The 57794-nt window shown below is 33.7% G+C and overlaps 1 long non-coding RNA gene across 2 annotated transcripts; it reads right to left on the minus strand.

Annotated features, from left to right (window-relative positions):
• Positions 1-1520: 1520 nt before the first annotated feature.
• LOC120775083 lies at positions 1521-46750 on the minus strand. Of its 2 annotated transcripts, none has more exons than XR_005705288.1 (3): positions 45995-46750; positions 24990-25091; positions 1521-2134 (listed from the first exon to the last, which is right to left on the minus strand). It is a non-coding gene; the product is annotated as an uncharacterized LOC120775083 (long non-coding RNA). The 2 variants fall into 2 exon arrangements; XR_005705289.1 differs by lacking the exon at positions 45995-46750 and adding an exon at positions 31730-31771.
• Between the last annotated feature and the right edge of the window lie 11044 nt (positions 46751-57794).

Below are 57794 nucleotides of genomic sequence, written 5' to 3' on the forward strand. Positions count from 1 at the left end.
ACAAATATTTGTATATATATGAGTACACATACTTGTAACTCGCTGTTCCTGTTCTATTGTTTACATGTTGTAAATTTTATAGATATCTTTTGGATCACATCTATCTACTAAAGGCAACGTACTGGCATATAACACCAGAAGTTACTCATACGCACTGGCTTTATGGAAGATGCCGTAAGGTTAAGACATGCGAATCAAAGAGTTAAATTAAATGCTGGATGTAAGTCTTTCTTCTCTACTTCTACAGTTCTGAAGTACTCAATGTGCTTGCGGCTTGCTATGATACAGATAACACCTGGGAATATTAACTTCAAATCTTTAAAGGATATTTATTAGCTTCTCCAAACTTTTAACTTGGGATCCTAACTTCCAGTTGAAACACTTTCACATTTATTTTATTTAATAAATTATCCATAAGAAAAGCATGTCAACGAAATTACTAGATAAATTGTGACATCTGTGAGTTGGAGATGATTCAATTTACAAGACAGAGGGAAAAAGGGAGGAAAGAAGGGAAACGAAATGAAATTGAACTGTTTCTGTCAAATACGACGATAATGTGTGAAAAATATCATGGTCCAAGCGTGGTAAAGACAAAACAACTCAACAAATGATCGCAAAGCCAGGAATGACGCCTCGAAAGGTTATGCTGAGTGTTTGCTGGGTTTGAAAAGGGAAAGGAATCATCCACTATTACGATTGGTTCTACATTTTACTGTCAACAACTAATGAGATTGAAGCAAGCAATCGAAAAACCAAAAAAATCGGCCAGAACTGAACAGAAAGGGCTTCGTCTTCCATCAGGACAACGCTTCAGTTCTTGAGTGAGTACAATTTTATAAGGATGCAAGCCCAAATCCTTTCTTAAAATCCGCCGGGTTGTGGTTTGAATAGTCCCAATTGTTGAGAACGTCTTGGAATCGACAAATTGCTGTAACACTTGCCTGAACGGAAGTAATATTTTCATTACTTCGAGTGGTTCTTTGTATTATTGGCCCATGAACATTATGTAAAGAAAATGTACTCTCGAAGTTTTCAACAATGCGACGAATAGCGAGCACAGGTGGACGATTAATACGACCAAAAATGGCAAGAGAGCACGAGAAGTTGCAATTGGAGATTTTAATATTAAAATTAAATAATTTGTAAACATATGAAACGACACTTGGAAATCATATCATCCCTATTGGAAAAGCCGATATTTATTTATTTATAATAATTTTGCTATAATGTAGACCTTAGAAGAAGGTAAATCGAACAAACAATTGGTATAAATGCTACAGGCTGGCATAATCAAATAGAGCAAGCGGTTATATAACTTTAATGTTATATTCATACGGTCTCATATTTATATAAATAAAATTTTATAAATAACTTAGATTGTATATTATCTCAATTTAAATTATTTGACAAGAGTCATAACCTTCGACAGCAGAGAAGTGGCCAAGCGAATACGACTATTATTACCAGTTACATACATCAAGTACTATAAATAACAAAAAATTTGTACTTACTGATGATGTGTATCATAAACGATCCGAAGACGACCATCCAACCCCAGCCGCCATCTGGTGGCACCGGTGTCAGTACATCCTCCACCAAATCACAATTGCCATTTGAGTTTTTATTATTTTTACGTGCCGGTGCATGCACCATATTTATATTTAGTATGAGCTACTTAAGAAAATAATCAGCGACTGGAATGTGTGTGTATTTGTGTGCAGTAAAGCTCTTCTCTTTGGGTTGGTGAAAGCGCAAGGAAGCGCCTTTTAAATCAGTCTGTTGCTTATGCTCCTCACCAGCAGTATGTTTTTCAAATTATGCCGTTAAAACTGCAAATGATGGCTGGTTGTCGTGTGCAGCGTGTTGTTGGCACGCAATTTGCACTCAATTGGCGGCGCTGTTGTTGATGCTGCTGCTGTTGTGGCTGGCAATTGTTCAATTCCTGCTGCGCGCCACACAAAATGCAATTACTACTCTCTGCTCGATGCAATCGCTTGCCAATTTGACATTGCTTTACTAAGTTTTTCTGCGTTTCTTTTTGTGAAAAATAATTTTTGTTGAATTTTTCTATGACTTTTTATTGTTGCTGTTGCACTTATCACGGTATATACTTTCTCTGCGCGTTTTATTTCTGCAATGAAAAAGAATGTGACTGGTTAGCCGTGCTTTGGCATATATGTGTGTGTAAATATAGAAGTGTGAATGGCTGTGTAGACTTTGATTGTTATTTGTATGCAGCACGTGGAAACTGAGCTGCGTTTCTGTAGGTGGCAACGCTTATCCAAGAGCAATTTGCTCCAAAGTTAAAGTGCGAAAGTAATATGTTTTTATGGCAAACGACATTTATGTATATTTGATTGAATTATTAAGTAGCTTCTGTTGTTATACACATATGTATGAGTAATATATATTCAAATTTCCAACTTTTTTTGTTTAAGTAGTGTGCCGAATGGTACTAAATATAAGCGAAATAATCCCTGCTCACCAGACATAAGAGAAAATGAGAAAGTTACAAGTTTCAGATGCCTTAAAGCACTCTCGGAAAGCTTGTCAGTGAAGAGCAAATATTGAAATTTCGAAATGATAAAGATAATGGGCGGTTTGTGGTTGCCGAGGCTAATTTTCTGTCTGAAAATATCTATTTTGTTTACAGATCCATTGATGATGGAATGCCAAACTGTAAAATATCGCTTAAAACTTGCCTACTACATATACAGGGTTTGTCCGGAAAGTAATAGGTCTGAGTTTCTTCCGCCACGACTATACTTCGTAGAGGGCGTTCCTAGCTAACGAACGAGCGGCTGGTCAGTTATCTCCGAGCACTTGAAGAGTAAGAACAAATATTTTCATGAGACGTGTTTTTGTGAGTGCTGCAAACTGAAAATGCAGCGTTTGTTAGAACAGAGGTACGGGATTAAATACTGTGTGAAGTTCGGTAAATCTGCGACAGAGATGTTTGACATGATCAAGCAAGCATACCCTGATGTTACTTTAGCAAGTAGTGGTGTGCTTCGGTGGCACCAGGCATTTTTGGAGAGCCGGGCAGAGGTCGTTGATGAAGACCGTGCTGGGAGACCTGCGACTTCGACAAACACCGACAATGTGACTCGTATGCGCAAGGTTTTGAACTCAGACCGTCGACTAAGTATTCGTTTAATTGTCCAGATGTTGAATTTATCAAAATCTATGGTTCATGACATTGCGACGGAGAATTGAACATGCGCAAGGTGTGCACGAACATGAACTCAAAAGAGCTCACCGACGACCAGAAATTGCGGCGAGTAGAAGAATGCTAAGCGACTTGAATATGTGTGAAAGTGACCCTTAATTTTTGAATGACTTGTAATCACAGGTGACAAGTCATGGATCTTTGAGTATGATTTCGAGACAAAGAGGCAATATTCTGAGTTGCACACGCCGGCGTCGTGCAACTCGGCTCTCAAGACTATTCCGGAGAATGCCTTCTGTGCCGCTTTCAATGTTTTGAAATAATTGTAACGATTGGTTAAATACATTTTTTTAAATCGACTCAGTCCTATTACTTTCCGGACAAACCCGGACAAAGGTTCATTCCAAGCAGGATAGAAAAGTCGATAGTATCGGCCGCTAGGGAGCAGCCAATATACTATTCAGCTTTAAGTTAAAATCGAGTGATTCCTATAGTGGTATGATTAGTCGGCATTTAAAGTCTTCCTGCCCATTTCAAACACTTAATTGGGAAAGTTAGAAATTAACACTAAAAAATTTTTGTTTAACGTTTTGTTGTACATCCCATATTAAATTTGGAATTATTACTATCCCAAGTGTTTTGTAAAATATACGATTTCATTTAAAGCGGTCAATTACAGACCGGAAGTGCGAAATAAGAAACTTTTGAGAAATAACGGTATCTCTCCGAAAATACTACACTTTGGAAGCCTACACTAATAGTAATTCGAATCTTTCTGACGGCGGCCGCACTAAACTAACTTCAGATTCAGAATTATTGTGAAGAACCAGTCAATGCCCATCGTATCCATTAACACAGAATGACTGTTAGATGTTTACCGTAAGCTCTAATAACCCTAGTTAATGAGAAATTTATACGATTGTTCATTGCCTATTAAAAAATTATCAAAAAACCGTCGTATATATTTCGTACAAGTATAACTCCAGATTTGGCTTCAAGGAAAAGTTGTCACAACTCAACAAGTAATATTAATATTCCGGAAAGTGTCAAAAACCGTTTAAATGTGCCAGTGATATTTTTTAAAACTTATCTCCGAGCAAACTAAACGTGTGATCCTATTAGAAATCTTTACTTTAGACCACATACAAGCCAAAGTCTATATAGAAAAAATTACATAGTTTATACATACTTTCATATAACATAAATAATTTAAATTAATACTTGAAATAAAAAAAAAATTGTGTGATGAAATTTGACAGTTTTTTGCCAAGCGAGCCCCTAAAAATTTCCATTCAACACACGGAGGTTAACGGTGGTCGTATATGAATTATCAGCCGTTTTACTTATCAACGGGAGTGCGAAATTGCTTTCGCCTCTTACTTGTTTGGAAGCACATATACATATATTTTCAGTATAATGAGGATGTTTTTAATATTCACGCCATTTACGTGATCGGCTTGTAATTAAAGATGGGCATCAGCTCAAAACTTGATCACGATTATTGTAGATTGTGGTTAATTATAGACTTTATTACAAATATTTATAAAATAATTTATATACTTTTTATATATAACAAAAGTATATAGTACATAGTTTTTATAACTGTAATACAAACATAATAAATATTAACAAGTAACTAATAGTCTCACAGGAATTATTAACACATCAAAGCGTTGCAAATGCAGGCAGTTGAAAAGAGAAAGCATGAGCGGGAAGCTGACTTTCGGAAAAAAGAGATAATTAAAATCATTAAATGAATTTATTTAAGCACGTGATGTTCAACTTGCAATGCTGTGTGTTAGTATTTGTGTACGGTGTTTGTATGTACAAAAATATTTCAAAAGTCGCAGAGATGTTATTTTTGTATTAAAAATATTAATTACGCAAGTGGAGCTGTAGGGTTTCGACATGAAAACAACAAAGTTAAAGCTGCATGGAAGAGATACACCCTTCATTTCTTATACTATCTACATAAATATGTAACTAAATCTGACAACTTTACCGGCGAACGCAAAACAGTTCTGCAATTCTTTACAACTACATTGTTTAATATGCAAAAACTCCATGTCGTGTTAAGATTGCTTAATAAAGAAAAACGTCTTTAATGTCGATCTTTATCTTAATTTTTATGGGTCAAATTATATGGTAGCTATTTTCCATAGGACAATAATTTATCACAAATTCCGCGAAAAATTTCAAAAAAGTTGTTAATCGTAGGAAAGTCGCTATTGAGCTTTGGAATCTTTTTCCTTTTTTTCAAAATTTGACAAACTTTGGTTTGAACAAAAAGTGTCGAAATTTGGCCCTTTTTTCGACAGTTTTTTGTAGAAAAAATTGGAAGCTTTCATAGCACGATAGTGAATAACGTTAAAAATGTTCTCTACGAATTTGAATAGATATCTTTAAAACTTTTCTTTTAAGAAAGGAGGAATCCGTTTCGAAAAACACCATTCTGAGAAAAACGCGTTTAAAGTCTGGAGTTTCTCTGTTCTCCACTCTGTTCCCTTTCTACAAGAAACGCTGTAGCGACCGTAATAATTTTTAATTTCGATTGCAAGTTTTGAGAGAATGTTTATAACAGTGTGTACTGTCCGATAATGCAACAAAAAAATCTATTCTTCGAAAATTTCATATTGAAACGATACCTTAAAGAAGTTTTCCCAACAAGTCCTGGATTTGGATCGATCAGTTTGCGTGACAGCTGTGTAGGTTGCCTTTTGTATTTAGGGATTTGTCAAGCTGCTGTAATCTGGTAACTCACAACATCATCCTAAAGTTTGACATTTTTAGAACATTTCGACTTACAAGTGTTATTTGTGCTGTTTATAGTAACTTAAAATATTCGTTTTCAAACTTACTGTGGCCACAAAATAAAAGACTTTTTAATTTAAATTTCGATAGAAGACCCATTCGTCGAAATGTTTTCTTTCTATGTTGATATGACTGTTAGTGACAGCTCTGCCAAATGTCACATCTAAGTAATCATTAGTTTAGTATACATTAGACTTTTTAAAGTACATAAAGTTCATTCGGCGATAATTAGGATGAGTGAAATTATTCAACAAAAAGTTTCATTAAATTTTGTGTGCGGAATCCAAATTCTGGTGCCGAGATGTTCAGAATGTTGGAAACAGCCTTTGGTGATAATTATTTCTCGCGAGCGAGTGTTTTTTATTGGTAGAAATTATTCAAACGTCAAAATCATTATTCAAAAATCAAGGTTATGTTGACAGTATTCTGTCATTACCAAGATGTGGGACACTGCGAATTTCTTCCGACCAAACTGTCAGCAAGGAATTTATATCGGAGCTAATGGTAAAAAGAGGTGGAATTTATGGGACAACAACTCTTGGTTTTTGCCCAACGATAATGTACCGTCAGATGCTGCATTGATTTTTCGTGAGTTTTTCGTCAAATTTTCAATTACTTTGAGCGAGAATTCATGGTTTATGAATAAATTAAGAATATTAAAATTGAGAACAAAGTCTTACTATTTTTTGCTCATATTATTAGGAGGTACGTTTTGAGTCAAGAGAGTTGCCGTCCAGTGAAATATACTTTTGAAAATAATTGTTATGGATTAGGTCTAACAGATTGATGTCTAAGTTAGACCTATCAGTTAAGATCAGCAACAAAGAAAGATCATACGATCCGCTAAAATATTACTAGGCAGAAATATCAAATGAAATGGCAGTGCTTTACTAAAATATTTTCTATGAAAAATTAAAAACTCAAATACAGTTTTAAAAGTTAGAGAGAATTTACTTTTAAATCTGTATTTGTTATATTAAGTAGTCATGAATGTAAATATTTACAAGTTTAGCCTTAACTTAAACGCCGGTAGATATGCTAATTAAAATTATAGTTTCATTTGAGAACCATGTTACGTTAGAAATTGGTCCAATTGGATAGCAAAACTACAAGTATCATTTTTGAAGTGAAGAATCATGTCCCAACTATTGTTTTTTGATTTGTTCTCGGACAACCATGTCGGAACTAGTTATCTTATCCTTCTTTAGTAGACCTGGAGATTACTGAAATTGGTTAAAAAATATTACATTAAAAAAATTAAAAACTCATCAGTTTGAATATATTAGCTACATACATAGAATAGACCTAAAATAACAATAGAAGTTTGTAACCATAATACACACCTTTTCCTTTAAGAAGATATTTGAAAAAGCTGCTTGTAGACAAAGGCATGCCATCAGATTTTTTATTCTGATGTATGCCATTTATTTATAAGCAGTTAAATTTCTTAAAAATACCTTTCATGAGACATATTTATGATGCAATATGTCAAAAGAAGCCTAAATTGTCGATACATTTTAATTCGATAATAGTCTTAGAAGAGCTAATGGTTAAATGTAGTTCGACTGTTAGAGGTAAATATGTATTCGTAACAAATAAATATCTAACTAATAAGGCATATGTACATATAATCAAAACATCAGCAAATATTAATATGTGAACCAACTGTATGTTGTTGACAGAACCATTTTGAGGGCGTAGTGTACAGAGGCCACAGTGCAGTGATTACTTCGGCAATTATGAAGAAAAATAAACAATGAAAAATATTATTTTAAAAAATTGAACTCTCATTAAAGAATATTTTCTCAATACGTTTGGTATGTATTTCAAAGTTCATAATTTTATACTACATAACTATTATATTTATATAATAAACTTTAGAAAAATATTTTCCTTTGTTAACACAAAAAGTTTTATAAAATAAATTTTATTTCAGAAATTTATACCAAAATATTTTCCGTAATGTTCTTAAATTAAAAACGACCACACATCAAATCATTTTAATTAGATGATAAGTTCATATTTCACTGCAGTTCAAACTCTCACTTCCGCTAATTTTTTATGTCGTCTATTTTTTTATTACTTTTTTATTATTTTTTAAATCACATGTCACACTTTCAAACACAGCTACGAACCTATTCTTTATAGAAAGTTCAATGTAGTAGCACTACCTCCGAATAACTTTCAGCAACCGCTTTCTACCAGTTTAGACCTTGTTAAACTATAACCCGCTTAAGTATCGTTAGGATTATGAGCACGCTTATTGAAGTATTGGCGTCCGTTACCGATCAACCGTGCCGAGAATCTGTCAAAACCTATTGTGAAAACGATTCGAAACCCAGCCACCGAGCTGATAGTCACAGTGCATAGATTAAGTCAACACAAAACCTTCACTGAACCAAATCGCCAAAACAATAGAAAGAGATAGAGAGAAAGCGTGATAAGACGCCAGCAACAACACTTCACTTCACAAATATTTTTGTATATTTCTATAAATAGTTATGTAGGAATATTTGCTGAACTGTGATAAGCTGATCACTTAAATCGCAAATATTTAGTAATTAATTACATACGTAAATATATTGTACGTAGTTCATATAACATTACTGATTGAGTGGCGATGTTTAGATGTGGGATGTCTGCCAAAATGAGCTGCCAGCTTGAGCAAAATCTTTATTTGGGTATTTTCTGAATAATTTTGTATTTATTATTTTTAAAAATATTTTTTCTTTTCTTACAAATTTCATAGTTTTTATTTGAAATAATTTTTTTCATTTATTTTTATTTTTTTTTTTTTGTAGTCAGAAGGGACTTCTTTACCAGAATGTATTATGATATTTACGCAGAAACGTTGAAATTTGGTTATTTTTGTCATCCTACCATAAACTTAACCTCACCTTGTAGTACATTTATAATTTATTTTAAGCAAGATAAAATACTTGTTATCACACTGACATTAGAGTTGACATCATGTTCAAGAGTTTAAAACCGACTCTGGACCGCTAATCCAGGGAAGCCCTGTTCGCAATTATCTATTATCTACTAGGTGGCAAAAAATTGTTGGAAGTTATCAGTTTGTGCGGTCTACACTATACATAGACGATGAAAGATTTATAATATGAAAATTATTAACTTCGTTTGTATCGAAGCTATAACAGCCTTCACAAATGAAAAAGTTTTCATATAAATCTTGATTTCGGTCGGTTAGTTTGTATGGCATTTACATATATACTAAAACAGTCCGATTAGAACAATTTGTTCGGAGTTAAGTATAAAGTAAAGGTATAATTTACTTTGGAAATAAGCCGTGTCACATTTCGTGAAGATATCATGTTGAATAAAATATTTTTCCATACAAGAATATGATTTTGATTGTTCAGTTTGTATGACAGTTATCTGCTATAGTGATCCGATATTGGCGGCACCGACAACTAAAGAGCTTTTTGGAGAGGAAGTGTGCGAAATTTTATATCAATATCTCAAAAACTGAGGTCGATTTTTTTCTAAAAAGTCGATTATGCGGAAAATATTCCACAGATCATTCTGAAAAATTCTGCCTAAGAGACTTTGGACCTTAAACCAGTTTCCAGCCAGAGATTTTTAAGCCTAAGTTTAAAAAATCTGAATAATCGGTTGTATGGGAGATATATGTTATTTTCCGATTTGGCCGATTCCGACAAATAATCAATAGAATATCAAAATACACAAACGTATTAAATTTCATTCGGATATCTCTAAAACTGATGAACATAATTTTATGATCCCTAAGAAGCTTCGCCTTGAAGATCCGATTGCTTGTTCGAAACCCGTTTTAGATCCATAGTATCTTGGGAAAAGTTGTTCAGAATGATTCCTATAACATTTCCCGCATACGCAAATGGCCACCTGTAAATCGTAACGCTTTAATGGACATGGTTAAATCGGCTATTACACATATATTATATGGTCTTGAGAATTTCCTTCTGGATGTTATAAATTTCGTAGCAAACTTAGTAAACACTGTTTAGGGTATAATAAAAATGAAAATTTATTTGACAAATAATACTCCGTGTTTGGAATTTTTAGTAAAATTTAACTAGAGGCATTATCATCGACAGATACAAGCTATATACCAAACAAGTTGAAAATTGAAGCCGGTTTATGACTGGTACACCAAAAATGGCAATTCCAACTTTCCCTTTGCTATTTTAGGCCTCATTCTTGGAGATTTCCTCTTTGCCATTAAAATACTGATTGTCTTTTGACTTCTGAAAACAGAAAAGTTTCTCTGGGGACTAGATACAAAGATTTTTCGTCCATAGAACTTTCTTTTGGAAATATACCAAGCTGTTTTTTGATAAGCAGTTTTTCAAAAAATAATAATAATGATTTTGTTTTGATACTTACACAAACTTTACTATTACAGAGGATATATTATATTTAAGAGTACTTTAAATTTCTCTAATTTTTGGGACAAGCAATATATTTGAGAAATTGTCAGCATAATTATTAGCGATAAACACCAGGGTAATACTACTATTAGCTGAGTTCGTTTCATGTTTTAAGAGTTTTTTCAAGTAACCGAGCTTGTGAACTATAATTTAAGATCTTAGATCACCGACAAAAGAAAGCACATTACAAAACGCTGCATACATTTCGGAGCGAATACAATTTAAAAGATTCTAAAGAGGAGATTTTAATAAAATTTTATGATATATAAGATATACATATATAAACAAATTAAGGATCTTTACGAATGATGCAAAACAAAACTATAAACATTTCTTCCTGGTTTTCACGTGATTTTATACCCACAAATTGTCATTTATTGCTTTTAAATACACAGAAAATATTTATGAATACTGTGAAGTGCAAAAGTTCAACTCCATTATAATTGTCACTCACTTGACTCAAGTAGTGGCCAATGCATAAAGTTATTTTTATGCGTCAGCAGATGTACTGATGCCACAGATAACTACTCATATTTGCTATTATTATGCATACAAAATATTTATTGTTATTTACGGACATTGTCGTCGTTGAAGCAATAAAAAAAGAAATTTAATTTTATATTTAACAATGCGTATATTGTATTTATATATACTGGCTTTATTTATGCGAAAGTTGTCATAAACGCAACTTGCTCGTGATTCATTCAAATTCACAATCAACATTGCGGTAAAAGTCACTGCGCTCTAAGTGATCCTCTACGCTGCCGCCGAATCGAACATTCTGGAGCAACAGCAAGTATTTAATTGAACTTGTAATCAATAAAGCGTTGATTAAATTGCGTATATTTATTTATTTCGCTAGAATGTAACCGTGGCGCATTTCTCTTTCGACGAGTGGTGGTATTTCGCAGAAACAAAAGCAGATGAAAGCTTCGCAGGGGCTTTTACATTATCTGACAATAAGTGTAATTGATCGCTGTTGATTCATAATCTGAATTTGTTATCAAAAATTGTGATTGAAACCACTAATTCGATTATGTAGTCTAAGAAAGGTAACACTTCTAATTTCACCTGCTCACATTTGTAGCTTTCACTTTTTAAGCTCTCCACTTGAAGTTGATACGTTTGAAAACACTTGAACGCGGTATCTTTGAGACACAACCTTGCTGTTTAACAAATTAATTGCAAATGAGGAAAAGTTTTGTTAAATTATACTAAATATGACAAAGAATGTTAGGTTTATGAAAAAACTTTCAGATTAAAATCGCGAACGCATTAATGGCCAATAAATGTTATTAAAATGATACGCCTACTTTCTTGGCTTTATACTCGTCTAGTCATAAAGACAAAAAGAGCTGCAGCTTGCTGCGCGTACGAAAATTTGATTGATTGGTGCAATAAAATAATTGAATTTTGGCAAATAAACGAAACCATATGTGTACATGCAGATAAGCCGAATTAATAATTAATACTAAATTTAAGCGCTACTGCTACTTAGGTGTATAACATTTTTCATTTATTGGCGTTTTTATTATTTTATCTCAGACTTTCATCGCTTTGTTTGACCCGTAGGATGTTTGCTAACTGCGATTTTTGGTTGTTTTTATTATATTTGAACGCAGTTTATGACTCGGGGTTTTTTTGTGATCTGACTCAGCTACAATGATAGTTTCAATTGAAAACAAGTCTAGTAGCACGATTACTTAATGGAAGTAATGTTGTTATCATAATTAGCGCGACCTTGGGACCACTGGATATTTTCGCAAATCACTACAGAAAGAAATTTTGTTTGAAAATTTAGTTATAAAAAGCCATTCTACAAATCCACAGTTGAACTTTTGAATCCACATGCGAATATCAATTTTCCCATGATAGGCAGAGTGGACCAAATTTAAGCGATTTTGTAAAAAGAAATCCTTAATTTTTCCAATTGATGGGTTTGGTGATGTGTGTGTATTGCTACACGGCGTGAGCAAGATAAGATTTCGTACTAAAAAAATGTCCTTAACAGTTTCCTGATTTCTTAACTCTCTACTGTTTGAGCACGCGTTAAAGATGGCCACCAGCAGACAGAAAATTCTTCATATTTTACAGTTTTTCTGCGACAAAGACAAAAGCTCAAGCTCGGCAACTGAAATTGTACAGTTGATATTATAAGACCCCATCACGCGCAATGGGTAAGTAAGAGTAACTTGACAAGCTAGCCGACACGGGTAATGCCGAAGCATACCTCCCGAGGTGATGTAGTGACTGATTCCCAGAGCATACCGAATTTATGGAGGGAACACTTCTCCACCCTGATGAGCGGCAGTGAAAACATAACACCAGGACCCATACCCATCTGAAGAACAACAAAGCGGCGGGGGTCGATGGATTGCCGGCCGAGATATTACCATACGGTGGCGAGGAACTGATAAAAAGCATGTATCAGCTTCTTTGTTTAATATGATCGGACGAAAGCATGCCCACGATTGGAATTTAATGTGCTCTGTCCAATCCGCAAAAAGGGAGACCCAACAATCTGCGCCAACTATCATTGGATAACTCTCTTCAACATCGCATATGAGGTTCTATCGAGCGTATTGTGTGAAAAATTAAAGCCCATCGTCAACTACTAGCATCGTCGCGTTAACGTCTGTGAAACAATGCTTTCCGACTACCAGGATGTCATGAAACGTTTTATTACTGGCGATCGTTACAAAGTTGAGCCGAAAAAACCACGTCAAAGCAGGTCGGAAATCAAGGTCCGCCGAAACCGTCAATCAAAGTCATTTAACGGCCACGGGGGATTACTTTTTAAAGAATAAATTAAGAATTCTAAAACTATGAACAAAGTCTTACTATTTTATGCTCATAATAGCATTAGTTCATGAAAATTTTAATAAGAGAAAGTTCTGTTCGAGAGTTGCGCGAGTTCACAATCAATCAATTCAACGATTTAGAAATCAATAAAAATTATAGTAGAAAAAAATAGTTGTTTCTAAACGTTTTTTCTTTTCAGTCTTTACGATAATGATAGCTGGAGAAAAATTTTTTATAAAATAATAATACGAACTGAGGAATACGAACTTTCTGCCAGACTGATCTTTCACCACATTGAGAAATTTTTTGAAAATTTTCAGAGCAAAAATTTTGTAATTACATTACATAAACTGCAATGCTGATCACATCAATAATTAGATTAATCAATTATTATTAACACGCAGATATTTTTTAGAAATGTCAAAAATAAGTATTACAAAAACAAATATGGTAAAAATAATTATTCAGTAAATAAAATATTATATTTATTTTCTTTACAACACCCGCGATCACGTGGCACATTTTTGTAATCGTATAGTAACGTCACTAAACCGACACATGACACGTGATTTTTTTTTGTCTATAAATCAGTAACAAATAACGTTACACTAAAAACACATATGGGCAAGTACAAATAGTAGGTATATTATAAAGTAATTGCACTTACTGCTTTTTATTATATATACATATATAATAGTTTAATTTTTATTTGTTTTATGCTTTTATGCCAATGCTTCTACAAACTTCTGTAGTCTACAACCACCTAGTCCACACTAGTGTGCTTAAAGGCTGGTACACATCTCGTAAACACATATTATCTTTCGACAAAAATTATAAAACTTCCAATGAAGTAATCGAAGTGTCATAAAAATTTGTAGTCATAAAATTGAATCGACGATAACTTGCCTATTGGACACTGGTAATCTAAACAAAAGCAGTAGTTCCCAAACTACTATTAAATTTTACGCTAAAGGAGGCGCGAGAGAAAGGTTGGAATATGTTAAAGGTAAGTTTATTAATATATTAAAAGGTTACTTCGGAAAATCTGCGCCTATAACTTTTTAAGCAAAGAAATATAATTATTTCCCATGAATTGACACTTGAATAATTTGTTTTTCATTTTGTAATCTACTTTTACCACCAACAAGGTACTGTATGCTCCAACTTTTGTCATTTTCTCTGTTAGAAGTATATTTTAGTTACTACGTTATTCTCATCTAAATTACTTGTCGCTATGGTGGTTCGATAACCAAAAATAAAAATATCGGCACGCTCTCGAAGATATCTGTTAAGATTTAAAAAACCCACGAAGACCGTGGAGAGTCGATTTGGCGCCGATCGCAACAACTCGGACTGACGTATGGCACGACTTGGTGCATTTTACGTCGAAACCTTAAATAGGGTTTTTTGAAAGAAAATTTCGGTGAGCAGATAATTTAACATTTTGGGCCCGTCGATTGTACACGAAGATCGCACCATTAGACTTTTTCCAGTAGGAATATATATAGTAGGGTGTCCGTTATTTACCAAATTGATTATTTTTGACGAGACGCCCCCTAAACTTTTAGTTTTCCATCTTAAAAATAGATATCAGACCATAAAAAGTCCTTAATTTTCATAATAAACCTTGCCCCAAACACGAAACATTTCCCATTTAAATAACATGGGATTTTGCCACTTTTTACGAATATTTCTTTTTCTCTGGAACTTTTTCGTTTGTAGGAATAAAAAAGTCATATTCTTGTACAGAATTGAATGTTCTACAAAAAAGTCTTGACAATTTTTCGATATACTTACTTCTTTTAAAGTTATTCAAGTTGTAAACGAGTATAAAAAAAATATTCAAATGTAACTAAGGAATGATTAATAAAGGAAATCTGATGTACTTAAATGGTTTAAATTTATTTTGATTTGCAAATGTTTCTTATTTTTTATCTTAAAACTATATATATTTTTTAGAATAAACAATTGAATTTTACAAAAAAAAATTCAATTTGCCGTAAAAGTTCGAAAACGGTAAATTACCCAGAAGACTTAACCGTGAATAACTTGTGAGGCATATCGAAAGTACCACAAACTTTTTAAGACCAATTATGTACAAGAACATGACTGTTTTATTCCTATAAACGAGAAAGTTCCAGAGAAAAAGAAATATTCGTAAAAAGTGGCAAAATCCCATGTTATTTAAATGGGAAATGTTTCGTGTTTGGGGCAAGGTTTATTATGAAAATTAAGGGCTTTTTATGGCCTGATATCTTTTTTAGATAGAAAACTAAAAGTTTAGGGGGCGTCTCGTCAAAAATAATCAATTCGGTAAATAACGGACACCCTAATGTATCGTCTAAAATATGTGCAGACAATCCCGCTTCGATTCAGGCCTTGGAGCAAAGTATTACGCGTGTCATTCGATAGCTTCTTCTTCTTAATTGGCGTAGACACCGCTTACGCGATTATAGCCGAGTTAACAACAGCTCGCTAGTCGTTTCTTCTTTTCGCTACGTGGCGCCAATTGGATATTCCAAGAGAATCCAGGTCCTTCTCCACTTGGTCATTCCAACGGAGTGGAGGTCTTCCTCTTCCTCTGCTTCCCCCGGCGGGTATTGCGTCGAATACTTTCAGAGCTGGAGTGTTTTCGGCCATCCGGACAACATGACCTAGCCAGCTTAGCCGCTGTCTTTTAATTCGCTGAACTATGTCCATGTCGTCGTATATCTCGTACAGCTCATGGTTCCATCGAATGCGATATTCGCCGTGGCCAACGCGCAAAGGACCATAAATCTTTCGCAGAACTTTTCTCTCGAAAACTCGCAACGTCGACTCCTCAGTTGTTGTCATCGTCCAAGCCTCTACACCATATAGCAGGACGCGAATTATGAGTGACTTATAGAGTTTGGTTTTTGTTCGTCGAGGGAGGACTTTGCTTCTCAATTGCCTACTCAGTCCAAAGTAGCACCTGTTGGCAAGAGTTATCCTGCGTTGGATTTCTAAGCTGACATTGTTGGTGGTGTTTACGCTGGCTCCAAGAGAGACGAAATTATCTACGACTTCAAAGTTATGACTGTCAACAGTGACGTGAGTGCCGGAAGTCGCGAGAGCGACGCCATGACTGTTTGTTTGATGACAGGAGATATGTTCTGTCTTGCCCTCGCTAGCTGCCAGTAAAAATATACACCAAAAAATGTACTTTCAAATTATAAGAAATATTCCCCATTATATTTAAAGTTTCTGAGTTTTTTCTGTAAAAAAGTAGGGTACCCCGAAATGGATCACCTTTTACATAGGTTTGCCTTCAGACTTCACTATTGAGTTCCTACTAATACAATTACGTTATGTTATTTTAAAAATATTTTGTTTTTTTAATTAATAATGAAATGATAACCTTTCAACAGAGTTATTTAATTAGGTGCGTGACTTGGCTAAGATATGAATATTGAGCCTGAAGGTAGGCAACATCATATATTATAAGAAAATATCTCGGAGTGAAGGGGTTATATCCACTTGTAAATAAAAAAAGTTGATTTCTTCTTTTATGCTTATATATTTGAGAGCATTCTCTGAAAATATGAAGTTGTTTTGGAGAAAGTTTTTTAGATTTGTGTGTATTTGTAAGAATTAAAAAACGCGTTTTTACTTGAAATGCTGTAGGTGATGGACCAATCGACTTGAAATTTTTACACATCTCCCTTAAATAAGTTTTCCAGATAATGAACGAATGAATGATATTTTGGATAACAATTTCGATTTTTAAGCTACTCAGTTGTTTCATAAAAACTACTTTTTTTATTGGGAAGCCGCCACATGGACAAAAATAACTATTTTGGCGTGAACTTTAACCATTTCCTGTAATTATTTATTTCTATGCTAAAAAAAATGTTGGTCTTTGGATTCGAAATGATTTGAAGCAGCAAAATTTTTATCTCCGGCAGATACTCTGTTTGGGATCTACCCCTGGAGACGGGGATAAAGAAAATACTATACTTTCAAAATAAGGCTCCGATTTTTAATAAAAATAGAATAAAATAGAAATAAAATGCCTCTTCAAACAAAAAATTATATTAAAAAAAAATTGTTTTTGACTTATAATTATGTTGATTCAATTCCTTAATAGACTTAACAAAACCAAACAGTTTGTGCTCTGTATGTCTACATGAATATTAACAACTTTGATTTGTCGTCCAGTGTATTAAAACGGCACTTGAACACTTTATTTAATATTTATTATCATTGTAAATTAAAAATGTTGTGTTTGCAGAAATCATTAATTAGATTATTTATGACCAAATAATTTTATAAAAATTCCATACATACAGCTGCACATGAAAACAAATAAGTTGGCGATATGCATGAGTTAGTAAATGAAACTCATTCTTTTAAGAATGAAAAAAGCTGATATTGCGAAGCAATAAACATCATTCACAGTATTGAACTTGAAAATTTTGAAAGCGAAAGTGTAAGCGGTTTTCTCAAAAAATAATGTTATATTTCCGCAATGTATTAATAAAGTATGAAGTGCCAAAATTATTACTTAAAAGTGTAACTTAATATATGTACATACATATATATAATCTACTATACGCATATAAAAGTATACAGTATACGTATGTATGTATGTATTTTTTGGCCCTCACAGCTCTGCTCCAAATCAATTAAGCGGTCAAAGTCAATAACTTGAGCGCTTCGCTGTCAACTTCGACGCCAGCGTCAATAAATTTTGAATAACAAAACGTCATTACATTAGCAGAGAGTTGTATTTGTATTCATATTAAAATATATGTATAGGAAGAGAAAAAAATTACAAATTTGTTGGCGTTTAGCACGCGTAGCCGATTAAATAATAAATGAATAAAAACTATATGTTATAGTAATGAAATCGATCAGTGTAGTATTTTGAAAGTATATTCAAGTTTCTCTCTAAGCCACGCTTTCCCTAATATATTATTGTTCGATTACTAAGCCATTAGTAAAGGGCTCGGCTATAAACGGGTAAGCGCTGGAAGGAAGCCATTAGTAAAGATGACTGAATAAATAACTACACTACCCAAATATGAACATAAATAGATGAATGCCTCCCAAAGCTTCCCAAAATACCCTTATATCGAATGTAATGATTTCTTACAGAGTTTACATCTTATAGTAAAACAAATCTAATAAAATTAAACATTAATTTAAACATGGTATAATAATTAATTTATACAATTTTGTACCACAAATTGATGATCATAAAGAAAATTGGTTCTGTGTGCCCACTAATGCTTTTATTTGGAGGCTTTCAGTCATAAAACTCTATCACTTATACCACTAAGGCATAAGTTGTTCAAAGAAATATATGAATTCTTTACATATGTAGATATATTTATATAGAGTGTGCGTCAAATTTTATAAATTTTTCAATTTATTAGCCGCTTGAATCGCAATTAAGAACAATACCAAAAACACTTCATAACCGGAAATTGCTTTGCATTTAATAATCGGCCAGTTTTACGTGTATAGTATACATTAATCCATGGATTGATATTGTAAGATTAATAAATTATCTCTCACTGACATTGGAACAAAGGCCATCATTGGATGTTATTTTTTTAAACGAAACTAAACAGCCAATAGAAATCCATATAATTATATTTGTATTATGTCTGTACGAAAATGCGTGTAATCGAATTGGACGGTTACTGCTTGCTACAAGACGGGGCGTCATGTCGCACTTCAAATTATTTGATTCAGTTTCTGGAAGAAAACCATTCAGGAAATCTGATATCAAAAACAGGTGACATTCGCTGGTCAACCAGCCTCGCAGATTCCCTTTGTAATCGATTTAAAAAAAGTAAGACTATGCAATTGCTTGATGACCCCTCAGCCAGCATTTGTGCCGAAATTATAGCTATATTGCCCGAGATTTTCAAAAAAATAATGAAATTCGTAGAAAAAAAGATTGCTGGACACCTGTGGAAAAAAATTTTGAAAAGTGGGTGTAATGTACACATATTCCAAACCATTAAAGGTAAAACAGCCAAAATCGCTCAGGACAAATTCCTTAAGCTCCCTTAACTGCATTATAAAAATCTAAAAAACCGGGAAATCAATAACTAAATATGCCAGAAACATTCAATTTTACCCCAAAGATGGCATGAGAGAGCTTTAAAGGAGCCGATGCCAAAATTTGACGATAGGCGTGACGCCGCTCACATTTAGATTAAAAGCTATGTATATCTCGGGACCTGCACGACCGATTTCAACCATATTTCCTTTGACATTCCAGCGCGGAAGTAGGCGGAAACGGACTACATAACACAATTTCAAATTCTATTTGATTCTTTTAATTGATAGGATACAAATGAAATATAAATATCATGGGATTAAACTTTGGGCGAATAGTGCCTTTAAAGTACCAATAGTTGATTTTGGCAGAAAATATTGGTCAATCTGTGAGATATGTAATTGAAATTCGGTAGGGATCCGTTGCTCATAATACTATGCCTGCGTGTAAAAACAGGTTAAATCCGTTCAATACTTTCCTTAGCCCCCATATTACCTAATATTAAGATTTTTTAACTTCCGGGTAACTTTATACGACATAAATCGGCCAATATGTAAATTATTTTAATACAATTGAGAGAATTGCTTAGAATGAATAAAATTGGGTGAAAACTTGCCCTAGTACCCAAATAACTAATAAGCCAGCAAGTTGCTAGAGTATAAAATGTTCGGTTGTGTCCGAATTTACAACTCTCTTCCTTGTTCTTTGATTAATTTAAGCAAAACCAGTGTGATTTTGAGCAATCGTGCTTCGCTTGCCATTGTTGCGTTTTCGCCATTATAGTTATTTGTTTTCCCATGTCAATTCGTTTCAGCACTTATGTTTATTTATCAATTTATTTTAATTTTTCGTTTTAATTTCATTTTTAATATGACAAAGTGATGCCGCACAGCAGTAAATGGTTGATTATGGCAGTGATTAAAGCAAGAGCATTTTCAGCTTCCGCCCAAGCTCACGCATGCAAGTCAATTTCTCGAAGATACATAGGTATACATATCATATATACATTAAACATATGTATTTATCTATAGTTTCGAACACATATACAGTTGTGTGCAGAAGCAGGCTAACATCCAACGGAAAAATTACTTTTTCTGATTATAACTAAATCTCTCGAAAAAACTAGTTTGATTTAATATCCAAAATCGATTTGAAATGAAACTTTTACCTAGTCTTGTGTACACTTTTACAAAAGCTAAATATACTATTTTCAATAAGTTTTTTACTTTGAATTTAAGAGAATACTTTTATTTTGAACACAGATGTACGTACTCGCTTACAAATAACAGTTATAATGCTAAGCAAGCATGAAACCTTTGTCAATCCACTGACAACAAAACAATGCAATCTATTAAATACTCGAACATACATATATACATATGTATGTATCATTCATGTTGTTGTTAATAGATTACTCATACATACATGTGTAAGTAAGTGTGTATGTTCTTAGCTGAAGAAAACAATTTGTAATACAAGTATCATGTTTCGAAATGTTGACTGAATGATGCACTAGTTCCATGTTGAATATCAACAAATTTTATCACACTTTACTGAACTTTGCACTAGTGTGGCAAATGAACATAGTTTGATGATAAAAATTATGTATGTATGTAACTGCAATGAATATCAATAATAAAGTATAATAAAAAAATTAAAAAATTAATAATAATATTAAAAAAAAAAATTATGAGAAACAAGTAAAGAAGTAAATTTTGGGTGTAACCGAACATTTTATACTCTTGCAACTTGCAGGAATCATTCCTTCAGGTTATGGCAAAACTTTGTATTAAAATAAAAACTTGTTGCTTTTAAACATCCATTATTCGAAGAAATGGCGAATAAAATTCAATTAAATACGTTATTTTCTGTACTTATATTGAAGGCCATAAACTTAGACTTAGTTTTGTTGCTATTTTTTAGTTCGCGTCAGCTAAAATTATTTCGAAAACTTTCAACTGAAATATGTATTATTAAGTCGACCCAGAGGGCTAAATTTATTATATTGAGTCAGTGTGGAAAACGTCAATCAGAGCATCGTAATTCATTATATTAGGGATATAAGGTTCAGACCAAGGTGTAGATATCTTATCCATTTAGTTTCATTAAAATATCACACATTTTGATCAACCTGAACGGTATAAATACAAGTGGAAAGACGGAATCCATTATATGAGGAGTATTGGGAGGCAGAAAAAAGGACGGCTGATCGCATTAATTTGAAGCAATTTCATACATAAATAAAACTCACTGATTGACATATTCAGCATGAAACTTGTTAGAATAACGAAAATAATTCTGAGTAGGATATGGTAAATGGGCTAGTATTGACTAGATTTCTATCTATTTTAACCAAGAGTAAATACAATTAAAATACAGAAAAAACTCCCAAGGTTTCATCAAGCTTCCTCACATAAAATCATCAATTAATCGCCTTCAAAGAACATCCATTTGGAGTGATGCACATTTGCCAACGCTTCTTCCAATCGTCAAAACATTTTTTGTAGGCATTTTCCGGGATTGCCTTCAGCTCTCGCGTCGAATTTGTTTTGAAGTCTATGAATTTGCTAAATAGCCAGCAGTTACACGAAGGTAAATTAGGTGAATAAGGTGCTTGCTTAATGATACTTGTTGAGTGTTTGTTCAAAATTTAAGACGAATACGTTAAAAAATTTTGTAAAATTCGACAAACACTACTGTGGTCGACTGACAAAAACAGCTGCTATAAACACACTGGTAGACAGATCGCACTAATTTTTGCCATCATAATTAAGAACAGTTGTACCAATCTAGAAAAAAAAATATACCTGTCTTCCATATAAGCGGAAGATGAGAGGGGGAAATGAAAAATTCACGATACTTTCTTGACAGTGTGTATATAGAGTAAAGTCTACCGGATGTTTGAATATACTCAAATTGGCTACATGGGGGTTCGATTAAGCTTTCGCCCAATTATACCCACATGTATAATACAAGTAGATAACCTGATTTGAGTAAAATATCTTCTGTAACTTTCATTGAGATAACTCACATGTTGGCCGATATATGCGGTATAAAGTCATCCAGAGGTTCGAAAATCTTTATGTTATGTATATGGGGGCTGAAAGAAGTATTGGTCCGAATCAACCCATTTTTTACACATAGACATACTAATAACAGGAACGCTTTTGTCTAAATTTCAATAATATATCTCACACATGGACCGATATTTTCTGTCAAAAGTCTACTATAGGTAATGGCGTTCGCATATTCGGTATATAGGGGCTTGAGCTGTTTTGGTTAGATCTGGACATTTTTTCAAAGGACCTAATAGAGCAAAGTTTTGTCGCGTTATATTAATTTCTTCTTGAATTGTATACCGGAATGTGAAAGAATCAAAAGGAATTTAAAATTGTGTTATATGGGACGTAGGTCTGGCTATAGTCCGAGTTTACCCATTTGCACACTGTGACACAAAAGTATTAAAATAATATTATGTACAGAATTTTTCTGAAATCGGTCCAGCAGGTTCTGAGGTGTGTGATCTAACTTTGATTAGGGCAGTACTACGACCATTGTCCAATTTTGTCTCCGGTTGTTCAAGATTTAGTGTTTTTTTTTTTTGAGTAATGTTGTGTCTGAAAATATTTCCTGAATAAAGTGATTTCACAACAATTAATGAACAAATAGTGAAAGACTGAATGTTAAAAAAATGTTTTTATAATCGATTTGGCGTCTTACAATGAATATTTATCTTATTATTACAACAGTCTACAGCAATCTACAGAGTGCTGAACTAAACCAGTCCATCGATCAATATTTGTTTCGGATTTCAAAATTCAGCTTATTGAAAGTCATCAATAATTATAGTCAAAAATTTAAAAATATGAAGATCATCCACGTTGGCCTCTTATTTCAATATAAGCCTCGTATAAGAATTTTTGGTCCAAACTATATAACAGATGATAAAAGTCAGGCCAGTATTTTTCTAAGCGAAAATCATAATTTTTTTCGATATTGGCGTTGACCTCTTATGCCTTTGAAATAAGAGACAACTTTAGATGATGGATAAAGTATTAAATAAACCAAGTAATGATATCAATTTTTTCGACAATCGAACCTGTTAATCTAATTAATCTAAAATCGGACCAAAATCTTATTTCATAATTCCGATAACCTGTACACTATGTTGAGTTCGTTTTCATTATAATAATTCCAAGAACAAAAATAAATCTTTGTAGTAAAAGAGCTCAACGACTGAAAGAGTTATCTTATTATTTTAGAATCCCAAGCGACTTCATTATAGTTGCTATTAAATTACATAAGTTTTCAGGTAATGATTGATTTATGCAAGTTAATTGTATATAGATCTTTTAATATAAACATCAAAATATTTATATATCTATTGTCAGTTCGACCAGCGATTACGTAGACTACCCATAAGTCCAGAATGGAATATAATCTCCTCTCGAAATTTGACCTCATTAATATGCGTCATATTTCCTATCATTTTAACTAAATTAGGAATAATTATAATTAAACATCAAGAACAGCTGACGTATCAGTAACGTATGCAAATTTTATACGTATGTAGTGTGTATGACTTATGCCTAATACCAGTTATACTCTTGCACCGTGTTGCTACAGAGTATAGTAGTTTTGTTCACCTAATAGTTGTTTGTATCGCCTAAAACTAATCAGGTTTAATATATATTTATATGTATATATAAAAATGACTAGAATGACGAGACGGGTGGAAATCTGAAAAGTAGGGACAATAAATTTTCAAGCCCCCACATATAGAATATGTGGCCTACAGTGCGTATGGCTGACTTTTTGCCGAAAATATCGCGCAATCTATTATATATTTAGTCGAGATTGACAATATAATGCCCATCTGTTAAAAATAGGTTGAATCCGGTCAATATTTCCCTTGGCCTCCGATAAAGAAGTTCCAACTTCCAACTTCCCCTTGACTTTATACTAGAGATGCATAGCATTAACCTAAGTATCACGAAATATTATTATTATTGCAAAATACCCAGTTCCAGCGAGTCTTTAAATATAAATATATCAAAATAAACAAAAGATAATCATTTATATTTTGAATGAGTCATTAGTCAGCATTTATTTAGTCAACCTGCAAATGCTATAATAATGTAGATAGAGGATCTAAAACGCTTTGCTTTTATTGACAATAATAGATTGAAATTTGCAGGTACGATAAAATCGTAAACAAATATTTTTCGAGTTCTTTCACCCTTGGTTTAGGGTAAACAAAATGACATTGCTCTTAGATGCAACTGTTTGTCAACAAGCAAATGACGAACGTACATTGTAGGCAATTTAAATCTTTATGAATTTATGTCCTTCTGTGAATTTTTACTTGTAGCCAGAAGGTTCGGAATTAATTATTCGACCTCTTCAAATGATGAAAATATTAGAAAAGTGATGGATTTGGTGCTTGAAAATCATCGGGCAAGTGGTAGAGAGATGGAAAGAGAGCTCGACCTTTCTCGCGTGTCCGTTCGAATGATTTGGGTAAATAAATGGGTTTGAAACGTTTTCTTCATACTAGGTACCTTCAATAATAGTAAGCAGTTAGACCAATAATAGTAAGCAGTTAGAGCTAATCTTTCAATGTTCAAAGTTATAACACTGTTTTCAGGAAGAGTATAAATTTATCTTAAACCTTTGCTGCTGTGGTCAAATTTTTCATATCTCATATTAATTTTAATTGTATGTGCTAAATTTTACTTACATACTTGTATATCAGCCGGAAGTTTTTGGAGGACACTTGTTGTCAAGGTGGTTGCATGGGCTTTGAGGAAAGCAGGAAGTATTCGAAGAGAGGCAGCAGCAACTGAAAAGAGAAGCAAAATCATGCATTTAACCTTTTTGAAATATGATAAACTAATATCGTAAGTACGAGCGTAAAACCAAAAACAATAATTTGGAAGAGAAATATTTATCAGCATAATTCTGCTTTTAATAAATCTCATAATACATAAAATTGAACTACAGCGAAATTGCATATATGGATGCATATGCGCCCAAGTAAACAAATTTTGAGCGATTTTCATCTAATCAGCTAATTAATTTAAACTGTTTGTTTAGTTGATTTTACGATGAGGTTCGACATATTTTTGTTTTGTTTTTTTAATTTACTTTCTTTGTTTGTTGCTGAGGTTGCTTCCCTGCGTACATTTCGTAAATTTGTTCTTTGTTTACTTGCAATTCGCTCTGGCCCATTTTCTAAGCGTAATTATCGGGTATATATACATATGTATATGCAGTTAAACAAACAAGTGTATTTATAAGTATAAAAATAGGTTTATATTTATGCAGGTGTATATTTATTTTAAAATTTGAGAGTAGAAATTCACAAAGTGCATTCAGTGAGATTTCACAGTTCATTGCCAGCAAAAAACAAATTTAATACATTTCAATGTCACAAAAATTATATGTATAGTATAGTATATATTATATAATTGTAAGCTATTTAAATATATATGACATTTAAATAAAACCGGATACAAAAATAATGTCGATGTATATGTATGTGCCACACGAGTTATCGCAAACAGCCTTTTGGCTAAGAAAACGTGTAACGAAACTAAATAGCAGATATACCAATTTAATGAGGCATCCACATATAGTACATATATTGTTGCACTAATTCAACTCGATAATTTTGCTGTTGCTTTAACATGTAATGTTGTTTTGACAAGCGAACTGAAGCGAGCAGAGAAATGGCGAATCGAATACAGCATAAAGATTATCCTGGACCGAATGTTCATCTGCGATTCAATTATTTATTATTGTTCTATGGAAACAAATGAGCGGGCGCATATTTTGATAAGCCTTCTTGAACAGTTTTCAATTTTTCGTATGTTATTCTCTGGTCAATAGAACAATAAGAATGTATCGATCTTTAGCCGAATTTGATCTCTGGCATAAAATTTATTCGATTCGTATTACTCTCCAGCGCATTGGACAAACAGTAACAAATATCTAATACGGACGAAAATCGCTTGTGAAGGTGCAATTTAAAGAAGCTAAGTCTTTGACTTATGCACAATAGAGCTCCTACAATTTTGCGTGCGCTTAAACAAATTCTCAAAACACTTTTAAGCCGTTCTAATTTATGTATCTCAAAATATGTATTCTAAATGCATACAACCTAAGTCTTACAGTGGCAAAGAGAAAACGTTGTACCTCTTAGTTTTTTTTCTTGCACGTACTCAACTCGATAACTAAGTCATTGCAATACCAACTATGGACTTTACGACAAGTGGATAACGTGCATCAAATCGGAGTTTAAGAGAGGTTCAAAAATGCAGTTGTTTCAGTCGATGTGCGAGAGCTCGCATTATCGTGGTGAAGTAAGTGGACGTATTTGCAGGTACAGCTTTTGATTTTCCGATATATTTCTGAAACAGAACCGGGAATCTAAAATAGTTGTTGATACCACTCCGGGTTTACTGTTCATGCATATAATTTACATACCACTCCGACTGCATCATAATCCTATGTTTCTTTATGAGCGTCTTAAGGACTATTACTTTCTTGTAAATGTGTTTTCATCAAATCGAAGCACCTAAGCGCAACATGCACTTATGTTAGCTGATGTGCCGCAGATTTCAGTCGTGGTGTTAAAGGTGGTCTTGTTCAGTGGCTCATTTTATTAATATTAATAAAAATCACTGTCGCAAAAATAGTTGAATAGGAGGCCGTTTTTAGTGCGATTGACAAATTGTGTAGGATCCAACGTAGAAAAATGTCTGTTTTTACTAAAAAGCAGGCAATGTTTGCTTGGAGATGCTTGAATGTATGCTCACCACTAATTAGTTGTCAATCAAATCTTAAATGAGTCTTTAATGCCAAGTTGTTGCACTATCCAGTTTGAAGGCATATAACGATCTTACACTATCGTTTTGCGGACAGAATAGCGATTTTCGGACAATGAGAAATACATATTTGCAGTGATCTACGACCTCGACTGTATTCACCATAAATTTGATAAATATATAGGTCTTGAGTAGAGCTCCTTCTTCAATAGGAGAAGTGAGTTCATCGACGCTTTATTACTGGCAGAATCCATTTTGACCATTTGCAAGTAATCCGCGAAAATATTCGTTATTAACTCATATTCAATTGCCGAAATCCATAGAGACTGTATGAAACACAGAACATTACTTATTTTTAAAAGGCAGTATCTGAGTCTAGTAAGTTTAACATCGAAATGTATTACTCTACGTTTAGCTCATGAGAACATAGGTTATATAAATATGTGATGCCGAATACCGAAATATCTGGCTAGAACGCGACCTACGTATGAGATCATACTAAGAGTTTATGGAATATTATCTCTGTAATAACAAATCGTAGAGCGTCATACTTTTGAGTAATAAAATTTTTACAGTTTGTAGCTTTATATATAATATGAGACCAAAATCAGTACACTACCTAACCTTAAGACTGGAGCCCTGATTATATAGGTATGCTGTGGGTGAGAAATTCAGCATGCCGCATCGAAAGGCATACTTAAGTCACTTCCCAACAATACTGGCCAACATTGTGGGCCCGATAGTAAAGACGAAGCTCCCAATGTCGAATTTTATCAATAACAGTCACCAATATACGGGCTCAGATAAGCTGGGCAGAGTGAAATAATAAAGCATTATTTCTGATGGAGCTCTTTATAGAGTAAACTGTACAATTCAGAGGAAATCGGCTACACCAACTCAGCTAGTCTATATGGTCACAGGTACTTCAAAAAACCTCCACAATACATGGCAAAGGCGAAAGAGAGACCTGAAGTAATGCAAATGATGGCAGTCCAAAGCTGGGCGACCTTTCCTTGGGGATCCATCAAGTGACCATGCAAAATGGCGCATACCATTCGTTGCTGTGACGAGGAGAACTGTCTGAACGCGCTATAGTATTTGGCTATCCCCTACACCCGGTAATAAATTTTGCTATTGTTATAAGAATATATTACAATTCCATGTAGTAAATATAAATATTTTAAAATGTTGCATATGACACTTGCTATAATGCATTTTTGGCAGTTTAGTATGTATCAAAGTAGTTAAGTACTAATTTTAGCAATACAAAAGAGTGTGTGCAATATATTAACCAAATACGCTAAATAATAAAACAAATTAACACTGAAGCGTCAGGCAATAAAAAAAGGTGTGATATTTTTCTGTTGATAAACACAAATAAAAGATAAAAATAAAAAAAAAAAACAAATAAGAGAACGGCGCAGTTGAGAGCACCAAACGCGACAAGCAAAAAAAATCACAAAACATATGTTGTATATCTACAAAAGAAAGGTTGTATTTTAGCGCCACTTAAACGTGTCGCAGCGCAAACAAAGCGTGGCGTGTGACCCACAGTGCTGCGGACGATGGTGCTGATTGGCGTATGAGCGATTTTGATTGACTACGCATGGTCACTACATAGTTGCACTACAAAACCATATATGTATGTATGTTTATTCTATATATAAGTATCGGCGCCCATTAATAGGTATGTCCACATGTATTTGTATGTTGATTATATAGATTTAATAGATTTTTCACATGACAGCCGGCGAGCGGGCATAACAACAAAAACGCAGCAAATCCGATGCTACAACAAATTACCAAAAACAAATAAATGAAATAATAAATTTGCAATTTAAACAAAAAGCGACAACAAAATATTAAATTGCCTTCGCTTGTGTATTGGTTAATTGCTTTTGTTTTTGTATTTTCTACTGGTTGTTGTTTGGCTTATTTGCACAGGTTGAAATGTTTGTTATTCGATTAACTTTCTGTTTTGTTTTTGTTTATTATACTTGTATATTATTGATATCTTTTGACTCTCGTGATAGCAATTTTGCTGAACTTTTTCATTGATATTTTTATTTTTATTTTTTATTTTTTATTATAAAATATTTTTATATTTTTAGGTTACATTGGATTCAATTTGAGAAAATGGTTTACATTAAAATTGTTGGATTATACTTTTATATGCTGTACTTAATTTTGTTGTTTTCACAGAGAGTGCAAATGATCTTCTTCTTTTCAGTCTGTTGTTATAAACAAATCAAATCAAATCAAATGAAATCAAATCAAATCAAATCAAATCAAATCAAATCAAATCAAATCAAATCAAATCAAATCAAATCAAATCAAATCAAATCAAATCAAATCAAATCAAATCAAATCAAATCAAATCAAATCAAATCAAATCAAATCAAATCAAATCAAACCAAATCAAATCAAATCAAATCAAATCAAATCAAATCAAATCAAATCAAATCAAATCAAATCAAATCAAATCAAATCAAATCAAATCAAATCAAATCAAATCAAATCAAATCAAACCAAACCAAATCAAATCAAATCAAATCAAATCAAATCAAATCAAATCAAATCAAATCAAATCAAATCAAATCAAATCAAATCAAATCAAATCAAATCAAATCAAATCAAATCAAATCAAATCAAAAATCAAATCAAATCAAATCAAATCAAATCAAATCAAATCAAATCAAATCAAATCAAATCAAATCAAATCATATTGGTGAAATAGTTTACAAGACAAACAAGAAAAAACGCTAACTTCGATTGCATCGAAGCAATAATAATACCCTTCACAAATAAAAATTATTACAAGAACTTGGTTTTGATCGGTTAGTTGCTATGGCAGCTATATGCTATAAAGAAAGGCTACTTAAACCCAGCCTCAAAGTAACTACCAACAGAGCTGAAGGAATCTACCCTAGACAACATGGCTTTAGATCTGGCGGATCCACTCCAGGAGCATAAAAATGAATAAAATGCATCATTAAAAGTGTACAAGCCGCACCTCACTGCAGCCCTCAGAGTAGCATCAGCCTAACGAACAGAGTCAGGTGATGCAATATCAGTTATAAGCGGTAATGCATCAATTGACCTTCTGGCATACGAAAGGAAAAAACTGTGGGAGCTAAAGAAAACATTCGAAATAACAAGAGCGCAATAGAACAAATATAGTAAGATACAATAACAACATAGCACTTAAGACGGGAGAATGAGAGTTGCGGCAGATGAACGGCCAGACTAATAAAAGGCCTAAACTTAGGAACAGGCTGTGAATTCGGAAAATTGAACGTCAACCTCAAATAACGCAAATGCGGTTCCTTACAGTGGGAGTTTTTAACAACTTGCAAGTCGCACACGATTTGAACAATTTCTATGAAAATTAAAGCATTGCGTTGGGCAACATTTAAAACCTTTTTCGTATGATAGCCGTATGCTATAATTATCCGATATAGGCGATTCCGACAATTATGTAATTATTTTGTCAGTATATAGACTGGTTCCACTTTGCCAACCTTCTTCGACTGCTAAGGATTTGATAATCAGCTCAATCGTGCTGATCATTTCGCTATTGACAATCCATCTATCTTGGTTAGCTTAATATGGTACAAACAACCATCGATAGAACAAAAGGTAAATTATGACAAATACTAGATTATTTTGTTATTATTTATTTAATTAAATATAATAAGTGAAATCCGATTCGAATTTGTATGAAATGACAACTGCAAATTTTCGAGTCTCGATTTCAGCACCAACTAACTGATAAGAATTGTGCTGATTTTCTAATTGACAGTTGGCACTGATTTGTTTTAATAAAATATATATTTGACCCAATTGAAGAAGCAAATTGATGATTTTAGAATAATAAGCGAAAAAAATTAAATAAAAATAAAAAAAAAAAATAAAAAATAAAATAAAAAATAAATTAAAAAATAAATAAATAAAAAAAGCTAACCGATATTTCTGAGCTAACAGGAAATGCTATTATTAATATGATTATGTATTCCCATTATGTATTCTTATTCATAAATTCATTAATCAACTAGCCACCACCAACTAGTGCAAATCTAGTTACTATCAAACTAGTATCAATAAAAGCGATTTTATTAAGTAGATATGTATTGGAAACCATTAAGCATGCATTGCTAGTTTACTCGCTTTAGATAATGGCGCGCAGAAAATATTATTATTTTTCTGGTGTTTACTTTTGGCGTTGGTGTCAACCAGCACGCGTTGGCGGTCGAATGTGGTACAACAATGTAAAAAAGCGAGACAATTTTCAACAGAGAAAAACGCAAATCAAAAATAGCGCTTTTCACAGCAGCAGTGTGACTAAAAAAATCGAAATAAATATAAATGTAAAACAACAACAACAAAAGTATACAAAAGGCGCCAACAGAAATTGCACGAGTTGTAGATATTTTTTTAAAAATAGCACTGCAACGATCGCACCTATGCACAGCGACTACGCGGAATCGGTGTTTATTTTTATTGCTATTACATTTTATTTATTTGTTTTTTTTTATTTCTATTTCTTATAAATTTTATTAATTTTTTTTTTGTTTCTATTTCTGTTTGTTTATTTTTAATTTTTGTGTGCAACCAAGTTTTTATGAACTTTACATTAAATCTTGTTTATTACCTATCAAATTGTTAACACATTCACACTGCGCTGGTCACTTACATATGTATATATTTATTATATTATTTTTTGCGCTGATATTCTTGTTTATATTAATTTATTATATATACTATATATATTTGTAATTTTTAATTTTTAATTTATTAGTGCCATAAAAACGAACTCGCAGACGAAAAATTAAAATTTTAAAATTTCGACCGTATGAACACCACGTGCGCGTTGAAAATTCGTGCATAAACTGAATTGGACAGACGAAGTGCTCAGCGGCGCGTCCACAAATACGCTGCGCAGTGATTGAATATTGTTTGCGAGCGAGATCCTCTTTACTGCTGATAACAGCAGTCAGCGGACAGTGGATGACTGAGCAAAAACAAAAAAAAATTCAAAAACAAAAACAAAAAATTGTAATGAGACATAAAAAGAAAAACAGAGCACTAAACTGCTGTAGTGGACACTTTGATTGAGTTTGTGTGATAGAGTTGCCATCTTCTTTAAAGATTTTGCTAACTTAAAGGTGCAGAAAAATTTAAATTTTTTGCAATTATTTTTTTTAATTTGATAAAAAATGTATAAATATAAAAACGAAAACCAAAAATATATTAAAAATTTATTTACTGGCATTAGGGTGAGCCCAAAATTTTCCTGACGAATTCGGGGATTAAAAAAACTATGTAGAGGGGAAAGGCTATACTTGCAAGAAAACAATTTTAGGTGTTGAAAGGTGCCAATATAAATATGTAAAAAAAATTAATTTCAATAAAAAATACCTTAAATGTTTAACACTTTAAGAAAAAATTTTTCCATTGTGAGTTCTTTTAGTTAAAAAAAAAATTTAGTTCAAAAAAAAAGTTCAAAAATTTTTTTTTCCAAAATTTTTTTAGGTAAAAAATTTTTTAGTTAAATTTTTTTTTTAGTTAAAAAATTTTTAGTTTATCATTTATTTAGTTAAAATTATTTTCTACTTCGTAAATATTTTAAAGTTACGACATTTTTATTGAAATTATGATATTTTAATACATTTTTTAACTTCAAACTTCATCAACGTCTATTGAAATTAGTTCTTAAAATTTTTCTTTGTAAGGATATTTTTCTCTGTATATATGTTAATTTTAACTCATGAACTCGTTTTTTTTACTTTTTACTCACCCTATTGTTTATAGTTCCAAAGGAAAGTCTATATTATACAAAACTATCAAATTTCTTTGATAATAATAAGTTATATGCAAAATATGGTAGATATTTGCACTATAATTTTCAATTCTATTGCACACCTGGTAACACTAATCTATTGTTAGCGATAAGCGAGAGCGCCATAACGCTATCAACTCTCACCACAATCGAATAGGCGTCATATGTTTTTGTGCTCAGCTGATACTGTGTAATAGTCTATGTTGGACAGATATACTCGTATGCACTGCTGATGCATTCCCAAAACAACTTAGAATATTTTCACCAACTACTCTAATTCAAAGGGCGTATATATTACACTGACTTATTTATAAAGCATAAAGCATAATTATTGCGTATTCTAACAAATCAAATCAATACACATATAAAATAGATGCATTTGAAAGATTTATGGAAAATTTTTCTCACAATGAGTTGTTGTAAAACGAAATGAAATATGAAAGTTTGAAATAATTGTTTCTAGCGTAACTGTGGACAATACTAGGAACTTCTAAATGACTCCGATTATCAGAATTGGGCAGAGTTAGTGTCCCACGAGAGATATATTTTTCCAAATTGGTATATAGTGGTTGCAGTTTGAAAATGTTTTGCTAAGAAATTTTTTAAATTTATTTTTGAATATAATTGTTAAAATTACAGCAAAAACTACCGCTACTTTTAAAGAAAACTAGTATTTGCCCTCCCATACAATACGTGGTTAATAGACCCTTCTGTATGTGAAATATCATAACAAATCAGCTACCTCTCGACCAAGTTGACCCAATTTTGATTTATGAAAATGTTTGCCTCTGCAATGCATATGAATTATATTCTGGGTCTGAAAATACGATAGTAGTACAAGTATACATGAAATGTAGCAGAAGCCTTTTCCGTTCCTTCATATTTCTTCTAACCAAGTGAACTTAGATATTAAGTTCTCATTTCATTCTAGAGAGTATTACTACAAAAACTTGGATTTGCAGTGAGAGATATCCATGAGTGAAAATGGGCCTATGAATAATAGAAAAACCGAATTAGATCAAAGAAGTGTATCCCATCTAGATGAGTGCTAGGTCTGCTTTTTGAAGCGAAACATTTTCAAATTTGTTATGTTGCCTCTCAAGGGAGCTGGTATATAATTGCGCCGTCTCGAAGCTGGCTCGATAGGCGAAAAATTAAGAACTGATTTATTAGCTGTTTCTCAGGCCACTTTACAAAGGTTATCCAATTCGAAAAGCGATTGAGAGTTCACTGAAACCGACTAATTGAAGGCGTAAGCGGAAATTGTATTCCACGAAATACTTTAGGGGTTTCATGGGTTTACGGGTTTCAACTCGATTTTTTTTATTATTTCATTGAATTCTAAAACACCTCAAAAAAAATTATCCTAAATTTTCAAGTAGATCCGGGTAATATTTTCGGAGATAAGGCCTTGAGAACTTGTGCGCTCGTGGCTAGCTAGGCTAAGTGCGCTGTCTTTAAACGCGTTTTTCTCGAAACTGTTTTTGAAGTCGGTTTGCGTGATTTCTCGAGAGCTATTTAACGAACTTGATGAAATTTTACACAGGTATTTTACATACAATTCTTAAAGAGTTAGACGAAGGTTTTTTTCGATTAGAACTATTTAAAAAAAAAAAGTGGCGAAATTTTCACTGAAATTTTAATTTTTTTTTGTAAAAATATCTGCCAAAAATTTTTTTTCTTCGTCCAAGTTCTAAGTTAAGGTTTTAACTAAACACGTATTTTTTCATTTTAGACGATCCTGTAAGGAGTTATCCTGCCATTGCAGGCACATCTCTTTTCCGAGGGGTCACCGGTAATGGCGTCACAGCTGCCGAATTTAAAATATTTTTTCCAAAATGTTTAGAATTTCTTTGATAATTGTTATGTATGTATGTAACAATAAAAATTAGAATAAAATATTTCATTTTTTATATGAGAAAAAAAAGTTGAAAAAGGGCTGTTTTTTACCCGAGTAAACCCATGTAACTCCTAAACTGCTTATAACACCGGATTTTAGCTTCCTTTGGGGACTAAGACTAACGCGATAATTACGCTTAAAGCAAAAATGGGAAAAAGTAACTCGGGAAACAAAAAAAGACTTCCTAAAAAGTAATCACTTGAGCTTGGACCCATAGATGTAAATAAATATGTATGTTTGTATGTATTGTGCAGCCTGTTGCGTAAAACTCCGAGGAAGTTATGCAAACACGAGCGTAAACTACAGCAAACACACACGTGTTGCCCACTTAGGGAAGGTAAGACCGCATTTCATATTAAATTACATTTGAAACAGTGACAGCGTGTGCTCAGCAGCGTGAGCGGCTAAAAATAGCACCGCGTTGCGCACATAAATTCATAAAAATCGAGTCGAGTATGAAAGAAATTAGAAATACATAAAATGTGTGTATAAACTCACGTTTGTTTGTGTGTATGTATGAGCATGTTGCAATCGTGCAGTAAACGTGCGCGCCGGCACACATGCACCTTCTGAACATGTGATGTTGCACAGACATATTTGAATATGAAACATAAGCATACATATATGTACATATATGACACCACAGCTGATTTTTACACTCACGTGCAATATACAGTAAAAGGAGTTTTATAATTTTTTTAATAGTGTGAAAATTGTCCTGGCCCGAATTAAAAAAGTTACATGAGCAATATATTTCATAAGGTAAACTTATTAATTTTTACCCATTATTAGTTAATTGTATAGATATATATATTGTATATGTGACAGAACTTGGTTCGTATAAGAGATTATAGTAGTACATTGGGGCATATGGAACTAATTTCAAAGTCGGGTGCGTAAAGTTCCTAAAATTTGTTTTCTGGAACGGTTTTACAAATTTTTCGAGGCCGTCCCATTAATAACGGTAATATGCGAAATTTCGAAAAATAATACTAAGGAATATTTAAAATTTATTATTGAATATTTTTAATATAATTGCAATAAAAAGTTTTTACTACTACCACCTATAAAGCAAACTAATGTTTCGCCTTCTCATTTAAAATTTCACCATAAATGCTATAGCAACTCAGCAACCTCTCGACCAAATTGAATTAATTATGATATATAACATTTTCACGACATTTTTATGATACAGTTTGAAATTGAGGCCGTTACCACTTATTTTCAATATAATTTTTAAATCAGATTCATTTTTTATCGAAAAATTTTTAATGTATGGCTACTCGCATCAAAAAAAACTTATCAGCATCTGAGGGGGGTCAAAATGAAGAATTCCCGATACTTTCTTGACAGGGTGTATATTTCAAATTCATCATGTGCCGAATATCAGGAACTCTTTACCTATAACTGACTTTATATAAAATTATCGGTTAGTCGGTTCGGAACTTTACTCAGTTGCATACAGTACATATGGAATAATTTAAGTTATCTTACTAAATTTAAGATAATATATGTATTATTGAACCTTTTGGGAATAGTGAGTGAAATCAGATTCCAATTTTTATAAAAAAAAAACTCCTTTGCTTCAAAATTAGGCGACAAATTCGCGTTAAAGGAACTGTAAGGTGGGATTTGAGAAATATCGGTTGTAAACTCTGAGACAACTGAGCAAGTTTTGAATACTTTGGTGTTATTGACTTTAACTTAAGGAGTTACATGGGTTTCCACGGCTACAAAACAATTATTTTCTTATATAAAAACTAAATATTTTATTAGAACTTTTTATTGTTGCAAATATACACGATTAGCAAAGAACTTCTGAAATTTTTGGTAAAAAATGTTTTAAACTCGGCCATTGTGACGCCACTTCCGGTGACCCCTTGGCAGGATAACTCCTTGCTGGATCATCTAAAGTGAAAAAATACGTATTTTAGATAAAACCTTAACATTATAACTTGGACGAAGGAAAAAATAAAACTGAAAATTGGATTTTTGGCCATCGAAAAAAATTCTATGTCCAAGTTGTGAGATACAATTCTCAAAGACTTGTGTAAAATTCATCATGAAGATCGGTTGAGTAGTAATCGAGAAATCTTACCAACCAACTTCAAAAACCCAGTTTCGAGAAAAACGCGTTTAAAAATCTAAGTGACTAAGTGGCTGTATCTACGAAATTATTACTCGGACCGACAGGGTAATATAGAAGATCAGATTTTACAAAACAAAAAAAACTCGATGTTTTGGAAACCCATAAATATAACCTAACTTAATAGAAGATTTTACAAAATAAAATAAATCGATGTTATTGATAATATGACCCATCTTCCTCTTCTGTGACCGGAACTCTTATACTTAATTCATGGCTTTGCAAGAGCTTAGATAGGACGGATATTCAATTTTTATTTATAAAGTATAAATTTCCAATGACATAACTGGTATTAGTTAGGCAGCGTATATGATAATATGACGATATAAATCGTTACACTCTTATCCGTTCCTCTGCCATGACTGGAACTCCTGGTGTTTTTTGGCGTCATTGACTTGTCATAGTCCTAGCTCCCTCCTTACGATTCACAGCTCTCAATAGCCCTCATTCCTCAGCTTACAAATATAATTTCATAATAGATAACACAAGTACCCTAAGGCAGCTTAGAAGATGTGTGCAAAATTTCTTTAAAAAGTTGGTTCAATTAGGCGAGTTAGTTTGATAAACTGTGTAAATGAATATATTATCGACCCTACGGTTGAGATAAAACACAGTTACTGTCACTGTTTTAATACTAAACATGCATAAATTGGAGACACCTCTAGTCTATATACTAAATATTGTTTGAAGCAAACTTGAACTCAATAATGACACTTTCAATTTTTATATTTACTAAACTCTTTCAATCCGCTCCGATAAATTAATATTGAGTCGCGCCTGCACTGAAAGTTACCTTACTTGTAAAACTCAATTTTTTGTATTAAGTTACTATTATTTGGCTTATTCAGTCTCAATAACAGTTTGTTGACAGTTAAAAAATTGCTTACAATGCAAAGTAAATATGTATGTATGTATGTGTAGTATGTGTAATTACTCAAAACAAGAGGCGTTCATTCATAATATGGCGATATGAAATCATACGCATGGACAAGTATGTACACGTGTACAGTTATGTATATTTATTGTTGTGTTGTAAACACAATTAGTTTGATAAGTTATCACAGTCAACTAAAAAGTCGCCCAGATTGGTTTTTCTCTTTTATCTATGTCATAAAAATTTGCCACGCATTATTATATAATATTCTGGTAAATATTAAGGGTATATAAAAAAGAAAAAGGAAAATGCAAGTTGAAATATATGAAGTGACGTCATTGCTAATTATGTACAAGACAACTGGTAACCACGGAGGTTGATTTTTATTTTTTACTATCACAAAAGGTGTACGTTTGCCAAACATTGGAGAGTGATGAATCGAACAAACAACCCATATAAATCAAAGCGAGAAATAATATAAGGCGGTGGCAACATTTTAGTGAAAAAATAATAATATTTAGCAAAAAAGTTTCAGTTATTCTAAAACAGTTCTGCTGCTTCTTTACTTAGTCGCCACCTTATTGGAAACCCCTTTATATTGTCTAGAAATGCATTTTTGAAGTGTCAATTTCTCACAGCGACGCAGTTGAAGTTTTGGCGTGTGCTCACAAACTTTCCATAAAATTCTGCCACAAACTTTATTTAGCTGATAATACAAGTAACTAATATTACCTCAGTACTCATCGAGACACTAATAATGATAATAATGAGACAAAATGCGTTTTAGAGTAAAGTATGTAAACAAGTACGTACTTATTTCTGTAATTACTTCATTATTTACTCGCTGATGTTTGAATGCAGTAAAGCGAAATTTCGCCTTTAAGCAAATTATTTGCTCTGGCACTATCAGTTGCCTATTTTTAAACGCTATTATTTCAGAAATAAATACACAATAAATATAGAAAAATGCCCCGAACCGATGCTGCATTCCATCGATTTGCATTGCTTACATACCCGATGGATTGCGATCGAATAGCTTGTCGGCGTCTAGTCTCAATCGCTTATCGCTGCCAAAGTTGAAGTCGCGCTCAGCGCACGAGCGTTAATGCAAATAAACAACGAGCTTTTAAATATTGGATTAGCCACTGAATGAAGATGGAAAGAAGGCAGCGCAGTTGTACATTGAACTGTGGCAAAAGTGATAAGACGCTAAGCCGCGCTGTGTAGCGGGCATCTTTATACTACTGTGATCAAATTAAAATTTGAATTTTTAATTTACATTTCATATATTTTTCGAATCGGTAATTTTTTTTCTGTAAGTTAGTAGTACTGTTAGTGACATCTACGCTACATTTCATTCATTAGTATTTGAGATACGCGTCGTTTTGTGAGGCTCTGAAAGTGAATTCTTCGATTTTTACTACATATGTCTGAATTTATTGAATCAAAAAGTGCGATAATGCACCATCTCATACTCATACTCATCATTTCGCCACATTTTCAATTAATATCATGCCACAACCACCGTATTCGCCTGATTTACCTTCTTCTGGCTATTCAGCAAATCCACATGACCACTTCGAGGACACCGTTCTGACTCAATTGAGGATAAAAAAGCTGAATCGAAGAAGGCTCTGATGGCCATCACGACTGAGGATTTTTCCAAGTACTATGATGACTGGAAAATTCATTGGCATAGGTGTATTGCAGCGGCAGGGAATTACTTTGAAGGAGATGAAATGAACAAAATTCACCTTTCAATTTGATCACACTAGTGCAAAAAAACTGTAATCATCTAGCGCAAGAAAAACCCATCTAGTCAGTCGACTATCTTTCTTCCTACTTTTATCGTTTTTACATGTTTATGTCTTATGATAAGTTAGTTGTCAGATTTCAGTCAGAAATATACCAGTTTCATATTAATTCAGTTAAATTGAGGACTCTAATACATAATATCAGAAGAAAATTTTAATTTGGATCATTTTTGCGTCTTCCATGCCTTCCTATCTTATAAAATTTGACAAGCTGAGTCGATTTATCAATGTCCGACTGTCTTTCCGTCTATCCGTATATATGCGAATTTATATGAATTCACTATTACAATTTAGTTAGCACTAACCTTTAAAGAATCGTGTACAAATTTTACAGCTGTCGGATCATTAGTTAGTGAATTATATCATTTTGAGTGAAGCTACTTTTGTTATTGTAAAACAAATAAATAAATAGAAATATGAGTTTTGAAGGGAAAAACTACAGTTGAAAAAACTTGGCTTGACGATAAGTTTCCGGGAATTACCCTAGGAAAATCAACTATCAAAGATTGATATGCTAAGTTTATCGATGAGCACCGAAGACGGAGAACGCAGACCCCCAAAAGAGATTGTAATCAACAAAATAATTTTGGATGACCGTAAAGTGGCACTCTAAAGATATCAACTGAACGGAGACATCATGTCATTCACGAAGATTTGGACAAGAAAGAGCTCTATGCAAAGTGGGCGCCGCGTGAGCTCACTCCTGATCAAAAATAACGATAAATTAATGATTCGTAGCAGTGTTTGGAGATTTTCAAAAATAATAAACGAGAGGTTTTTCATCGATATGTGATAATGGATGAAACGTGGTTCCATGATATCACTCCGAAGTCCAAAAGGCCGAGTGGACTGCACCCGATTTACCCGCTCCAAACCTTGGAAAACCCAACAGTCGACTGGCAAGGTTAAGGCGTCTGTGTTTTGGAATGCGCATGGAATACTTTTTATTGACTATCTTGAAAAATGAAGGACCATCAACAGAAACTATTACATAGCATTAATGGACCGCTTGAAGGACGAAATCGTTGATAAATGGCCGCATTTAAAGAAAAATTGGGTGCTGTTTTACTCAAGACAGTGCACTGTGTCACAACTCAGTGCAAACGGTAGCAAAAAGCAATGAAATAGGCTTCGAATTGCTTTCGCATGCCTCGCATTCACCAGATCAGATGGTACTCAGGGACTATTTTCTGTTCTCACACCTAAAAGAATACTCGCTGGGAAGAAGTTTTCATCGAATGAAGAGTGATCGCCCAAACTGAGGTCTATTTTGAAGTAACGGTTGGAGTTGGAAGGAACCTGTAATCAATTTATCACCCTTGAAAGAAACCATGTTGAAAAAAAAACGAATTTTGCCAAAAAGTGTGGCCCGTCGAAGAGTTTGACTCCATTATCCAAAAACGATGATTTGGTAATTTTTGCGGTATGTTTCGTATCGCTATCCTGCATGAAAATATCTTCATGTCCATGTTCGAGTCCGAATATATCCTGACATGGAAGATATGAGTCCTCCAAAATATCAATATAAACTCGTATACTCATTATACCATCGATCCGTCGTAGTACATTCAGCTAATTTCTGTGAAAACAACTCCAAGTCATCAGTAATCCACCCCCAAATTTCATCTTTTAGTATATGCTGGGATCCTGTACACCACCAACCTGTTAGCCAACTCATGTACTTGCGTGCCCACATGATGCTATTCAATTAGTTTTGGTTTCATCGGAAAAAATAACTCTTATCCAATAATCCGTAGTGAATTATTCAAATTTTTGGCGAATTCTAAGCTCTAATAACTTAGGAACGGGGTTTTTATCACCGCTCTAGTCTTGAGCCCGTTTTTTCAGGCATCTTTATACAATGCTGATACTGATATTGACTCTAAAGACCTCTCTGATGACTTTATTACTTTCCGCAGCAGCTTTTGTTACTCCTCAAATGAAGACAACCATAGATAGCCTTTGTGGCAGTGCTTGAGTTATGAAATTAGCAGTCTATGCTGCTTGTGGTCTACTGAATATAAAAACCTGTTGAAATAATTTTATGACGCTCTAGATCATATTTGACCCGTTTTTGCATCAAACAGCTGCCGGACACACTTTAATTAAAATATAGAGATCAAACTTTACACGAACATGAAAAAGGTAGTACTAAATTATGATTTTTGTTTATCGGTTCGGATTGCGCACCTGTTTAGTTGGGCTTAGTCCGGGTTAAATTTGATCCAAAGTTCACATTATGAAAACCTACATATTTTTTTAATTCCAAAAAATAGTTTCCAAAACTAATACTTAGTATTTTTATACTTTTATATCATCGGTTTTTATTAGCCGCCTACCACTTCATATTTATGCTTATTAATTCTTTAGTTACTTTTATTTATTTCTTCATTCAATATTCTTTCTTTTATTTCACATTATAACACATTAACTTTAAAATTTCTACCAAAAAGTTAAAAGCTGCTATAAATGGCATTACTTTGAAGGCCAAATCTAACTAACACCAACTAAGCGCTGTAAAATCATATTTGAATTTGCGCCTAAAAGTATGCAACAGTTATAATTACATTTCAACGCAACGCAGCGGAACTGCGCAAACAAACGCTTACAAACTAGTCAAACACTAATGAACCTGTACACACGCACACGCATAAAAATACATACACACAATTTTGTTCATAACTGTAACCTTGAACGCAGCACCTGTTGCACAGTGTTGTTGTGTTATGTGTGCGAAATTTAAATATCGCATGACAAGCAAACGCTGAAAACTGAGAAGTAATAAATTGGCACATTGACACACTTTCAAATGAGTGAAACTAGAGTATGCAATATACATAAGTATACACGTGTAAGTGGTTGTTTGTGTGTGTGTAAAAGTGTAGGCCTTTTTGTTGGCTATAAATTCGCAGTGAAATTTGTGTCTGTTGGGTATTCGTAGTCTTAACTACAAACTTATCTGCTCGTTTAATGAGAAGATTATAGAAATATTTGTTGAAAAATGAAGAAAATTTGAAAATGTGAGAGGTATTTATGTACTTAATTAGGGTTTTACCTACTCAGTTTACATTTAGAAATACTGCTTTGTGTTATTAATAAGTTATTAGAGTGAAGGGAGACATGCACTAGGTAATGTTATATTTATCTAAATTAACTGTAATTAGAATAGCAATAAATGGACAAATATGCGAAATTTATAGAAAATTCTTCGGTTTATCACCGTCGGAGGAAAATTTGAAAGTTTTCCTTCTTTAGCCAATATTATGCATTTGAATAGCTCAACCTCGTTCCAATTGAGCTTCTTCTTATAAAGTTTTAAAAATTGAAGCAAATAATAAAATATCAGTTAAACATATTTTATATAAATTTTTAGTTAAAATAAGCCAAATTGATATCATAAGGGCATCAGAAAAGTATTTGCTCTCATTGCCACTATTCCAAATGGACTACTATACTACGTGAAGAAATACTTGTAAAAGAAGAAATTTTTTCCTTTAATTTTCGTGTATGGTTTTTGTAAACTTAAAAAAAAAACAAGAAAATATTCATTAGGAATAAAAAACCAGTAAATAGTTCATAGCACTACAAAAAGCCTTTAAACTTAATTTTACTTAACTTAACTAGAACTACTTGAAATGCAGACAATGGCCGCGTGAACTTTCTTTCTTATACAGGTATATATTATTGCGCCAATACTCAGCATTGTTTCTACGGGCACACACACACACACAAACCCATCTCTACTTTATGAAAACGTGCTGCAAAAGCTTGGTGTGTGCAATAGTTCAGTGTTGTGTTGCTTGTTCTGGCAAAGGTAACTGTGCACAATATATGAGCTTGAGTGCACAATACAGTACCCTGTAAGAAATCTGTGCATTCAACTGAAAGCATATTGGAAAAATATTAATACATTTGAAATTTTCTCACTGATAATTGAATAGAAAACTGTAAACGAGGAACCATCGTGTAATAAGACCGCATTCTTGGAGAGACTTTCTGAGAGGTGTCTAAGAACCTATTTTTCAGAGCATTAAGCCTAATTTGTTTCAAGCGTGTTGTCAGAAAATAACAATAAAATTGATCGAATGTAGACTTTCAAGTCGAGATCATCGTGAATAAGTTTTGAGATTGGTTTGGTCGTTATATCTGCATTTCTTGACATATTTTTTCTTTTTTTAAGGGGAGTTCTGCCAATGCGTTCACAAAATGTTTTTATAGCTGAATTGGTTTGAGGACGACCATTTTCACCCCTATCAAGGTGCGGTAAACAAAAATTCTAGTAACAGTAAGTTTTTTGAGAAGCTGATTCGCCAAAAGTATGACTGTCGGGATGTTTTAACTTGCAAAAGTAGCATAATGTTGGTCAAGGCGTCTGCATGTCTTCAAAATATCTTTATCTGTACAAATTTGATAATTTGCATCTGGCAAGGCTATCCAACTGACCAGGAAAAATCATAAGTGGTCAGAGGTAGGTCAAGAAGTTATCTACTAGTAGAAATGATTTCCAGTACATCTCGTCTGAAAACTATGATTATGGTATAAAGTACTTTTGTTGCAATCAACGCCAACCCAGCGAAATAAATCTTCAGACAAGGGCGTTTACTGGCTAAAAAGAGATAAAAATATAAAGAAAAACAAAATAATTAATTTTTTGAAAGAAATTTTCGCATCGTGGGTCTTTGGTGTGGCCTCCATGATGTGGCGATTTAAACCAGTTGGACAATTCTTTTAGGGGAGATTGCTAAGTTCGTAAGACTGCCCTTAATGGCTATGCCAAATATGAGGGCTATCTGTCAGCTACTTAAGTCGGTACACCTCAGTAGTGCCTTACGATTTTCACATTGAATTCAAATATCAAACAAAAATTTTTTAAAAATTTTGTATTTCCAACCCAATTTCCTGTACGGAATCTTTGCGAATGTTGGAAAAGGTTCGCGGGTGATATAGTTTTATAAAAAACACAAGCATACGAGTGGTACAAAGTCTTCAAAAAAGGTCGATAGGTCGTTGAAGACATGCCTCGTTATGATGAATTGATGAAAACATTAAAAATGTCTAGGATATGTTGCTTGAAAATTCTCAGGCGAGTGACAGAGAGATGGCAACAGAGCTCGACATCTCTCGCGAGTGCTTTCGAATGATTTTGATGGATATTTTGGGTGTGAAACGTGTTCTCGCTCGACTTGTCCCAATAAAACTCATTTTTCTTCTAAAATAGTACCGTAAACAGGTCTCTTTGGACGTACTTGATCGTCCGAATTCCGATCCGACATTGGTGGAGAGAATTATAACTGCAATCAGACATGAAAATCAAAAAAACCACACCAAAGCCGCTCAAAAATCAAGATGATGCTCATTGTTTTTTCCGATACTCGTGGTTTGGTGCATTATGAATTTATTCCGGAAGGAAAAACGGGCGGTAAGGAGATCTATTTGGACTATTAAGGCGTTTGCGAGGGAACATCCGTTGAAAACGGCCGGAATTGTGGAAGAACAATTCATGGATTTTACACGATGTCACGAATTTAAAGCCAAAAACGCAATTGATACCATCGATCAACCATTGTATTCACCGTTTGATTTTTTCTTGTTCCCCAAACAAAAATTGCCGCTGCGTGAAAACAGTTTTCAGCCGATCGAAGAGATGAAACAAAATTCAATAAAGGAGCTGAAGGTCATCCCAAAAAGTGATTATGAAAAGTGTTTCGAGGACTGGAAAAAACGTTGGCATAAGTGTATTACTTCTGGTGGGGATTACTTTGAAGGCGGCAAAATAAATGGTTGGTGAATATTTATATATCTCAGATAATTGATATTTCAAAAAATTTTATACAGTCAGATGGCCTAAATAAAGTGAGCTCGTTACGCTGATCGTTAATATATACATATGTTGTTGTATATTTTTCTCCAGCATTTCCTTCTTATTGTTACCAACTTCTTAGCAGTTTGCACCCAATTAAGGGTATTAAATTAAGTTTAAACAATAACCATAATTACTCGAATCAATGTCCTAGTGGGTCATACAGTGCTCATACGTACATATGGATGTGCTACTATTCCAATATAAATACATATGTATATGTGTTAACACCTAACAAACCACAATCGCACCTCAGCTAAAACAATGGTTGCTGCCACATGAGTTAAATCAAAGCACAAAAGAAGCAGCAGAAAAGTAGCAAAGCAGGCCAGCAACAACAAATGAAACACATACAATTTTTTTATACTTTCACCAACACCATTGCAGTTGTCTTTCGGTTGCATTGGTTACATTAGTTTTGTCAGAAATTTATACAGCCGCAATAAGCTTTCTTATTACCGTTATAGTTACCGTTTCACTTACAAGCTCAAATACAGCGGCAAACGCCCGTGTAGCTTACGTTGAGGGTCATGGACAACGCCGAGCATGACCGAGTAGTTGCCGCATCCTTGCTGCATTGCATGCACTGTTCACACACACACATGCACATGCACAAACACGTGTCCAAACACGTACATATATGTATGTTAGGATATTTGAATACAGCACGTGGACTGATGCATTGATTTCCCGTTATGCAGCCGGCAAAAATCGAAGAAATACAATTAGCACAATGACACGTTTCGTATTCCGCTGTCAATTATACAGTTGCTGTTGCATATACACAATCACCCACACACACACACACACACATGTAGTTGTGTATATATTTTTAAAGCTTGGCTCTTTAATAATATTTTATGGTTAATGCATGGCGAGTGGTTATGAATTTTATTATGGCTTCTCGTTGGAAATAAATGGATACTAATGGCACTGTGGCAAGAATATTTTGCAGCGTTGACTGTTAAACTCTTATTTTATGTGCAGTTATATATGCATGCATACACAATTGCATATGAACATTTAAGCTTCAACTGAAATCCATAATTATTTTTCTTTTGATTTCAAAATCAATCAAGCCTTGATTGACATATGAGTGTTGAGGCTGAGCACTGTCATCAGAGCTCAAGCACTTACAAATGCACACAAATGTATATTAGTTTTTTTGACGCGTGAACACCTGAGGATTTTGTTTTCATGCTACTCCACTTTCACTTGTCACATCACTTCACACACACACGTACAAACCGCTTCAAACAACGCTTGCATTTGTCAAAGCTGCCATAGCTTAGCAACTAATCACAGCTATCAAGAGCTCAATTCACATAGCGTGTCCTGCAGCTAATCAGTTTCAATCCCGGCTTTGTTTGTTTGCTCGTTAACTGTATTATATGTATGTATTTGCCACTTGTGAGTCTTTGAAAAGTTGTCACTGCGTCCGTGCGCCAACTGCACCGGCAGCCACCAGCAACGCGTGTGAAATGCATCTAATTTCAAAAGTGTAAGTTATTGGCCTTTGGGATTCAAAACACTCACCTGCACGTGGCAAGTTCTTCATTATTACTAACTTATACGGATGGTAACAAGGTGAGCTTTTCTGCTGATATATGAAAGCTTCCCAAAGTTTTTAGTTTGATGCTTTGGTTAATAAATACATTAAGTGACGGAAAAAGCTCGCAAAGCTTAAGGGGTATAAGCATTGTTGAGTACCTGAAGCTTTTACAAATAAACATTTAAGCTAATTTAAAGCGACATCTGGTGTTGATGTTTTTAAGAGTCAGCGAGAACTCATAACGTATGGATACTAAATTTTTATGTCGCAGTACCGAAGTGACTTGGAATAAAATATTGAATATTAACGAACCATCTTTAATTTCATATAGTCCATTTAAATGATCACTATAATCAAGAGGAATATAAATAATTTATAGACTAATAAGATGTGCCAAAAACCTGCCGAAAAATAAATCCAGAGATAAAGTAAGGACAGTAATGTCTGTGAGTCCAGGCTTTCTTATGTCTGCTTTTAGTGAATCCGTCAGGTATGGAAAAGTTAGATACAAAGATTACATTTGTGGAAGTGAACGATAGAGGCTGTAGATTTTTGGTAAAGTTGGATATTTACGGAACCACAATTCTAAGGTATTGATACTACAAGGCGTGTTCCACAGTAAACAGGACTTTAAACAAAAACAGAACAAATGGTTTTTTCTGCAAACTCTAAAATAAATTGATTCAAAATAATCTCCATCTGCTTCAATACAGCTTTTTGACGGACGGATTCTGAGCAATTTTTGGTCGTCAGTCAATTTTGTGCGGAACAAACCGTGCACACACCTTTCGTAAGCCCAAATGTTCGGTCAAAGTGGGATAAAACGATGTTTTGGAGATGTTCAATTCCATTTTCATGAATTTCAGTAATGATTTCGACTGATTTTTGATGATTTCACACACAGTTTCGATGGAATTTCCGGTGATCACTGATTTTGATTGGCATATATGTTGATCGTCATTTATGTCCTCACGACCACTTTGATAACGTTGAAACTACTCGGGCACTCTGCTGCTGGATAGCCAATCATTGCCATAAACTTGTTGCATCAATTGAAAAGGTTTGGTAAAAGTTTTACCAATTTTAAAACAAAATTTAATGTTGGCTCTTTGTTCGAAGCTCATTTTCGCACCGATAACACAAACACTTAAAACGCAATAACTTCACTTCCAATCCATGAAATGTCATGAAATTGTCACTGGATATATAGAAGGCGTCACAAGTGGCGCAAGATTCAAAAAGTCCTGTCTACTTTGGAAAGCACCTTGTACAAAAGTAATGGTTGTGCAGAAAACACCTATTTCCTATTGGTTTTCAGTTTTGGCAATAGCAAATAGTCACTTGGAGCTATTTTAGGTGAATACTAAGAGTTTGAAGTCCGTTTTTACACTTTTTTGCATTTAATTCTTCACCATCAAAACACAAAATTTTTTAAAAGTTTATCTATTTCGAGGTTCCCTAACTTTTTAAAGAAACCACAGAAACTTCAAATTAAATGGGGAATATTTAATACGATTCGAAAGAACATTCCATGGCATTTGTTTTTTGAATATTATCTCTCCCAAATATTGGTCGCGGGTACGTCTCAGATGGTCCATCCGATGAATTTCAATGACTCGTTCGAGCATTTCAACTGCTAACTGGCGAATGATACGACTGATGTTTTGCTCCAAGGCATAAACCGAAGCGGGATTGTCCGCATAGCCTTTACATATCCTCCCAGAAAAAAGTCAAACGGTGTGATATCACATAATCTTGGTGGGCAATCAAACGGCCCAAAACTTTAAATTACCTGCTCACCGAAAAATTCTCTCAATAACTCAATTGATTGATGCTGGAAGTGGCGCCGTCTTGTTGAATTCAAATGTCACCAAGATCGCGACCTTCAATTTCAGGCATCAGATTGTCGGTTGTTATATCGCGATAACGTCGGCACCATTTTTGAACCTATGATTCCGCCGGCCCACAAACCATATCAAACCGTTGCTGTTTATAGATGGAAATTGCAGCTCTTGAATTTCTTCAGGTTGCTCTTTGTCTCAAATGCAGTAATTTTGCTTGTTTACATACCCAATAAGCCTCACTGCTAAACAAAATTTGTCTCGAAAACTTCGGATCTTAAGATCTCGACGTAAAATGTGCCAAGTCGTTGCATACGTCAGCCCGAGTTGCTGCGAACGAAGCCGAACCGACTGCTAAGTAGTTTGTTAAGGATTAATAAAAATAGTTTTAAAATAATGGAAGAAGAGGCGTAAAGGTGCTTGGTAGATCCATGATGGGTCAGAGAGTGGAGTCTCTAGTATGCAATCAAACCATTTAATCACACAGCAGAGACTTCAGAAAGTAAGTACTTTCACAAAGTGCTATGGATATATAACCTGATACTTCCGACTTAAATTGCTCTGAAATAAGCCACCAAAAGGGCTGATGTATCCAAGGTAAAAGCTTAAATCAGAGAAAGCTTTTATATATGTTTTGTTATATCAGATGATTTTTTTTTAATAGCAATGTGGTAATAACTATAACACGAAGAAATCAATGAACATAGTTATAATTTTTCTGAATAATCGTTGACTGAAAATGCTTTTTTTGCACCCACTAAAATGTAAGATATTCAACAGCCAAGCACTTAAAAAATAAGGATCTCCACAAATGGTACTTCTTCTGAGATATGCTCTCGTATACACACGTATCTATACATACATGCATGTATTCGTTCCAATATTTTGAAGTATCCACTCATATAAATGCGAAATATATTGAGCTGTCTGCTTTGCCTTTCGCCTTCAGTGGAAATGAACATGTAATCCGTTTAGGCTTGCACACAATGAGCTTTTTGCACAATTCGCAGGTGAGAGGAAAGCGAGCAGACGTTGAGCTGCAAGCGGCAAGCAGGAAAACCACTTGAAAAGGAGACAACTAAAAAGGCATACCTGCAAGCATCTTAAGTCATTATGTGGTGCTTCCATGCCTCTTGACGACGGCTATCTTGTTGGCTGTGATTGTGTTTTTTATGCCACTGGTGAAGAGTGAATTTCCAATGACGTTACATTAAGGAAATTTGGCAAAATTAATGAAATTCAATAAGGAAATTGATAATAGTCATAAACAAGTGAAAGGTGTCGCATGAGGGCATAAAAATACTACAGTAATTACTCATTAGAGGACTGTCGCTTACAGCTTTGTATATACTATACTTAATACTGGGTTTGTAAATATTTCTGTTGTTTCCTTTGATTACTATTCGATTGTTCCAATATTCTGTAGATACGTTGAAAGCTACTGTAATGGTACTAGGAAAGATCAATAGAGGCACACCGCAAGGAGGAGTTCTATCTGTTTTACTCTGAGCCTCAATTAAAATTATTAATTGAAAGAATTGGACGAGACTGTCAAGAGATAGGCTTTGCAGCTCAATTTTCTCTCGTGGTTAAAGAAAAATTGCTATATACCGTATGCGAGCTAACACAAGGATACCTCAATGTGCTAGCTAGCTGGACGGAAAGAAGTTACAAAAACCCCGGATATATCCCTTCCCTCATTGGAGGGTTCTCGGCTTCACTCTGTCGAATAGGTGAAGTTTTGGTCTTCATTGGTTGTTTGAGTCGCTGGAGAGTCGAAGCTAAAGGGGAAGGTTGAAGTATTGTTTCAGACGGTCAGACCATTGTAATGTTTTTAAAGCAGAAATGACAGCAATTATGATAACAACAGATGTACTTCAACGAAGTGCGACTTCCGATAGCATTCACTAGAGTATCATACTGTCTACAAACCCGGCAAATTGGCTGGAGTAGATATTAGCCGTCTCAGTAAATGAGTGCCTGGCTCTAGGCGCCTTGTATGTACATTTGCGATGGTCTTTTTGTTCCATACTTTGAAGATATGGATGATGAACAGGCGTCCCTAGCTGTTCAAGTGAGATTATTCATGGCTTCCTGAAAAATAGCTCATTTACATCACTTAACCTAATGTAAACCGTAGCCGAAAGTCCGTATTTTGGTGTAAGTTTATGGCTAAACAAAAATTCCAAAATGGATTTGGACTATTTAGAAGGGGAGTATTTGGTTTCGACAACAAAGAAGCTAATGGACAGACAGAAAATTTTTGATGATCAGAAACTGGAAGCATTACTCAATGACAATAAGAGCTCGCATAATCATTTCGAGTTACTCAACCTGCCAATTTAATACGTTTAAATGCAGCCGAATACATTCTAAAGCAAAAAATTTTGGTGCCATATAGATTGAAGCCAAGAAATGTTGAAAGATGATTTTGAATATCAGAAATGCTACTTAAGCACTAAAATAGAAGTCGGCTTTGCCTGAGGTTGTAACTGATGATAATGGGTAACGCTACCATCCAAAACTCATCAAATTGAAGTGAACGAATGCCGAAAAAAGCTCGAAATTTCGAAGAGAACAATTTTCCATCAAAGCAAGGCTCGGCCTCATGTTACAAAAAAAAATCAACGAAAATCTCTTTAATGTTTTTAAAAATATTTCGATTCGTATACTTTTGCATACGTTTGCACTTTTGTCACTCTGGTTGAGGTATCTTCAAAACATGCATTCTTAACATCGATCGTACGAAAATAAAAAGAAGTCATTCACGTAGGACCACGTCAGAACTATACGGCGGTTGGGTTTCCTAAATTCTTGAAAGACAACTGGCAAACAAATGATTTTGTGTCACTCCGAATTTACTGTTCTGCATTGCTCTACTGGCATGGTTAATATATGTTAAGTTTTTCCAAAAAAACAGGCAACCATTTGCATGGAAGTGCTTCGTGCGCTACCAACTTTTGTTGGATCCAACTCATCTTCAAACACCCATACAGGTAACCAATCTTAACTTCACGACGCATCCATGATCCTTTGAAGCACCGGTATCGTATTTTTCAATACTTCTTCCGACCAATCGACGACGATGAATGTATGCGGTCCCACTAATGTCTATAGTTGTCCCTATCTCAATATAGATCACCAGAAGATCTGGCGATATTAACTCTATTGAAATTATCATGCCATCGATAAACGCTTGTCCTTGTTGGAATTTCATCGCTGAATTAAGTTCGTAGATCCACTGATGAGTTAATCCGCGACGAGAGTTGTGAAAAATAAACGCGCGAAAGTGTTGGCGATTTGATTCCATTTTTTGTTCGAGATGAATATTTCAAGTTACTGTAATCAATACAAATAGCGGCGGTATGTCAAACGTTCTAAGTATGTGTAACATCAAACATCATGCTAGATTGCAACACTATGGTTGCCAAATCCCGAAATATCGAAGCCAACCTACGTATACAGTACGCTCGCACTGAAAAATTATTCACATCACAACGGAATAACAAAAATTGGCTCGTCGTAGTTTTTTAGGGATGGAATCGACAAATCGTCAGAGAGATTTTAAAATATTATAGCATCAGATGGCCAATATTTTGAATAATGTTAAATTTAGAAAAATCCCCACGAATACAGAACCAATAGTAAATTTCAGTCTAGTTCAAAATTTAATTTTGGCAACCGCGCTATGTTAAGGACTCACAACGACAAACAGAGGACAGAGCCCAGTACTAAATAAGCTGGAATTGTATATTATTTCAACTAACCGTTAATTTCACTGAGATCAAACAAAGATAACAAGAGATTCATGCACCAATTTAAAAACAAACAACAAACATCTGTCATTAACAATAAAAATCAAGGCACATAAAAGACATCTTTAGGAGATAGCAGAATTGTCCAAAGAGACTACAAGTGCACACAGAAGAAAATCGTATCTATTAAAAACTCGCTTCAATAACGACTACACCCGCCTCCCACAACTCAACGCTTGAATTCAAGGCGGAGTCATTCATGCCAGCAATATTGCCAACAGTAGCTGACTCTCTTACGCGATTGTCGATAGGCAATTCACGGTTGTTGAGGTAATTTAGCCGCTTATCTGATTTTAAATATTTTACTTCCGCTTATTATATGTGTGTTCATACAACAGTCATTCTGTTGCGAGTAAGTGAGTAGCAATTGTATGAAACATTTACTAAATGTCAACAGCTTTTAAAAGCCTATTTATTCGCCGTCTTTCGCTTTACGTTCTTTTACACTCACCACTTTGTTTGTAGGCGTGTGATTCTTGGCATGTAATTGTTAGATAAGTGTAGGAGGTTCTTCTTATCAGCAATAGCCCTACAACAACAAACAATAAGAAGTAATCGCAAAACTGCTTTCTAAGGCAACGAAATAGGCTTTAGAAATCCTATTTATGTAAGAGTATACAGTTACACCACAAGTTTATGTTTCCTTCAACTATTTAAAAACGTTTTATTTTGGAAATGTAAAACTAAATTTCGGACACAATTTTGTGAACATTCTGTTTACTTTAGGTTTATTTAATATTTGCAGACAAGATAGGCATATTTTACATCCCTTTGTACTATCCAAAACAATAGCAGAAGGAAATAATGTTATAAGTCTCCTATACAATTTAGTTAAATGGGAGAGCTCCTTTTACCTAGTGTTGGAATGAGCATAACTAAAAACTAGTTGAGCTAAGGTAAATAAATTGATTAACAGTATGGTGTAAAATTGCTATCGAATCTACTCTTAAGACAAATTTACTTAAGACACACAAGGGGTATTTGCTGTTTCAATTACTTATATACAAGGTGCTTTGCAAAGTAAACCGGAACTTTTTGAATCTAGCGCCCTGTGGTGGTGCCGTCTATACTTGTATGCCGACTGATGCGTTAGAATCTGCTCTCTTTATCGATTTTCTAGTGAAAATTTCATGACATTTCATGGATTGGAAATGAAATTATTGTGTTTTAAGTGTCAGTATGTTTGTGTTATCGGTGCGAAAATGAGCTTCGAACAAAGAGCCAACATTAAATTTTGTTTTAAAATTGGTAAAACTTTTACCGAAATGTTTCCATTGATGAAACAAGTTTATGGCGATGATTGCCTATCCAGTAGCAGAGTGCACGAGTGGTTTCAACTTTTTCAAAGTGGTCGTGAGGACATAAATGCCGATCAACATGTGGGCCAATCAAAATCCGTGATCACCGGAAATTCCGTCGAAACTGTGAGTGAATTTATCAAAAATCAGACGAAATCATCATTGAAATTCATTGAAATGGAATTGAACATCTCCAAAACATCGATTTATCGCATTTTAACCGAACATTTGGGCTTACGAAAGGTGTGTGCACGGTTTGTTCCGCACAAATTGACAGACGACTCAAATTTCTCAGAGTCCAACATTCCAAGATTCATTATGACCGATTATTTGACAAAAAATCACATTTTAAACATTAACCGGCAAAAAGCAGGGTTGAAGCAGAAGGAGACTATTTTCAATAAAATAAATTGATTTTGCCAAAAAAACCATTTGTTCTCTTTTTTTTAAAGTCCAGTTTTCTTTGGAACGCACCTTGTATAATTCAAGAATATGCATATAGTTTCTGAAAAACAAATTAAATGTTTTTCGAGTTATACGCGATTTCCAGCTGCGCTAATAAAAGCTCCTCCACTGCGCATCTACGGTGATGAAACCATAAAACATATTTTTTAATAGAAAATATTGACAGTACGATGGCCTACAGTAGAAGCTTGTCAAAATGGTGTCGTTTTTTTTAAAACAATAGTTTTGCACAAAATTTTGCTCGCTTCGATTTGTGATCCGATCAAGAAAGTAGGATATTGTATAGGGAACTATATGGTATATAGAAGGCACAGAAATACTTCATGGTGATCGGATCATTTGCCACCCAGCAATCATTCATCCAAATCTAAAAACTATAGTTTTGATAAACATATAGTAATAATAAATTGATAACGCTGATTAAACTGCATGGTTACATTTTACAAGACTGCAACTCAGAAACTGTGAATGTGAGTATTTTAAGTGTAGTCTAGATGACGGTGTGAACTGATTGCATAAAATGTTTTATGAAATAAAGTTGTGGTCAATGAAGCCTTAATAATAAAAAAGAGAGTAAAGGATTCAAATTAACATTCGATGGAATGGATGGCGCTTGTTATAGCCCATTTTAAAGCTGTACAAATAGGACATAATAAACAAATTATTATACTTCAAACTGACTATATTTTATTATAGCTCGTTATGGGGCGAAGTGATGTACACCTTTCAAAAACGGAAGATGAAGCTTACTCGGATGGCGAGTCAGACATCAATCATTTAAAAGCGCATCGTTTGCTTATGCTGACCGTTTTAGTAAACACAACCCGATAGCTGTATCGTTTAGTTTTCGTTGTCACAAACTATAACTTAGATGTTGTGAGAGTATACAAATTCCCTTAACACTACTTAACATAGGCCAAATCGAACGAAAACTTATTCTTCTTCCGTCTAACAACTTTTTAGATAAAGCATTCATACAAATTTAATTCGTAATCGTTTTTATCAGGTACGTAAAATAAGATAAGGTTGGCTGCCATCATGGACTCGTTCCATCGGGTTGGGTTTTATGACTTAAGAATTTTGTTACCACGTTTTGCTTAAGCCATTTGAGGCTCTTAATGAAACTATTTTTATTCGTTATGGTTTTTGTAGACAGCCTTTCAAGGTTTGGTGCTTGATGATTTCCAGGTATCTGATTTTGTGCCGCGTTTATGATAGAGCTGAACGTTTACAGATTAAGTAGAAAACCGTTTCCTTATACGCTTCCTTGCAGCAGCGGGAAATATTGTTATAAAGCAGGCAGATTTTTAGCGCATGCTCTCCAAAAGATATAAATGTGTGCATACTATTTCTGAACCTATTTAATAACTCCTTGGTGCTATTCCTATCATACTAGAGCCATATATATTTTTAGCTTGTAGTTTGATATTCATTTCCATCTGCTCTGGGCTATTTGTTCAAAATGCATATAAAGCTCTCTTTTCATCGTTCTCTGCGGGCATGGTATTAATTCTACCTTGGATTTGTCTAAAGAAACTGCTAACTTTACCAACATGTCTGTCTTTACGTTGCCGAAAATGTTCTTGTGACCGAGAACCTTAATTCTTTTCAAGACTCCTATCAGGGAGCTTAAATCCTTCCTGCCACTGATCTGGCCTGGTTGCTTTTCGTATCTTCCTGTAGTTATTCAATAGAACTCTCCAGACCTTCTCTACAATAAGTAGATCCTCTCGGATGATGTGGATTCATTATGATAGAAGGAGAGATGTTAGGATCATTGGAGGATACTTCGGTCTTACTTTGCATTCCATTTTGAAACCATCAGTCGGACGGTCGGTCAGTTATCAGTCTCCTGTATAGCCATTTCCCAGACTTTTGTCCATGTCTTTAATTTCATTTTTTTAATTTTTGATTTTCCTATTCAGATTAGTACCTTTTATATTCTTGAATGTTTTGTTCAATGTATCTTTCTCTCGTAAATACGTCAATATATTTATAGACATATTGCGAGGATGTGCGCCTTTATTTCTTCAATTACCTCCATAAAACTTTAATATATTACACATCAGGATTCCGATATCTTGAACTTCAAGTTTTATGTTCAAGCTTAAATCCAAAGTCAAAAAATTGCATTTAATTTTATGTAATACAGTTTTATTTACTTCTTTTAAATAAATCCAATCCACTGTTAAAAAGATTCTCTAAGGTAGAACGATGTATTTGGTTTGAAAGGGATTATATAAGCTATAAGCTTATTTATATAATTGCTAGATATTCACACCCAGCCAACGAATTTATTGTTAAGAGAAAGGCATTAAATTTAAAGGCAGAAATAAAATTTGTAAAAGACGATGAATGAAAATGCTCGTGAAAAGCTCATTCAATTCTGATGGATGATAAATGGCCATGACATACATAAATACGCTTCGGTAAACAACTTTGAATAATGAAAGCATCGCTAGCACCACAAATTTAAAAATCCACCGAACAAAGCGAATTTAAGTGCAGAGAAAGATATGTAGATGCGTGTGCAAACTTATAGAGAAATAATCACTTTCAGTTAAGCCACTGGAGCATATGTGCCACATTTCGCAAATGCTTTTGATAAACTGTGTATAAGTTTCGTGTTTGGTGATTTTCTCAAATAACTTTTGAACTAAGTGATACTGTTGTTTGTTGTTAAATATTTTTGTATAGAAAATCATTGCCATGAATAAGAGAGAAGTAGGTTACACTACTAAATCATTTTACCAAAATTATTATAAATCTTTGAATTATATATATTAATATTTATATTTATTTGTATTTTCTAAACATGCACACATGCATATTGATAGATTAAACCTGTCATAGCAAATGAACATAAAGTTGGTGATATGAATTCCCTTTTACTTTGAGCGCTGGTGCGTATACGTAACATATGTAAATGACTTTTGATATTATTTTTGCAAAGCCCGAAAAAAGTTTTATATTGTTGTTATAAACACGAAATCTCATGCATCAGCAAAACTTATTTTCATGTGAAATTTAATTTAATTTTTAATCGGATGAATTTTTCATATTTCCTGTCAAAATCACTGCAGTTTGTAAGGTAAGAAATTAAAATTGAAAATTTTTATATTTAGATATGCAAAAAGTAATAAAAGCAGATAAGGAAAATAACCCAAAATATATTTTCAAGCCAACATTTACAGCAAAACAAGTACGTATGTGTTAGTAGTCTTTTATATCGTCAGCAAGCTTAAAAATTAATAAGAAATGCTATCACATTTACTAACTATTAACACAGACGGTACGACAAATCGCTACATT

Source organism: Bactrocera tryoni, chromosome 4 (genome assembly GCF_016617805.1).
Source record: "Bactrocera tryoni isolate S06 chromosome 4, CSIRO_BtryS06_freeze2, whole genome shotgun sequence".
Classification (NCBI taxonomy): Eukaryota; Metazoa; Arthropoda; class Insecta; order Diptera; family Tephritidae; genus Bactrocera; species Bactrocera tryoni.